Raw genomic sequence first — 72,089 nt, 5'->3', positions numbered from 1 at the left:
TAGTTAGAAGCTTAATCAATCAAAATTGAAACAACTTGTTCTCATAGTTTACCTTCCATATCAATGATGGATGCATGGTGATCTGCTTGGTGGTTTTACAATGCTACGTAAATCCTGAGCATACTCTGGGCTACTTCGCCCAATGTGCTTGCCTCTTGCACATTGTAAATTATGGGTCCAACCTCATATTGATGGGGACAATCCCTTCTCATGTGGCTCCCATCACAAGTCCAACACTTAAGTGGTTCCTAACCTTCAATCCTGGGCTGCGCTGATGCCAGTTGTGGTACATTGCCTCTAGCAACATGGTTGGCCTTCTGTTGAGAATGTCCTATATGAGCTGAGTGTTTCCTTTCCTTTCCTTCTCGGTTCTTCCTAGACCAGCTCACATTTCTCTTGGAGGTGCCCTTTTCCATTTAGTTACTCTTTTTCTCGAGTATACACCTTACTTGCTCATAGCAATGCTCTAGTTTCTTAATAGCGTTCTTAAGAGTCTAGGGTTCTAACAATTCAATCTTGTCTTTGAATATGATAGGAAACCTGTTGATGAACCTCTAAATTTTGACCTTTTCGTCCCAGAGATATGGAAAATACCTCAATAACCTCACAATCTAGTAACATACACCTCACTAGTAATTTGTCCCATCCTGAGCTCATAAAATTCCTTTACCTTGTTGTTGTAGTAGTGTTCAAATAGATATTGTTCCTAGAAGAGCTTCTCAAACTCATCCCATGTCAGCTCCTCCTTGGTAATGGCTCTATTATTTTTCAGGTCCTCCCACTAGATATTGACTTTTCTTTTCAAACTGTAAGACGCAACTCTGGCCTTCATATTCACAAATTAGTCATGTATTCTGAAGAACTTCTTCATTCCTAACAACCATGCTTTTGCGCTCTCTACCTTCTTCACATCTCCACCAAATGTGGGTGGCTTTTCCTTTTTACATTCTTCAAGCATAAGTTCCCATTCCTTGCTCCCTAAGCAATGGTGATGATGAGAGTGATGATGCCTTCAAACAACAGGACTATATGGGTGGCTTGAATGAGGTGTCTACGTTCCAGCCCTTCCCCTTGGCATACTAAAAAATTCTCCCCCTGGCACAGTGTCCTCACTGTCTTTCTTGGGCCTCTTTTGGAATTCACTCCCATCTGCTCGATTAGTGTTCTCTTTTGACTCTTGAGGGCTCTTCCTATATCTACGACTGGTCCTTATTTTAGATTTCCTTTGCCTTTGCCATTTTGAGAGACTTTGCAAGATGACCGCATTAATATCAACCTATCTCTCTTAGGCTCTTACCAACCTCTCTGGCCTTAGAGCTCCTCACCTCGTCTCGTAAGCTTCTGAGTATCCATCCAATCTGGGGATTGATTTCCTGCCCCTTGGCCAACTGATCTCTCCTCACCAATGGTTTTGACTCTATCACTTCCATGTTGGGACTAATCAAAACTATATTCAACCATCTTGGTTCTCATCATTGTATCTTTCTATGTTATGTTGCTTGTGACGTGTTTTCAATCACACACATTGTTATACATTCTAAAACAACATTTAATTATCAATCAAGGTCATGATCTTGCATTCACGGAGTATCAAGGGGTTTCGGTGATAACAAACAACCCTTGCTAACATACAAGCCATTTTATAATTATACGCAATCAATCATTCAATCATGCAGTAGGTACACAACGAGGACAAAAGGCATTAGGTACTCCCATGGAGTCATTAACCATCAACTAGAACATCTTATCATAAATTTAGTGATCAATCAACGAGCATAGTCAATCAATCAATCAATTAACTAGTCAATGACTCAATACTAAGTAACAAAATCCATTCACTTGCCCATGACGAGGCCCATCCATTCCAAGTATTGAACCTGGATGCTCTGATACCACTCTGTAACGTAACCCGACTCTCGAATTACCTTGAGGGAATGGAGTAAGATTCCTCGATGAACTTCCTTCCCACGGACATGAATCATGATGCACTGTATATATATTTTATCTTTTCATTTTTTTCGTATGTGCGTATATACATACACCCTTCCTCATTTTCATAACATTTATATAAATATACTTTTGCATAGGAACATAGGTTACGGTGACTCTGGGACTGCTCGACGTCCAACTCCCAATGTAAGGCCCCCCCACCCTCGTGGGGTTCCGACCTTCAGAATCTAACTTTTCCCAAGCAAAACCCACTATGCCTTGGGTCTCACCTGAAAACACACCACACATCGCCGACATATGGCCCACTGGAACCTAGGGTGCTTCCCCGCTAGCCACATGTCCCCTAGGATGTCATGCCAATATTTCTTCCACGCAAGGGGAACAACGATCCATTCATGATTGCTTTTGTATCAGGTCCCCACAAGTGGTTGGACCTATAAGCCTGAGATGTCTTCAAGAACTGATTCCGTAACATTCCAGGGTTCTAACCTTCTAGGTTTCCAGGGTGGTTCCTCCTCCCTACAACCATCCCTCACAACACATTCTGGTTAACCAAAGAACCTATGTCATTGTTGTTTGATAGAAGCCTGACGCTCCACTATCGTTAAGTCCCCGGTTCGTCACTTCAATTCCCACTTCCATCTCTCCACTCTACGATCTCCGCTCGGTCATCCTAACCATTCCCGTGAAGGAGACTATCATTTTGACCAATCTTGTGAAAGGAATCACCTTCCACAAAATGGGAGTCTTCCTTGACTGAGGTCTTGACTGCTCTCTGGATAAGATTGGACCAATATATCCTATAAGTTCATGGCCTCCTACTATGAAGTTGAAACAAGCTTTATAATTCCTTCCCACCATGACTCGATCGAAGGCTTCTGGCCTCGCACTGCGTAGTGCATTAGAAGTATAACTGGGAAACCCTCCCACCTGTAGGCCCTTCTACTACACAAGATCTCCTAAATGAACCTTACGGAATGTGAATCTCCTTCATGAGTCCAGTAGACCTCTAGACAAGATTTACAGATCCATGGTTACTTGATTGGTCACCTAGGGTGATTTTCGACGTTATCCCTCTATAGATTGAGCGATTGATCCTCTAATGAGTCCTTGACCCGCAAGTCTTACCATTCGACGAGGAAGGAAAGCCACCAATGGAGGCATACACACTCCTACATGGATTATCTACCACGGGCTCAACAGAGTCTCCAAAGAGGGCTCAAGCCTCTCCTTCTACACACTGATGGTGCCAAACCTTGTGCTAGCTTGTACACATCTCTACGATGAAGCTTCAAGCTTTCAGGCCCCTCGACCGTCACTTTACGGTGCCAACAACAGACATACAGTCTTACTTAAAATGCAAGGTTAAAGGCCATTTAGGTAAAGCAGGTGGCTCAATGGACACCAGGGAAAGCTCCCTTTAACATTAAAGTCATGCCCATCAAGCAACACAGTGATTTACAACTTGACCATGGGTAACTCACAAGTGAATGCAGACCATGGCATGCAAGAGGTCTCTCTCCTTGTAATATTATAATAATAAAAAGGGCTCACAGAGCCCATTATTCTTTACGCATTCATCTCAACTCTTATGGCTCAATGCCAAATTATGATTTAGTCTTATTAGTCTTAGATAACATGCATATTACATACATTTACGCATCACATGGTTCATGCCTGCCAGTTAGCAATTCATAACACATGCTCGTTTCCTACTTTATCAAAGCATGCATGAACATATTCCACATAGACACATTCACAAATGTAGTCATTTAACACTTCATTGATGGAATATAAATTATAAGCACGCTTCTAGCATTACCAAGTAGTCCCCACATTCAAATCGTTGTTTATAAAACAGTAGCAACATTCATCATATGTTATACAAAATGTGTAGTTACTTATCTTGAAGTGGATAGGGAAACTAAGCCCGGGACAAGGACTCTCCGCCCAACCATAGACAGTTGCAACCACAATCAATTGCAGTCGTCACCCTCAAGCTTGATATTCTAGAGTCGGGGAAGAGTGTGTTCTTCAAGGACTAACACACCAATTTATTATTGGATTTCGGGACTCCAAAGGACTTCCTTCCTCACTCCCACCAGCTGACAACTTCTTGCTTAGCCAACACCAGGAGTCCAGAGGTGACCAACCTCACCCCGAGTGTTCTCACAATGATTCACCCCCTTCTTGGGAGCCTAGAATCCACTTTGGTATCTGGCCATTAACCACTAGTCGTTGTTTTGGTCTTTAGTAGCTTCTACTTCAAGATGGCCTCTACGCAAGTTGTTATAGGGCTCCAGAGTTTTCTATCTGAACCCACAGCCTCCAGGGGACCGAAGTTGTTATAGGGCTCCAAATACTAGCAACTCAACCGACAACCTCCAGGGTTCAAGAGAGACAATCCCATTCTCTTTTCTTCTTTTCTCTTGGTGTCGCCCATGGTCAACTCCTTCTCCACTCACACATATCCTACTCTGACTCTCTCCATTTTCACATTCTCCTTTTTTTCAGTTTTGTTCCTCAGATGTTGTTATTGCTGCGTCTTTTTTTTGTTTGCAATGTGCTTTCTCTTCCATAAATTCTTGTCCCTTATTTCTTGGGGTAGCTTCCCAAGTAGCATGGGCATGCATACCTATTTCCATGCTCATTTAATTTCAATAGCTCTCTTCTTTAATTCTAGCACCTGCAAGTCTTTAATGGTTGTCCTGCGCTTCCAGGTTTCACCCTTACACAAGAAACACATAACGTCCCAAGAAACAACTCCCTTCTAGGTTATGGAATTTGTGTCCCTGACTCAGCCCCCATTCTTTATTTCAATTCATCATACAACATTTCTAGTGCATTTACAGTGCCCTTTTTATGGGGACCTTGGGTGGGGTTGCCACACTTATGCATTAAAAATGGCTATAAATTCTCTTTTCTTTGACCAATTTACTTGCAACCACTTGAGCTTTGCCACACCTTTTGACATTAATGCCAACATATTTTCAACATATTAGTGGGCAAAAGACGATGAACTTGTTCTTTGGACATGTCAGGGTGCACTTTGGGATACCAAGGAACATCATTTCAAATAGGGACACAAGATTTCTCAATGCATTTTGGATTACATTGTGGGAATAGATGGACAAAAAGTTGAAGAGATCTACAACATTCCATTTCATAAAAAAATGGGTAGACGGAAGTAGTTAACAATACTTCGGCGCAACTTTTGAGGGGATACTACCAAAGTCATTTGAAGACCTGGGTAGAAAACCTCGTATATATACAACATTCTTACAATAGAGTAGTCCACACTTATACTAGAAAGTCCCTATTTGAAACTTGTTTTGGATATTTGTCGCCTTCACCTTTGGACATTGCATATGGATAACAAGAAGTAGTGAGGGAATATCTTACAAGGGCTAAATTTTTTATAGAGAAGATCAGGCATATCCATATGCAAGGGACACCAGAGAAGTCACTAGAGGAATATAAGACTAGGCATGATCAATATAGAATAGAGAAATCATTCAAGCTGGGAGACAAAGTATGGCTATAGTTGAACAAGGAGAGGCTACAAGGGCCTCCTAAGAAAATAAAGTATCTGCAGTATGGTCCCTTCGAGATGCTAGAAAAGGTGGGTGATAATGCCTATCGACTCAATTTATCACCATATATGCATATTTACTCAATTATGAACGTAGAGAATCTTAAACTTTATGTGCCTTCCATGATAGATGATGAAGAGGAACATGTCCTAACCCCCTGTGGAGGATTTGGCACTAGATGCTCAGGCAAAGTTGACAAAAGATATAGTTTTTTAGAAGAGATCCAGAACTACAAGACAGGTGCAACATGACCTTTAGAAGATTGAGTGAAAGGACAACTTCCATGCAAAGCTAAATGGTACGACCGAGAAAAGGTGGTGGAAAAATTTCCACACCTCATTTAGTAGAAGCTTTTGGGGATCAAAATCCTCCCAAAATGGGGAGGTGTGATATGGATTGGATCATTATATTGTTTTTCATCCATATTGGTGCTTTTAGAGTGGAAAAAGTGGAGGAATCAACTCACATGAACCTTTTTACCAGTGGGACTCGGTTTGGAAAATTGGGGTTTGAAACCTTCTGGGAGAATTTTGAGGTATCAAATGATTTTTTTTGGGGGTAAAACTTTGTAAATTTAGCACACCACTTTTTTTTCTTATTCTACACACATATACCTTTCCAATGTCACATGAATCATGTCAATCAAAGTGTGTATGTGAAAGTTATGCCACTTATAAGTTGACCTTCATGTTTTCACCACCATAAGTCGAGAGGATGCCACATCAGGGCCGATTATTTATGAAAAAGGGGCTAGCCAAGTGATTATGATGAGGAAGACTCTAGAAGAGTCTATACTGTAACTTTGATTAAGAGTTGAGGTAGTCAAACCTAACCACTACTAGGCTATCGGGTTGTGTTATAATCAGACCACTAAGAGGAAAAATAGTTTCACTCTTCCGAGTGCATTTTGTTCCACAACCGAGCAAAAATAACCGAGAGGGATAGGAGAGATAGCACACAGAGAGGATTTGTGCATTGTAGTAGCCCACAATCCACAACCCATACTTCTTTGTACTCGTAGACATTTTCTATTCAGAGAAAAAGAGCAAAGTGACCTTGAGCCTTCTAGTTGGGATTTTCTCCCAAAAGAGTTTCCCAGGTCATATCTTGTGTCAAATGTGTGAAAGAGTTTTTACTTTGTTGTTATCTATTTTCTACGTAAATTCACATACATACGCATTAACAATAATCTATAGATATATAGATCTAAATAGAACTATAATAGTGTAGATTTTTAGATTTTTAAATATAATTTTATCATATTTATATGATGAACTGTCTAATAAAATATCCATTACAATTTACGGATCACCAATAATATAATATCTCTTGAATTTACAAAACTTTAATTGAAATTAAACATCTTTATTTCAAATATATTTAAATAATATTAAACAAATATAAAACATGGACATTTGTATTTCACAATAAAATTTCCTTTTATATTTTTGAAATATAACTTTTAGCCTTTTCCATTTTCATGTACGTCAATTAAAATGTCACAATAAAATTTCCTTTTATTTTTAAAATATAACTTTTAATATTTTATATTTTCATGTACTTCAATTAAAAAGTCCAGGAACATTACCACTATATAACTGGTTATACGAACCATTTACTCTTCATGATTATGTTTCGATGCTTTTGGTTCAATTTCTTAATATGTACTGTAATATTTTTATAAATAAATAAAAAAGAGTATGTTTAATTTTTGAACACTTATACATTTAAGCTGAATTTTTAGTGGTATGAATTTTAATGGGTTTATATTAGCTTGTAAATCGAAGTTGCATAGCTAGTGTTCTTTATCGCTTAATTTAATTTTTGAGTTTTGAGATATCAACTATAGAGTAGCTACTCTTATTTGGTTTAAAAAATAATAAAGATATACAATTTTATATTAATAAAAATTACAATTAAAATAGCAAAATAATTCATGATTGCATTATCTCTGGCTAGCAAAGATAATAAGAACTCTATTTGTGGATGGTTTCTTTTATAAACTTTAATATCATATTTGTTCATTTTAATCTATTATTTGTATAGAAAATTTATATTTTTTAGACAAAAGGTATAATTGCCTTTTAGAAACTCTCTCATGGGAAAAGATGGATTTGTGTTGTTAGATTAAAATATCGTTTAAGTAAAAGAAAATATTGCAATTGATAAATGGCTCATAGAACTCAAGGTTTTCATCACTAACTTCATCCATGCATGTGAATGGAAGATTATGTATGGATGAAGAGGAACTTTTAGAATAATCACACTAGGCTATTAATGTTGAGTGGTGATAACTAATTTGATTTTATGTTTTCACCATCATTTAATTTTAGTCACCTCTTTAATATATTATAAATTTTCAAAAAAAAAATTTCATTAATAAAATAATGAAAATTATCTTTACCCTCTTGTTATTTTTTCCATGCATTTAATAGAACTAATTCAATCAAAAACTTTAAAAATTTATTAATTGTATGTATGTGGAATTCTCCTTAAATTTATTTAAAACAAATAATACAATATTCCAAAGTTATAACAAGATTTTTATTCAAAAAAATCTTTTATATTGAAAAAAAAACTATAAATTATTTAAATTATTTAAAATCTATAATATTTAATAACACTGGAACTACAGCGTGATTAATTACATTAAATCTTAACTCGTCCAAATGCTAAAATATATATATTAAAATTAGAATAAAAATTAAATGACTATATTAAAATTTATTATTTAATTCAAACAACACATACTTATTATTTTTAATCATGACAATGACAAGTGTGATTATTACTATCACACTAAAAATATTCTAAATTTTTTTAAATTTTAGAGTTTTTGGGATCCTGTGGGGAGGTTTGACAAAAAGCTATAATTGTGGCCGTAGCATAGATACTTTGACCAGCACCGGCCATCATAACCATCCTGATCCAACCATTTCAAGCGATTCTAGGTGGTACCTTTAACACCCTTAAACCTTGAAAACCTTAGATGATAAAGTGTGTTCTGGATATACCATTCTTAAAAACCTCACATGATACAATACTATCATTCATAGGTTTGTTAAATGAAAATAAAAATATTATGATATTTCATAAATAGAATAAGAAGATCTTAAATGATTGGTTGATTGCATAGTATTTAATATTTATTTTTATGTTAAATTATATTTTTAGATTGAATAGAAAGATATTTTATATTTTTAATATAATATAGTATTATTGAATTGAGGTTTCTGTGATCTATATTAGGTTTGAAAGAATTTTCGGCGTAAATTATATGATATTTTTTATTTCTTTTGTCAACGCATTTCGTACCAACTAGTGTGGTTCATCATCAGGGCATTTCGTACCAACTAGTGTGGTTCATCATCAGGACAAGTTGAAGAATCAGATCCAACTTTTCATGTTAAATAGTGAAAGTGGAACCTCCAACGACTATAATTTTAGATCAGGTAACAGTTAAAAAGACTAACGACTAAAAAAGACTGGGAAACTGTTAGATGAACATGACCAAGGGCATAACCATACTTAGTAAAAAACTAAATATTAAAATATTAATTAATCAAATAAATATATTACCCATAAGTTTTACCCATTATAAAATTATATATATATATATATATATATAAATTAATAGTTAACTAAAAAGCTCATAATTATTTAATGAATATATAAAAAAGAGTATATATACATATATATTAGAAACTATTTATATGGGGATACATGAAATTACATAGAGGTTAAAAATAATAATTTTTTTTGAATAAATATATCAATATATAAATGAATTTATTTAATAGTTAATTAAGGAACGTCTTAACTATTTAATGAAAATAAATATATATTAAAATAAATATATATACATAAATATAATATATATATATAATAAATTAATTAAATTAATAGTTAGCTAAAAAGGTCATAATTATTTAATGAATATATATAAAAATGAATATATATATTAGAAACTATTTATATGGGGATATATGAAATTATATAGAGGTTGAATTTTTTTAATAATAAATTAATAGTTAATTAAAAAGCTCATAATTATTTAATGAATATATAAAAAAGAGTATATATAAATATATATTAGAAACTATTTATATGAGGATACATGAAATTATATAGAGGTTAAAAATAATAATTTTTTTTGAATAAATATATTAATATATAAATGAATTTATTTAATAGTTAATTAAGGAGGATCTTAACTATTAATGAAAATAAATAAATATTAATATATATATATATATATATATATATATATAATAAATTAATTAAATTAATGGTTAGCTAAAAAGGTCATAATTATTTAATGAATATATATAAAAATGAATATATATATTAGAAACTATTTATATGCGGATATATGAAATTATATAGAGGTTGAATTTTTTTAATAAATATATCAATATATAAATAAATTTATTTAATAGTTGGTTAAAGAAGGTCTTAACTATTTAATGAAACTATATAAATATTATAAATTATAATAATTTAAATATTTATATTTAATTAAATGTTTATTTCAATGGTTAAATCTTAAAATTAATTTTCAATATTCAAGTAATTATTATTTTTCTTATTAAAAAAAAGAAAAAAGAAAAAAAAGAAACCCTTAATCAGAGAGCAAAGGCCAAAGGTTACAAGAACAAGCTAACAAAGAGGGAGGGGAGGAAAGGAAGAAAACGACTAGGAAGAGAGTGTTGGGACCCAGCAACTACTGATCTTCCAGCCATCTTCTCTATTAAGATTGCTCGGCCTTTTCTCAATCTCCAGGGCTTCCCTAAATTTCCGGTGATGGAACTGAGAAACTCTAGCAAGAACACTAGCCTCCTCAATACAGACATGATGCTTGGTTCTCTCAGCATGCTCTGCTAAAGCGGAAGACTTGGTTCTCCTATGTTTAAGGTCAGCTGCGTGTTCACTAATCCTTTGATTAATGGAGCGACCCGTCTCACTAATATAGGGGGTCCCATAGGAACAAGGGATCATATAAACTCCTTTCATATCCTTAGGGTCGATGGGATCCTTCATAGATCTGAGGGATTTGCGAATGGTGTTAAGGGGTCTAAAGGTCCCGGGGACATTATGCTTCTTAAGAATCCTCGCAATCTTATCAGTGGTCCCCTGAACAAACAGAAGATGGACGCCAGGAACCCGCTCCTTCGGTTCTCTTTTTGTTAGAGAATTCTTGGCAGCTTTGAGGAAAGATTTCTGACCCAAGTATCTATTATAACCATTCTCAACAAAGACATCAAGGAGATGGGATTTCTCCTTCTCAAAGCTCTTTTTATCAGAGATCCTAAGGGCCCGAGTAGCGAGAGTGTTGAGAACACCCAATTTCTAAGCAGGGAAATGGTGGGACGGCTCGCTCCATTAATCAAAGGATTAGTGAACACGCAGCTGACCTTAAACATAGGAGAATCAAGTCTTCTGCTTTAGCAGAGCATGCTGAGAGAACCAAGCATCATGTCTGTATTGAGGAGGCTAGTGTTCTTGCTAGAGTTTCTCAGTTCCATCACCGGAAATTTAAGGAAGCCCTCGAGATTGAGAAAAGGCCGAGCAATATTAATAGAGAAGATGACTGGGTCCCAACATTCTCTTCCTAGTCGTTTTCTTCCTTTCCTCCCCTCCTCCTTGTTAGCTTGTTCTTGTAGCCTTTGGCCTTTGCTCTCTGATTAAGGGTTTTTTTTTTTTAAGAAAAATAATTACTTGAATATTGAAAATTAATTTTAGGATTTAACAATTGAAATAAACATTTAATTAAATATAAATATTTAAATTATTATAATTTATAATATTTACATAGTTTCATTAAATAGTTAAAACCTTCTTTAACCAACTATTAAATAAATTTATTTATATATTGATATATTTATTAAAAAAATTTAAGCTCTATGTAATTTCATATATCCCCATATAAATAGTTTCTAATATATATATATATCTATATTCATTAAATAATTATGACCTTTTTAGCTAACTATATATATATTATATTTATGTATATATATTTATTTTAATATTTATATATTTATTTATTTTCATTAAATAGTTAAGACCCTCTTTAACTAACTATTAAATAAGTTTATTTATATATTGATATATTTATTTAAATTTATTTATTATTTTTAACCTCTTATGCAATTTCATATATCCCCATATAAATAGTTTCTAATATATATTTATATATATTCATTAAATAATTATGAACTTTTTAGTTAACTATTAATTTAATTAATTTTATATATATTCATTATATATATATATATATTTATAATATAATTTTTATAATGGGTAAAACCTTTGGGTAATATATCTATTTGATTAATTAATATTTTAATATTTAGTTTTTTACTAAGTATGGTTATGCCCCTGGTCATGTCCATCTAACCGTTTCCTAGTCTTTTTAGCCATTAGTCTTTTTAATCGTTACTGATCTAGAATTATAGCCGTTGGAGGTTCCGCTCTCACTATTTAACATGCAAAGTTGGATCTGATTCTTCAACTTGTCCTGATGATGAACCACACTGGTTGGTTCGAAACGTGTCGACAAAAGAAATATCATGTGATTTACGCCGAAAAATTCTCTCAAACATAATATAGTATTGTAATATAATATTATGTAAGTAAAGTTGGTAGGTATATAGTTGTCTAAAAATAAATATAATGTTGATATGAAATCAATTAATTAATATAAAATAAGAATAAATATAGGTATTTTATATATAATTTGAAAAAATAGTGTTAATTAATTACAAATTTTCAATTATTATATCTTGTTATGTATATATATAAAAAATTCTAACATTTTCTTATCTAGTTTTTCTTTAAATGAATGCATAGTAAAATACGGTATTTTTTGATAAAATTTTCCTCTTATTACTTAAAGTAATTATAAGGATATAAAAGTTGATAAAAGCAAATTATAAGTAAATATATACCTATATTTTAAAGGTATACAAACACAACTTGATGAGAAACAAATTGGCCATAATGAGTTGTACAAATTTAGTATAAATCTAATACTCAATTTATCAATGTAAAAGAATAATTGGATTGACCTCAATGTTATTACGCTTCCATCCATCTATATTTAAGTGTAGCTATATTTCAATGCTATTACGCTTCCATCCACCTATATTTAGGTGTAGCTATATTTGGAATGGTATAATAATATAACCATAAATAATATAATATGCCTTCACTAATGTTTCTCTGCATAAAATTAGTGTTCTAATTTCCATAGGAATCATCATAGTGTTCTGCGAATATATATATATATATATATATATATATTTCGCAAAGAGGAAGTGACACCACTTGAAAAGTTTAAATTGACATTCCATATTGGATTCCATCAATGACAATCTTTTGATTGTATTGGGATATAAAACCCTAAACCCTAGTTGTGCATCAAGAAAATCTTATTCCGTAACTATAACTGTTACTAAGGAAAATAAAATCTTATTTCGTAACTATAATTGTTACTAAGGAAAATTTCATATCAATTACCTATATATCCTATTGTACACAAAATTCACGTTCAATGTATTACTTGTCTATGTATTTTGATACAACAAGAACAATAATGAATCATCAGGATAGCTTTCCCTAACTAGTTGTACTAAACATGTCTTATCATAATTGCAGACATATTACTTGTCTATGTATTTTGATACAACAAGAACAATAATGAATCATCAGGATAGCTTTCCTTTACTAGTTATACTAAACATGTCTTATCATAATTGCATAATAAGATCTGAACTTTTTTAACCAATCACAATTCAAAAAAAATTACAAGTAATATAATTAAAAAAAAATAAATTTGTTTTATACGATTAACATTACAAAATTTTATTTGATTTTTAGTCCCAAAAAAATAAAAAAATATTACAAATTTAACTCATTATTAAATTAATACCTGTCATGCAGTAGAAATAGTAGACCCCCAAGATTTACTAATAGTTGCGTACATCTAATTATGTACGTCTAATATATATATATAAGTGGGTGGTGTGGGATTAATAAAAATCCTTCACTAAATTTTATCTTCCACTTAGATTCATGATATATAAGTAATGTGGAGTTAATAAAAAATCCTTCAATAAGTTTTTTCTTCCATTTAAATTCATGATATGTAAGCGATGCGGGGTTAATAAGAAATCTTTCAATAAGTTTTATCTTCCACTTAGATTCATAACATGTATTATTGCATTAAAAAATATAATAATAATAAATATTGCGTTAAAAAATATAATTTGTTAAGGAAAAATATAGTTCTACACAATCTCCCTTGATGACATTGGGAAATTTATATTTCTTGACAATATACACCATCTCCCTTGGTGACATTGATAAATTTATATTTCTTGACAATATAGGAAAAATACAGTTCTACACAATCTCCCTTCATGACGCGAAATTTATATTTCTCGACAATATCGTATTGTTATTTTGATAGAATTATTTCTTATTTCTTATCCTTGTGATGATATGACAAGTCAGGACAAAGCATTTCATGTTTTATGTTATTATTTTTCAATGTCTATGGGCTAATAGTATTAATTTTGGGTGAGGATTACATATAAGATGAGTAAGGAACCCAGAGTATTTCATGTTATTATTGTTCAATGTTTTTGGGTTAAGGGTGTTAATTTTGAGTAAGGATTACATATAGTAACAAAGAGTATTTCATGTTATTATTTTTTAATGTTTTTGGGTTAAGAGTATTAATTTTGAGTAAGATTTACAGATTACATATAAGATGAGTAAATTGATTGATTTTTTTTAGTGTAATGTAGTAAGTTTGATGTAATTTATGTATAAATTAATTATGAAGCACAATGATAATAATAATAATTTATTTTAAGCATTTTAAAATACTTTAGTAAATTAAGAAATTTGTATTAATTAGATAGAAAAATAACATAGTTATTAGAAATTTGAATAAAGATCGTTCATATATATATGAAAAAGAGAAATTATAAATAAGTTACATTTAACTTTTAGAAAATTAAAAGAAAGAGGATAAATAATTTTGTTAAGAAGAATATTTAATAAGATATATCTTACGAAGTTTTTATTTTGCATTTATCAAAGATAATTTTATATGATGAAAAGTAGGAGTAGGGGATCATTATATATCTTAGAGAAAAATAGGAATTAATCTTTGCCTAAGAGATTAAAATTGCGACAAATAAGAAAGTAGAAGTATTGGCATTAAATCAATGATTATGCTTGCTAGAGAACACATGGATTACAAAAGTTATTATTATAGGTGATTCCTTTGTTATAATCAAATATATGCATTATCACATGACTCCAAAAAACAGTCGATGTGGTTTCCTTATTATCAAAACTCAAGAACTTGTGGCTAGCTTTGAAAGCATTGACTTATATCTAGTGTTCGGGTCCCATAACTCTTTGGTTGAGATGAAAGCAAATAAAGTTGCGGCCTTAGAAACTAAAATGATTAGAATCAATTGTGTGGGATTGGACTTATCCCTCCTACCTCAAATATCATCCTTTTTATCAAAATTTTCATGCATTTGAATATGTGTGATAAGTGGTGTAGTTCTAGGATGGAGAACCAAAGGATTTATGGATTCCACAAATAAGAGTACACCAACATTTAACCTTACTTGTGATGAGTTATGTAAATCTTAAAGCAAGGGGAATTTCAATTGAATGTGATTTTATTGGTCTCCTTTATTAGCCTCTAAGCACAATAGCAAGGTCCTTGTGGGACAAGTAGTGAGAGTTTGGGCAACATTCACTTTAGTTTAGGTGGACATCCCAAGCTCATCTTCTCCCATGAATTTGTAGAATTTGGTATAGCAATCTTTTTGGTCCAAGGGACCTAGATGTAGGGTTGAAAAAAGAGTGGGGTTCTCATGATAGGTACAAGTTCATTTTCAATAGAAATCATGACTAATTTCCAATGCCATAGGAATAGGTGTTTGTGTATAATGACATAGCTACAATAGGGTGTGAGGCATTATAAGTGTCACATATTTGAGTATAGGAAGTGTTTTTCATCTTTGATTACAAATCGGAAAGATGAAAAGATAAAGTCAAAGAAGAATTTGAAGCTCATTTCTAGGTCTAGAACTTCCTCAAAGCACCCACTCATAAGCAAGAACACAAGGGTAAGAATTTTTTTTTACAGGATTTATGGTAAGCTCCACCAAAAGGTATGCAATTTTGGAAGAAAAATATAATACTCTGCTAAACATGGTTTCGAAACTAACTGATGGATCTCACTTGCTTGTGGGGACCTTCTAATCTTTGGCCCCTCCTCCAAAATAGTTTATTGGTTCCTTAAATTTCATATTTTTTAGCGCAAAAGAAGAAGAAATAATGCAACAATGACAAAGATTGAACACTAGCAAGGAGATGGAGCAAGTTGAACATAAAACTAACCTCCAGGTCGTTGCCAAACAAGAAGCTCCTAGTGTACATGACTTCATGTAAACACATATTTTTTAACACTTTTACAAAGTAATTATATCATTAGGGAAGTTAAGAGGTCAGACTAGTCAAATACAATTATTTGTATAGGACAAGAGTATTAGAACAACTACTAGACTACAATTTTTAGTTTTAGGGGAGTTTTGAAGCCTTGAATAAATATTTGTTCAAACTCTCTTATATTCAGTTGTTGTTTGGTTTAGTGACAACCAATTTTTAATACAAAGTTTAAATTTTTCTATTAAAATAAGAAGAAAATATTTTTTTTGTCATAAAAGATAGGCAAAGTAAATTAGTATATATTCATATTCATGTTTTGTACCCTATATCATATTGGGTTTTAAAACATTAGATATCAAGAAGTTTGTGATTTTATTGTGTTAATGGCCCACTATTTACACACAAATCTTCTTATCTGAAAGTATATAACACAACAAAAATATCACATGAATAATATTAGCATGTGCACACACACAGATATATATATATATATATATATATATATAATTTTTTTATTAAATTAAATTTATTTAGTTTTAAATGTAATAATATGAATGATGATGAATTCTCATCTCCTATTAATTTTCTAAGCTTAATCCATTTTTTTAGAAGTGGTGATGATCCTAATTGAAACCCAAAAAGATAATCAAAATTAATTTAAAAAATTATTAGATCACAATGAAGACCCATTTAAGGATACAAAATGTAACTATATTTGGATGCAATCTAGGATGTGATTAAAGATGCAATTAAGGGACATGATTAGAAAACAACTTGGGACATAGTTTAAGAAGCAATTTGGGTTACAAGAATGACTTAGAGTTTTGGAAGGAAAAAGTCTCAAAGATGTAGTCCAATGGTTAGGTGGAGAGGTTTGGTCCCCACAGGTCTTACGATTCAATCTTCAGCAAGACTATGTATAGACTATGTATACCTGAGCGCTTCAGGCCCGATTTCTTAACTTGGAAAAAAAGGATCATTATTATGAATATTATTATACTATAATTGTAATCACTATTAATTGATATTATACCCTAACTCAAATTATCACTTTAATAACAATCTTTTTACAAAATATAAAAATTTAATTAAAAAAATTACATTGTCTCCTTAATAACTTAATAACATTGTTTTTAAAAAATATAAAAAATAACGTTATTTTAGTGGGTGGTAGTTTGTCCCCCACAAAAAAAAGTATTGTACCAGGACTATGATGAGGAATATAACGAAGAATACAAGGTGCTAAGTACAAATTGGAAAAAAGAGGGAAAAATTATATAATATTAAATATTTTCCATTTATTTCTATCTAAAGGAGAATTAAAGCAAACGATGAAGTGAAGGATGAAAATATGCTGTCTACCATTAGAAAAGAGGAATTGAGCCACGATCTAAAGAAGGAGACGCTCTGAGAATTGTAACCCGAGCAGGCCACCATCTAAGTGCTCTGGCAAACTGCCCATGTAAGAGAATAGCTCAAACGTGGCTGGTAAGGGCACACAAACCCAAAGGAGAATTGTGAAGGCTGAGATCACAAAACGTTGCGCACACCAGGTATGAATATGTGATCTGCAATAGATCTGCACAAGACTAAGCCACTGTGTTGGTAGTTCTCGTTCAGAGAGGTAGTTATGGGAGACCATGAATACTAGATATAAGATCCATGATCTGTATCAAAGGAGGAGAAGGAGTGGCAGGTTTGGTTTATTGATTTTCTTGATTTAAAAATATATTAGGGTCATCAATTTCAGAGAAAAATGATGGTGCCTAAAAACACTGTTACTGGAATCTCACTGATCAGCCACACTAATTTCAATTTACCATTGTCTGAACTTGGTAGCTGTGATTGGAGGATACACCATTACAGAGGCAATGCACCAAGAGAAAAATGAGTGACACAATTGCAGTCCAAGGAGCCCAGAAGAGAGCCGGACCATCAAGATCGGCCTCGGGGGCACGGTCGGTACAAATGATGCTGCGAGATGAAAATGACCCTCGGAGATGTTCTTTCACTGCCAGTCAGCACCTACTTGTGGACAAGGCCATTATAGCGGGGGACGCGAGGAGGATCAAAGCGTTGGAAGCCAGCCACACAGTTTTGTGTTATTGAGTTTATGCAATTGAGATAAGTATTTTTATTTGTGAGATAGTTATTTGAGCTTTTGCCATTAAGATAAAGATACTTATAAATCTAGACTAGAGAAAGCAATGTTTGTATAATTCATTTCCATTTTTATTTTTCATCTTGGAGGAAGTCTGTGTATGGCAGTTTAAGGTTTAACTAGAAAACAAGGAGACTAGCCCAGCAATTTATGTTACAGCTTTATTTGCCATCTTTGCAGTTAGCTTGAGAGACCTATGCTGAAACATCAACTCTCTGCCCTAGGAAACCATGATGATTTGGAGGCCCATTGTTTCCTGACAAACAAAGAGTGATGCAGTGTTTTTGGCTAGTTTACAAAGAGGGATGATTGTTTTATGCCCCATGGCATTGAGGGATGACCTTGCTAAAATTCTAGGCTTGCTCATTTTCGAAAATATCAATTCAAGAAGCCTTGGAATTTGTACTAGACTCTAAATTCATGAGGAGTTAGGGGTTTAGATTCATCCTCTCCTCTCTTTATGAAATCTATATAATGAAGCCATTATTAAGAGAGGGGGAGGAAAAGATATTTCAATAGATGTTGCTGAAATCCTCATAGAGAAGCTTCTTGATGTCATAACATTGTGTTGCTTGTGAGTGTAAGCCATTGAGCCACAAAGGATCATCATGTACTCAAGGTAATATGTATTGTGATTCTGCCATTTTAATATACATTTCATGATTTCCTTCCCAATTTATGTTATTTGATGCACATTCTAATTGGATCTAGTTATCTTGAGTGATAGACTAGTGTAGATATAGCAATGCTCTAACTAAATCTTTGTTGGGAAAGGTAGATATAGCAATTCTCTAACTAAATCTTTGTAGGGAAAGGTAGATATGGGTTTCTTGTTGTCTTGTTTGTGTACAACATAGGTGTTTGGTGTGGAGGCAAGATCTCTAGGAGCTAGAGCAAGATCTTCTACAACTCCAATCAAGCTCACATACATACTTCAAGGATAAGGTACATTCTTTACTTTCTCATTCTCCTTTCTTGTATCTTAAAGAAGTTAAGAGATTAGATCTAGAAAGAAATTTGTGAATGCTCTATCATTTGTTATATACAAATTAAGGGTGACATTATGGAAACATTAACCTGGCAACAGGGGGATTTTTCTCAAAACATTTTATGGGCACAAAATTTGACTAGAGAGGTGCTTTCTAATGTCAATATATTAGCGGTGTATTTTTTAAGGATCAAAATATTATGCCTGTGTGTAGTATTATCGGTGACTATTCATGTTTGAAAAATCATGTATATAGAATGTAGGTTAATATTCCATAAAAAAACATGTAATTTACTATTAAAACTAGTAAATTTTTGGCGAATATCATCAATTTAATCATATATATGCTAAAGAAAAGGCAAATTTTTAACCAAATGGGCAATTTTTTTTTCAAAAAGTGTCCAAAAAATAGCGAATTGGCGAAAATTTTCCCTTAAACCTATCGAAACCTATTTGGACTATGGTGTGGCACCACAAAAACTCAATAAATTCATGATTTCACATTGTGCTTGGCAGTGTTCTTATACCAAATCTACTAGGGCTTACAATCACAAGAGGTGAAATTCGACTAATTGGTCATTATGAAATGCATGAAGTATTATGTGTTATCTTGAGAACATACTAATTCTAGACAATTGTAAAGTATGGTGTTGTTGGACCATGGAATCACAATTGTAACAGTGAAAGTAATGGTATTGTTTCAGATATTGAGTTTTGATGCATGACAAAAGGCTTGGGTCTTAATAGGTATGGTGTCTATTTTTCTCCCATTTGTATAGGAGGATTGGTGAATGGAGCACAATGCATAGATCCATTGTTATATGTGTCACAATGAATGAAAATGTTGAAAGATTCATTGATTGTGGTACTAGTGGTAAGATATGTTGGTTGTGGACTGAGGATGACATCATGGGACCATAAACCTAAATAAAAGTAGTTATATGTGTTAGAATGAGGTAAGAATCAAGGACATGTGTCAAACAAAAATGGTTGCATTTGTTGCACTGGTTAGCGTTTGGAATGTTGATGAAATTAGTTGCACATTCAATGGGGAGTTTGTTAAGAAGTTGAATGAACCATGTACTTGAAGGACATTTTATTAGACTGGTGGTTGTAGTGTTTGTGTACCTATGTATTCTAGTGGATGTTGATCCTTTATATGGACTTTGACATTTTGATGGTGTCTACATGAATGAGGTACAATATGTAAGTGTCAGGTTGGACCAAACTTATCGACTTTATTGATCATGAGGCTCTTCAATTCATGGTTGAGCCTTTATTGCATAGGACTAGATGATAATGAAGACCTCACTTGACAAATATTGAGACAAGTACTCATTAAGGGGGGAATATTTGAATAACTAACTCCTACTTGTCTTCTTTGAGATTGTATTGAAGGATGTAATTGTTATTATTATTGGTCATTAAGAAGTAGATTTTGTCTCTATGTAAGAAGTCTCTTTCTTTGTTTTAGGCGGTTGCTAGATTTAGTTGGATATGAGAGATTCCCTCCAATTAGTTGACTCCTATTTTGGTGTGTGGTTGAGATGTTCTCTCAATGATTTATTGGTGTGCTAAGATAGTGTGTCTATCTTAAGGCGTAACCTTATGTATTTATATTCGTACAATTATTTGTTGAATAGATTACTCAACATAGTTTTGTGGTGTGTGTGTGTGTGTGAGAGAGACAATGTCTACTCTCCCATTTTTCTACAACAAAATTCAGTGGAGAGGCTAGATTGATAGTCAAATGCTTTAAGACAAGATATGTAATTTGAGCCAAAGACATGCACTTCTAAAAAATATTTAAGAATTCCAAAGAACATTATGGCATTTTTTCACTTCTAAAAAGACAAACTAGCATAAAAAATTCTAAAGGCATCATTAGTAGTGCAAACTGAGAGGGAAATCAATTAAAAGCAAATCATGTGTAGGTCAAAATGGTCGACTTTAAACATATAAATGACAAGCTTTGTAATATTCAATTGGTAAATGTGATATTTAAGGAATATGATTCTTTCTATACTTGATGTGGGTGACTCTTAAAAAATGTGATAGTATGAATGAAAAGATACAATCAATATTTTTGCTAGAAGAAGCATGGAAACATAGAAAAATAACACTTGTTCGCATAAAACAAACATGATAACCAAAAGTAATGGGAGGTATAGAAACAAGAAGATGGATTTTCCAAAGATAACATTGGGAGTAAACATATTTTTGAGTCTTTACCAAGAAAATATAACGTGGACTAAAATTCCAAGAATAAAAAAGAAAATTTATGACAAATTTTTTTCACTTCTAAAAAGGCAACCTAACATCAAAAAATCTAAGGGTGCCATTAATAGTAAAAATTTAGAAAGCAATCCATTAGAAACAAATCACATATAGGTCAAAAAGGTTAACTTCTAAACTTATAAATGACGAGCCTTGGAACAATTCAATTAGAAACAAATCACATATAGGTCAAAAGGGTTAACTTCTAAACATATAAATGATGAGCCTTGGAAGAATTCAATTGATAAAGGTGACACTTAAGTAATATCAGTCTCTCTATGTTTGATGTGGACGACCAATAAACATGTAGTAGTAGGAACAACTATATACAATAAAACTTTTCATTGTAAGGAGCATGAGATGACACTAGTTTGCATAGAATAAAATATGCTAACCAAATGGAATTAAAGGTGTAGGAGTAAGAAGATGGACCTTCCAAACTTAGTAAAGTGAGCAAACATGTGTTAAGTGTTTTTGTGGACGAAATATTAAAAAGTGGATTGGAATTCTAAGATTGTAGAAGAACATTTATAACATTCTTTCACTTCTTAGAAGACAACCTAACATAAAAACATATAGGGGTACTATTAGTACAACAAACCTAAAAAGCAATCAATTAGAAACTTTTTTCACTTCGAAAGACAACCTAACATAAAAAAATAAGAATGAAAATATAAAATAAAACTTTAGTGGGAAAAACCATGAAAAAAAAGAACAAAAAAACACTTGTTCACATAGAACAAAACCTACTAACCAAAAGGAATGAAAGACATAAGAGTAAGAAGATGGATTTTTAAAATTAGCATTGGAAGCAAACATATAAGCCTTTGGGAAGAAAAGAGGAAAATGTAACCTTTGCAAGAGAAAGGAGAAATGTGTAGTATAGAATGAGTATATGAAATATTATGATTCAAGTAAATGGATTAATTCAATAATATACTTCATATGAAGGTAGAGAGTTAGAGAGTTAGCAAGCCTAAATCTGCCACTACATTAAAAAATATTTGTAAAAAAAAGATAAAGAGCTAAAATTGGATTTGATTCAATAATATATTTAAATAAATAGTTAGCAAATTAGAATATACCACTCATCATTGGGAAGTTAAAAGGCATATGAACACATACATTTGTGTAAAAAAAAAGGTGAAGACACTAAAAATAGAATTTGTCAAGAGGTGTTTAGTTGCAATAATCTTCCATGCAGTTAAGAATAAATGGTAGACTCATTATCCAAAAAGCTTCCAGGCATACATGATTTGGTCCAACCAAATTGAAAATTCCCTAAAACATGAGAAAAGACATAACTAGCATAACCACAATAAAGATAGTTGATATATGCTAATCTAAGACATACAATACATTATCCATGACCTTTCATAAAAAGCATAGTCTTTAATTTAAATATCTCATTTACTCGTATGTAATATTATTGTTAAAAGTAAGTCTATTTTTAATAACACTATCCATTTCCAACCTTAACTTTTCTCCACAATATAAAAAAGTAAATAATTATTTATTCTACATATATAAATGAAAATAAGAGAAGAATTCAATAATTCAATAAAAATAACAACATATAAATACGAATAACAAAATAAAAACTAAATTAGACTATACTGTATTCCCCATGATAGAACTCATCATAGTATGCTATGAAATCAAGGCTAGAGGAAACATGTTGCAACAAATTGGAGTCACAAATCCAACATTATCCATGTTGCCTGCCGCAAGTGGTACTACCATACAACAAATTGCAAATTAATAGAAAAAGAAATATAATCTCATACCTAATATTTTTTTCATGGCGATGGCTAAGAGTGGCCACAAATTTTGTTAGTTTGAGTTAAGTAGCCATGCCAAATCCCGAGTGAACGAGCATGGGCATGGGTAAAGGATGGAGAAAAAGAAATCTGCTTGGAATAAATGGGAGAAATGGAAATCAAAACGGAAACTATTTGGACACTTGGCCACAATTAAAATATTTAAAATTAAAAACGAAAAAACAATACAACAAAGGAAAAAATAGTGAAGATTAGGTTTTGAATTTAGTCTCATTCTTGTATTTTTGTCAAAGAAGAAGAATATTTAACGCTTATTAAATCCTAACCATCTACCTAATATTTATTATTGAAGAAATTTGTATTTTGCTGAAATACAGACATCTATCAACATAATCACTTATTTTTATTACAATTTATCTAAGTTGATGTAGAAGGGCTTCTTTATGGGCTTACATCAAGAGAGAATTTGTGAAATTTTTTAAGGTGGTAATCAGGGAAATGAGATGGAAATTGGACCAACATTTATCTATTGGGATTCCTTAGCAAATAGAAATAAAGGGTTCTTTAGGTAGCATACCCGTATTTTGGGCAGCTATGGGAGAGAATGAAGAATGGCTTAAGAAAAATAAATTTAACAAAAATAATACGAGATGCTAAATATGAAGGTACATGAGAATATGAGAGAGGGGGAAGATTGTTCTTATAAGATGATGTATTTTTGTCAAAGAAGAAGAATATTCAATGCTTATTAAATCTTAACCATCTACCTAATATTTATTATTGAAGAAATATGTATTTTGGAACCCAATTCTAAAATAAGGACATCTATCAAACATAATCATTTATTTTTAATATACAATTTAACAAATTTGATGTAGAAGGGCTTCTTTATGGGCTTACATCAAGAGAGAATTTGTGAAATTTTTTAAGGTGGTAATCAGGGAATGATCAACGTCAAAATACAAACATAAATATTGGAAATGAGATGGAAATTGGACCAACATTTATCAATTGGGATTCCTTAGCAAATAGAAATAAAGGGTTCTTTAGGTAGCATACCCTGATTTTGGGCAATTATGGAAGAGAAAGAAGAATGGCTTAAGAAAAATAAAGTTAACAAAAATAACATGGGATGCTAAATATGAAGGTATAAGAGAATATGAGAGAGGGGGAAGATTGTTCTTAGAAGATGACAACTATAAACATCCACAAGAGTTAGTAAAAGTTGTATTGATGAGGGTTTGATGAAGAAAGACCATAAGCATGGAAGCCAATGAAAGTGACCAAAGGAAGGATGTTCAAAGTTAAATTTAACTTGATGGAGCCTCAAAATACAATCATTGGATGTGGGGGATGATATAAATCAAAACAGGTAATGTTTAATACTATTGATTAAAACCTTCAATCTATTCAAGATAAAGCACTCATTATTTGATTTAATATTAAGTAATTAGCGTCAACTTGGGAGGTTGAAGGGCATTGAAAAAAATTAAAAATTTAATTACAATAAAAAATGAAGTGCAAGCCTAAGCATTGGTTTCTGAGAGCTAAAAGAAGATGAACAAAAAAAAATGAAGTTCCAACATCTTTAAAAAACAAATCATAGATTTCCTAGCAAATTTAACATGAATACTTCCGAGTTTAAACAAATTTAGAATTGGGGAAAATAGTGAATGAAAAGCTCTCCTTCAATTTGTAAAAAGGGTAATTTTGCAAAAAAGATATTTTAATGAGGCATACAAAATCGAGATGGGTCATTTATAACATTAGCAGTCCTTATGAGTTAAGTCATACATGAGTAATGACGAGACATAAGGCATGGAGGTGGGGTAATGACACTAAAAGTAAGAATAGGTGACTTAATGTATGAAATATAGTTGCAATGGAGTTTATGGTCATAGTAAAATAAGTTTAAGGTTATGTATTGAAGAATAATAATCATCAATACACCTATCTTATGGTGTTTTGCAATAACTTTTATGACTATAAAATTTTGTTTTCCCCTATCCCACATTTGGTTGTTGGGATTGCTTTGTGACAATATGTAAGCTTTGATAGACCATTATCATTATACCTATATGAGTGACTATAGAAGTAGTGTCCTTGTACTAACACAAAGTTTGATTGGTTGTGGGTTGATTATGCTTACTTGATCCTTCCCATTCCTTCTGTATGGTCATTGTGTGCATGTGTGAATATAAAAATAATAGTAACATGAATAATAAAAATAGAATACAACTATCTTGTGACACCTTGGAATAACTTTTATCGCTATAAAACCTACTTTCTCCCCTTCTTGAAAGTTAAGGCATGAAAATGGTGAAAGGAAGAGTAGAAGAAAAATCTCCTCTTTGAGAAGTGCAGTTGAGAGGGTAGTGAATGAAAGAGAAGAGAGACTCAATTTTGCTTAATAAGCTAGGAAGAAATATAATGAGAGAGAGGGGCTCAATTTTGCTTAATAAGCTAGGAAGAAATATAATGAGAGACAACGAAAGATTTTCTGGAAGAGTTTAGAGAATATTTTGAAAGATGTAGTAAGATGTAGAAAAGAGATAATATTATATGAAGAAAAAATAGAAGAAAACAAAAAATAGTTATAAGATCTTAGAGGGATGAGGAGCTAAGGATTAAGAATGTTAGAAATATTTTTGACAAGTTGCTTCTAAATATCCTCGTGTGACAAGAAATCCCTTCCCCAATTAGGGAAACTTTACAATGCATTATAGCCAACATACAACACTCTTCAAAGATCCCTTTCGCTAAGATGTTGCAGCAAGGGATATATATTCCGTCAAATGCACTTAGGGCTTCTACCTAGCCCCAATTGCTTAAAACAACCCACTTGCATAGGCAAAACAACATGCAAGGGATGAAACATATATATGAAGATTTGAACTTTGTTGGGGGAATACTACCAACCCCACTTAACCATCAAACTATGATCCCCATTGACAAATAATATTTATATTTTGGTTAAAGCTCATTTACAAATAATAAAAGCATTGTTTCTTCATTGTGAAGTCTCACTATAGGAAGAAAAGACAATTAAAACACATATGAAGCCAACTATACCAAATGCCTAGAGTTGTGGATGACAACAATTTACTTGTCAGGAATAGTAAATGATATTGATGAGTAGCTATAAACTTTCACCAAAGCTAATGCTAGAGTAGATTAATGGTTAAAGTTAATGATCATGAAATTGGATGATAGCAAGGAAGTATGAAAATGGACGAAGTATGTGCATGGGGATGGAATTATGAGCTCATGAAAAAATAAGGAGGATTAAGCATGGCAACCCTTATCGATACTTGTTTACTTTGTTGATAATGATTTTTTAACTCATGCAAAATTTGTCCATGGCAAAGTCTTTATTTCTAACCCTTTCAAAGGGTCTTCTTTATTTTAACAACTTCATGCATGAATAAAAATTGAAATAAACACTTTTTAGGCATCCTAATTTGATGTTTTGGTTGAGAATTTGTGTCCATTAATAAAAGTTCTTGAATTCTAACCCCTAAAACAATCTTATGTGATATGGTGTTAAAAATCTATATCTATTATTAAAAAAATTCTAACCCTTAAAACAATCTTATGTGATACGGTGTTAAAAATCTATATCTATTATTAAAAAGATTCTAACCCCTAAAACAATCTTATGTGATATGGTGTTAAAAATCTATATCTATTATTAAAAAAGAAAAGAACTAGCCATTATTAAAAAGAAAAGAACTAGCAAGGTTAATAACCTTATAAACATAACGACCCATTAAGTGAAGGGGAATATGAAAAAAATTTCCAACATAAAAATATACCAATGTAGCAAAATAACTTACAAAATCATATAGAATCACAAACCAAAAACAACCCCAAAATATAACACACAAGAAGAGAACGCTATCCATGTGAGTGTTATCTGGGGCAAGAAGAGAACGCTATCACATTAACATGGAGGCTTGCAACACAAACACAGTGGATATTGGCTAATAAGCTACATATCAAGTCATAGTGGGGATTGGCCAAGCAATAAGCTACATCTGCCATGGCGGGTCGATTAAAAAGAGTTATGGTTTTCCGTTCACTGTAAACACGTTTTTCACATTTTGTGGAAGGCTATGGACTTCAAACCGAAATCATGTTCAAGAATAATTGCACAAGGGCCGGGCAGTGGGTCACGTTAATCGACCAACAAACTGTAAAGGAGATCTGGCCTGTTCTTGATTTATGATCTTGTAAGCTTTTCTGCTCTTCCTATTTTTCTGATGAATCTACGCGGATTAAACTCTGGTTTTGAAAAATACACGTTTGAAGCAAAGCAATTCCCCAAGCATCATTTCTACTATTTCATTTGAGATGGAGATAAATTGTGAAATACGTAGTATTTAATTGAGTGGCAGAGAGCACAAAAAGCTTTCTCACGAGCTTTCTCTTCTAATTGATCAGAAGGGCAAAAAAAATGTGAAATAAAGTCTTTAATTAAGTGTTAGAGAGCACGAAAAGCTTTCTGAAGAGCTTTCTCTTCTAATTGATCAGAAAGGCAAAACGAGCTCCAATAATAACACGGACTGCTATCAAACATAAACAAATAAGCTCAACTCAGGGATTTAACATTTGAAGGTGAAACCTTGCTGTTGCTGGAGTTGTTGGATCCTTCAGACTCCTTCTATTCAGAGTGATGTAATAGATGGAGCACCAGCAGCCCTCATCTCTCAAATACGAGATTGAACAATGAATAAGAAAAATAAAAGTAAAGTACTCTACCGCGCTCCATGGTTAGGAGGCTTCATTTGCAGTCTATACAAAGCCTTGAATAGAAGCAAGACATGAACAAGTGCATCAGTAGGTATCCATCTGTCACCCATTCCAGAAAATTCTCAAACAGTTGCCTTAGTTGACATTAAACATGACATTTATAAATGAAAACTCATCAATGATGACGGACCCTCTGCTTACTTTCTGTTAACAAGCTTGTTGGCAATCATCACACTCGGATTTCCCAGAAGTAATCAACTTCTATTGGAAAATTCAAGTTATCGTCATCGAACACTTACTACAGATTGAGTGGGAGAAGCTGTGATAGGTTCTCCATTAGAAGTATGGGTGGCTGTGACTTCTGTTTTCCTGTTTGCACCATTATATTCTTTGGATGACTGAGGTGCAGATGAACCATTTGGTTGCTGTTTGTATGCAGTTTTAGGTGGGTTCTTGAACTGGTGGTTTCTATAGTTTCTCCTCCTATTGGTTACAAGAGTGAACCCATCTCTATCGCTTGGCTTATTTTCATAGATTGCACTCCCTTCTCCACTACCACTGTCACTGCCTTCAGAGCACTCACTCTGTCCATTTTCTGCCAAAGGCTCCTCTTTTGGGCTTTTCTCATTGTCAGTTTGCTTTATTTGCTCTGTTGTTTGACCATTAGCACATTCCGGTTGAGAACTGCCAAAGTCGTTCTTTCCTGATGCTTCTTCAGTGCTGGTTTCACCTCCACTGAACTGGGAATTTGTGTTGTTGCTTCCTTTACTTGTGTATACAATGGCAACTACTGCACTGTCACCTTTAACAGGATCTAAAGCATCATCAACCTCATTTTCACTCTCACTGCTAGCAATGTCAGCCCAAAGCTTTGATGAAGCGCTCTTCAAAACTGTAGAAACAGGAGGCTTGATTTCTGAATCATGATGTTTTTCCTCATCTGCATCCGTCTTTTGCTGGATTGAATCTTGAGAAACATTTGGAAGACGTTTCTCATGGATTTCATCATGCTTTAAATCAATTTTACATGAATTATTATCTTTTTCTTCAACGTCTTCTCTATTTTTCAGAACCGCTTCATTTTTTTCAGTCAAGACTGTCACATCCAATGCGTCTTCAGACCCATTTTGTTCTGGAATAGTAGCCACTTCAACCTTGTTTGAAATAACTTCTGGGATATCGGTTGTTACATTATCACACACTGGAGACTTTTCACTGCCATCAAATTGAGCTTCTGTATCATCATCAATGGAGTTGGTTTGTATGGGTGAGATAACAGGAGGAGATGTAGACTGAGATGGTTGCCAAGCTTTTCCAGGTACAAATTCAGCTGCATTTGGGTTCATAAATGTGCCGGGAACATTGGGACTGTTTCCTTCAGTTGTTTGCTCCCCATTTGGGATGTATTGGGGTTTAGTGCGGGGAACACGAGGGGATGCTCTGTTGTGACCTGCCAAACGAGGACCATAAGGCACCCTTGTTGCAGGAGACTGATGGGGTGATTTACGGATAGGTGTAACAGCTGCCATGGTATTGTTCATGTGAGGAATGACTATTGGACAAGGTAAAATGCCACCAGGATCAGAAGCTCTTCCATCTTTGAAAGGGGTAACTGCAATTGTGCCAAATACAGGGAGTAGAGCTGCAGTCGTCCCAGGATTGAATGGTGGAGCAGCTGCAGAAAGTTTCTTGCTAGACTCTGGAGAATGTGGACTGTCTGCTTCTCTAGAATGACTTTCATCTGATGTGGGCTGCTCATCTTCTTCAACAACATTTAAATTTCCTGGGTCTGCAGAGTTATTCTCACTAATATTAGGACCAATTTCTATCTTCTCTTGAGAAACGAGGGAGTTTTTGGAGGCTTCCTGAGAGTCTCTACCTGCAGGTGAAGCAGGATTTTCAAAATGTGTGCAAGAGGCTATGTCTTGAGTAGAATCTCCAACTTCAGAAGAAGTAAGAGAGTCTACATTCTGGCTTTCCGTTCCTTGTTCCAAAAGTTGTATTGGATTGTTAGTTGCCTGAACTTCATTGCTTAAGTTGGTTGTTTTCACTTCTCTTGACTCAGCAGAAACTGAAGACCCTGGTTCTTTTTGACTGATGTTTTCCACATCCCTTTCTTTTTTTCTAATATCTACATCCTTCTTCCGATTACATGTGCAGACAAATTTCTGTTCTTCCTCTGCTACAAGCTCTGTCTTTAACTGTTCTTCGATAACCTTCTCTGTTTCAATTTCTGCTTCAGTTTCTTTTTGAGCTTGTTTTTCTGCCACAGATTCTTCACTCATCTGTTCATCTGGAGCATCTTGCTTGGATGTGTCAACTGCTGTTATTACTATACTCCCTGGGGGTGCTATAGCTACTTCTTTGTAAGAAGGACCTTTCCCAGGAATAGGAGCTATGAGAGAATTTGATGAGTTTGTTGCAGTTGTTGTTGAAGAAATTCTGGAATAAACAGGGGCTGTTGTTTTTGGAAGAGCTGTTTGTCGAGTTGGTTTAGATACTGGCTTTCCTTCTACGTCATTACTTAATTTTGATGGATTTGTAATAGCAGGAGTGGCCGGTGCAGATTTAGAACTATTGCTTACCAATTGTGTATCTGTGCCAGTACTGTACTTGACTGATGGCATGGGTCTACCATTGAAAGTTGAAGCCTTGACCAGTTTTCTCGAAATTGATGTATCTGCAGAAGCATTTCTTGGGGATGGATACGTATCTCCAGAAGCATTTCTTGGGGACGGAAAATTATTACCTGCTCCAGAAGACATGATTTTCCTTTTGGATGCTGATGAATTGGCATTTACATTGAGATTGTTCACTCTGTTGCGTGTAGGGTCAGAGTTATTAAAAGTGTTGTTTGCCTGGGTAATGTTCAATCGTGCAAGGCTTGTTTTTTTAAAGCTAGATTTACGACCCCCTGCATTGCTAGATCGACCCCTGGGAACAGCCTCTTGCCATCCTTCTTCCTCCATATTGTCAGGTATTGAAACTTCAGAGACACCTGTCTGGTCTTCTGCACTGGGTGAAATGACATCATCTTTTGATTTATTAGGGACAATATCTCTTGTATTAGATTCCCCTTTCTCTTCTGGTTCTGGAGACTGTTTTCCATCATTGTTACTTGGGGACAAGTTGATATCTATTGTTAATTCATCCATAGGTGCATCCCATTCACTTTGGACAAGTTTACCTCTTAACTGTAAGATATCAATCCAAAATTGGATTTTGTTAATGATTGCAAGAATGTTGAAAACACAAAATCACAATGAAAAGATTCACCTATCCTTGGATTATGATTAACAGTGATCAGTAGAGAAATTATAATGAAATCAATGAACCACCAAAAGCAAATGATCTACCTTGGTACGATTTTGTTTCTTTTTGTCTTTGACCTCTGCACTTGGGATTATGTAGTCTAATAGATCTGATACACTGGTTCATATTATTGAGGTCCAAGTCAGCATTTTATGGATTGACTATATCATAAGAAAGTAATGATGAAAAAATGAAGCTGGCTCAGCTGAAGTTCACAATACCTGAGATGACCTTTGCTTGCTATGGATGCATCTGGCTTTGGGGTACCATTACGTGCAGCCTCCTGTTGCTCCAAGGCCTTTGAGTCAAAATACTCGAGCCAGGCAGCAGCATCCTGTCACGAAGAAAGTAGATTGACATCTTGGGATTAGAAAAGGGCAGCCTGCATGAACTCTGAGTGCCCACCGTACCATTATTAAGCATCTGTTTGCTCAATAAAAAACTTTAGTTTAAAATGCTTCCAAAAGTACCTGTGTACGTAGATCCTCTGGACCAAGTTTGGCCTGTAAAATTTGTAAAGTAGTCTGCTCATGTTGAACACTTAAAGAGTATGCTTCCATCAATGAAAGAGCAATAGCTATTGCATGATAGCTAGCAGCAGTCTGCAGAAAATTAAAAGAATATAAACAATTCAGCTATGTACATGGACAGTGAATTACAACTGCTCAACCTTAATATACAACTGCTTTATAGGAAAGTATCATAGTATTTTCTTTTATCTTTTGTGATCTTATTCAGCGGAACATAGGATTGAATGTTGCACACAAATAGGACATCAATGAAGCAATATTATCTACATGCTAGTTTTTGTTTCCTTCTTCTAGCCAATTAATGAAAATGGTTTCATAGAGATAATAACTAGATTGGTTCAGTATGTTTCTGTGTGCCTGTCTTTAATAAATTTGCAGTGTGTTTGTGTAACAGAGAGAGAGAGAGAGAGACCTGTATATGATCTGCTCCAAGCAGCCTTTGATTGCATTTTAGGGCCTCATGCAGATACCTGAGAGCTACATGTATATTTCCCAGGCCTTCTTCCATCATAGCGACATTAATGTATGTTGCAGCAGTGTTTGGGTGTGATGGTCCGCAAGTCAGGTGCAAAAGATACAATGCACGGTTGACATATCTGCACTCATGGCGCCCAAAATTTGGTGGAAAGTGCATCAAAACATGGCCAATCAAATATGTATCAAAACACAGTTTATGCATATCCATAATCCCCATTTTAACACTTAAAGGTTTTAAAGGATAAAAAAGATAAACCACTTTTGTAACCTTTAAGAAGGAATGTTATAAAACATATCTGTATTATTTAGGTTTGAGGTTTAATTAGATGCACAAGTATGTTCATGTTGTTGAGTCTTTTCTACTAAGGCTAACTTTTGCACTCGTTCACTTGAACTCTCTTGGTGGCACAATCAGATCTGTTTCTCCCATTTTATGTGCACTTTGAAGTCTGGACTTTCCTCATTTCTAATTGCAATGCAAGTTTTCTCTATCTATAGGACAACCAAGTTTTCTAGTTCATTCCATCTTTCTTTTATGGCTTACTTTTCATCAGGTACATGGAATAAATGTTTTATATTGCACATGCATAGTCTTTAATTGGGTGTGCATTCATGAACACACGTGGATTCACTGGGGGAGGTGAAAAAAGAAAAATTAAAACTAGCACATATGATGAGTCTCAACATTGGAAACGTACTTGAACTTGTAAAAAGCAGCAGACTTGGACAAACTAGAAAACTTCTAAAAGGAGATAAAAGAGAGCAATCTTTTCAAGTCCATTGAGGAAATACTTGATTTCATTAGGTCAGTGTGTGATAAGTTGAAAGTCAACCAAATATACAGACAGACTTGGAATTCTAGTTGCCTTTTAAGAGCTTAAATACATCAAACATATTGGTAGGTGATGCAGTATCGACTTTTAACTAGAGCTCATTGAATAAAAAACAGGGAATTGGAAACAATAATCCAACCAAAGTTTGAATCAGGAAACTGAAACTGAAACTGAAACAAAACTCAATTTATTGAAGTTGCATACACTCAAATCAACAATTAGTTAGTATTGTGGATTTGCTTAACAAAAGAAATATCCTATACATTTATAACTTACATTTTGTTTGTCATGAATATAAAAAGAAGAGAGAAGTCAAAAGATGGACTAACACATTGAGTACATTATCCATTTTAGCAAAAGAATAAGTGATACAATAACCAAATAAAGTGAGATTTATCTGCTACCAAGCTTTTCCTTTGGTCTGTATGTCATTGAACAGGGATGCATGTAGGAAGGACTCCATGTAACTTACTTTAGAGCCAATTCGGTGTGCTGAAGCCGATAATAGAATACAGCAAGGTCGCCATAACTTTTCATAGTATCGGGGTGGTCGAGACCTAGTTCTCTCTCGTTGATATCCAAAGCCTTTTGTTGATATATTGTTGCCTGTTCAGATGGGAAAACGAAATTAGGAAAGGATACTTAACATACGATGTAGGTTGAATTTTGGCCTGTTGAAATCTTCCTCCTCCCCTTACAAATTTTTATATTTAACAAAACAAAGAAAACTCAATAATAAGGACTTCCAAGATGTGTAACTCTTAAGCAGGAAAGATCTGATATGACATTCAGCTATTGAGAATCTCCAATCAAGGATTTATTAGAGAACGGATATAGATAGAATTAAGTTTGATTTTTGACAAAAAATTTTGGGTACTGTTTTGCAAGGGGCTTTATAATAAATGGGTGAAACTTAAAATATCAGCATAGGAGTTTCCAAAGTAAAAGATTCTGTAAGGCACTTGGGATCTCATGAACTATATGATGTTAGAGGTATAATTAAAGGACATATGAAGAAAACATGCACATCTTTTTAATTGCATGATTTCGTTCTTGGGCTCATGGTAGTGCTTAAAGTTCAATGCAGCAGTCTAGAACATGGGGGAATTTACATCCCTTAAAATGATCAGAGTAATTGCTTTGAGACCGCAAGGAGTAGTTATGACAAACACACATTCAGGTATACACATTTATGAAAGAAAAACTCAGAATGAAAATGATGATTCGTCCCATCATATTTAAAAGTTCTGGAAACTTGAAAAATACAGGATAAGAGTTTGTTGAAAAAGCTATATCATTGTTCAACAAAGAATATCTTGAGCATGTTGATTTTTTGTTCAAAGAATCTCTATGAAAAAAATCGTTTACAAAAGCTCACCGGAAGGGATTAGAAGCTAGTGCCTCTGGGGACTGAATAAAAGTAATGCCTCTGGGGACTGAATAAAAGTAAAATAGTAGATAAATATTCATATTGGACTCATCGAGTAATTCTAAGTCTAGATCTTTATAAATGCAAAGAGGGATTTGTTTAACAGTGAGCATGCTGCTCAGATGTTTCAATCTTTAATCTGTTTACTGCTAGAAAGTTAGAAACATTAACCTGAGGGCTTATTGTCACAGTATCAGTTGGAAGTAGCCATGAGATTTTAGCAACCATTCCTACTTCATTCTGTAGAGGCTCCTGATCATGTAAAGTCATAAGTTGGATTGATTCTTTTCGAAAGATTTGTACCAGTAGCCCAGGGAGTTCTGCCCATGGTTTAGTATTTGTCTAACTTGCCCACAACTTTTAGTTGTGGATTGTTTGTATATATAAATTTAATTTAAATATAAAAGTCAACTGGTGACCACAATGGTACTATAAAAAGTATGAGTAAGAAATGGGAGTGCTAAGGCATGTCCATAAGAACTGAAAATAAATATAAGAGTGCAAGGTAAATGCCCAAATAGGTAATGTTGTACCCTAGCAGCCCAAAACAACAAAATGGCTAATGGCTTGATAACCAACAATGTACTTGTGTAACATCCAAGGCTGAGAGGAAGTGTCTAATCTGATTCTTGTTGTCCATTAGTTGTGTGACTTTAAGCCTAAACTGCGTAACAAGCCTAGTATTGGAGTACTTCTTGAGATGGCTTTGGTTATTGAAGTCATCAAGAGGGTAGAAGTAAGAGGTGGTGAGCCTCTAGTTAGCAATGAAATGAGTTCTTCCTCTAAGAGTTCTCTGTTAGAAGTGAAGCTTCTCTTGAAGGAGTAGGGCAATACATCCCTAGTCCTCGTACTGTATGAAAATTCCTAAGGAACCCTGAGGTTCATTGAAAAAACAATAAAATTAACCATGGCTTTCATAATAGACAGGGCATCTAAAGACAAGTGGTCTTTTGATTCAGTTCTTGCATACATAGTCTACAATTGCAATCGTCCCTTTGGAGGTGATGATTTGTCCTTATGCGCGACTGATGGGAAGAGATACAAAGCTAGGCTAGAGGAACTCTCTAGCTAAAAGGTAGTTGTAATCTTGTATGTCGAGGACTGTAGAGGAGGTTGTTTGTAAAATATATGTACTTGTGAAATTAGTGAAGAAGTTTTGGGGTTAGGGGCTCTTTTGGTTCAATCCATGTGGCTTTCAAGTAGGTTTTGTATATCTCCATTCTAATCCCTCTATGAATGCCCCTTTTAGTAAGATGGGGCACATTGATGGAGATCTTGATAGGGAAAGGATTTTCAATATCTCGGTGTTGGAGAGAAGAGGCTACAGCATACCAACAATTTGCAACCCTTTGTCCAACAAGCTGCCTCATAGATTGGAGAGCTAGGTAAGGGTCTCTTATAACTTGAGTGAGTCTTCCATGCATTGAATCCAATGTAACATGGTCAAAATGTGAAAACCATGGCCATGAGGTGGGGGCATACATCAAACTTATCTAAGATACACTATTTTCTTTGTATTGTATATGTTTTGAAAATATAGTAATGAGTACCCTCTCTAAGATAAAGGTGTTGGTTTATGTGGTAACATGGCCCATTCCTAAAGAAGACAGGTTAGAGATACATAGAGAGGGTACACATTACTATAGTTAGATATGGTCCCTGTCTAAGTCATATGGTTCAGGTTGCTGAAAAATCAATAGGGCAACATTTAGGGTGATTTTTCTTATACTTGATAACTGCTTCTGAAATTAGGTTGTCTTCTTTTTTACTTTATTATGTTCTTTTTATTAAACAATTACCAAAACCATAAACCATGAAGATCACAAAAGAACAATGAACATAAGATATAGGCTCCAAGCCAAGGCAAAACCCCTCAAGGGGAAAACCCATAAAATTCTTCTCTTCTTATAGAATCAGATCAAATGAGAAATCCAAGACCCAAAATTCAAGACCAAGACCTCCCACAAGATCCAAGTCAGCCCTCCTTCCAAGCTCTTCTAGCAAGTCAAAGTCAAACCAAGTCAAAGCCTTTCAAATTTCTGATTTCAGCCTCCAACAACAAATTTCAGCCCCCAACAACAAAATTTCAGACCTGTAGTTACTTCAGAAATTTTGGTCCCTGCAGTAACTCCAGAAACTTGCACATGTGAGAGAATTAGGGCAGAATTACCACTTCTTGACCTACGCTTTTCTCTCTCTAAACTTCCTTAGACCTTCGCTCTTCCTTGTAGGGTTTCTTTGCTGGTTTTTCTCTCTCTTCTTGGCACATAATTCAAACTTTCTTGAGATGCTCCAAATGAGGTCGAACTGTCCTCTATATATACACATCCAGGAGGTCGAATTGTCCCTTCCAGGGCCGACTTGTTCAGGCAGGCCAACTTGGTCTTGTGGGGTCGAAATTGACATTTTTGACTCAAATAATTTTCTTTCCATTTTCTTTTCAAAGTCCAAATGGGACTTGACTATTTGACTCATGACAAATATTCTTTTGACTTGGGAAAACCCTAGAAGCATGAAGAACATGCTTGACCTAATTAACAAATGGCTTGAGCATGAAACCCATGCTTGAAAATAATATTCCTTTTTCTTCTTTTTCTTTTTACATGAAATATACAATAACATAAGTACAATGTCAATTATGAAGACCAAACCTAATTACATTTTCAACATAGGTTCGACAACAATTAAGTTCAATTCAGGTTTGAATTTTTTAATAAGGTTTGGAAGAGTTTCGACTATATACATTTTTCAAATATATATATATGAAAATAACATTAAAGAATAAAGAATAACCATCAGTACAAAAGAAATAAGAAATCGATGTATGGTGAGGGCCGACTCGCCATGGCAGTGAAATTGGGGTCAAGCACTACAACGACACAATCTAGGCCCTACGATTACATACTGTGGGTGGGTCATGGTGGACGATGAATGGCTTAGTATGTTAGTGAGAATCGACTCATTAAGAGATGAGACTGGGGGTCGAGCGGGGCTGGATTACAATTCCCAAAGGGCAGATTGATTAAAAATGCAGCAACATAATGGCCTAGTCACCACTGGGTGGACAGATGTGCCTCTAAATACATGTTACAAAAGTCTGGAGTTTGGATAGTGGATGCATCATGCCTAGAGGGATTATTACGATGTTGAGCCCTGAGGGTACACAACAACTCACAAGTTGTAAATAGAGGTTACAATCTATGGAGGTAGGCAAGTGCATTTGCGTAGGGGTTACAAATGATGTTAGAGAAATTCCATGGAGTACTCACATTGGAGTTAGAGCGCGTGATAGATCCATATTTTCCAAACTTTTTTTGTGAAAAGTCAAACCTTAATGTGAACCTCATTTTCTCCCTATTAAATTCAACTTCAAGCTTGGGTTCGACAACAAGTTCGTGTATGTTTTGGTTCAACTTTGAGGTTCGTTGAACCTCAACGAACTTCAAAAAAAATTTCAGGTTCATCGAATTCCGAACCTGAAGGTTCAAGTTTGGCGAACCTTGTGACTTACATCCCGGTTACAACATAAACCAACACCTTTAACTTGAAGTCCCAAAGATAGGGTACTAGCCTTGTGGAACTTAGGAGCTTGGCCATTATCACCTCACCAACTCTCATTTGCAGTTTGGACCAAGGACAAGGTGCCTATCCAAGTAGGGTTTCCCTATTGGTTACTAGGTTTACTTCATGCAATAGGAGTGGGAGTCAAGAGAACCTCGCAGCAATGGAAATGAAAAGGAAACAAACAAAATGGGGTTTGGTGTAATAAATGAAAGGGACTCCAATGCCTTATTTATTTGGGCTATAAAGTCATTTAAGCAACCTCAAAGGGTGTTTTAAATGGGTTAAGGGTTAATAGGCAATCAAGTGATGTGCACAACTATCAGCTTTAACCTCAAGGGTGTTCTAAGGATGGTTAGGGACTATAAACAACCATTGTGACATATCCTATTATAGCTCTAACTTGGCGGTTAAATCTTACAAAGAAGTGAGGGAGAGGATCTATCTAGATCCACAAATCAAAGAAACAATGAAGGTGGCCCCTACCAAAGATATCTACAAATATGCCTAATCAAGTGATGTTGAGCATATAATATTTCTATCTTGAAGTTAAATAACACAAAAGGATGATGGGAGAAGGGACCTAAACCTCAGTAAATCCTTTCCAATAGGCAATCATACCACTTTATGGCCTTGTTATTGGCTCTATCACTCATAATCTTGTAAAATCCAATTTTCAATGGTGCACCCTATAACTTGTATCCACACATAAAGAGATTGTACATAAATGAAACCAAAGCTTACATAGATAAGATACCTTATCCTCCAAAGCTTGGAGCTAGCTTGTTCATAGGTTCCTCCATTAATCATTGAGTTCCAATCCAAGTTGCAAATGGGGAGAGCAAATCCTTAGATGGATTTTAGCTCTATTCTCCTATACAATAAATAATATTTGTTTTCCTAGATCCACTTTTCTCTCCAAGGAATACAATAAAATAAGTCTCTCAACAACTTGCTTACTAAAAGTAGCAAGAAGTTTGTTGAGATTTCAACTTCCTCCAATAAAATATTCTAGGAAAATATATAAAATATTATCTACATTTGATTAACTCCAAATTCTAAGTGAATAATGAATAAATAAGAGTTAGTTGCAACTTCTTCTTAAAAATAGGAATAATAGATGAGGGCATGTTTCTAACTTGAGGATAGACCAACTCATGCTCCCAAACATAGTAAGCTACATTCTTATCTATAAGTGTGCCCTTCTAGAAGAGTCCCACATGTTGGATGAGCTCCATAAAGAAAAATAAGATGTGTACATGTGATCTCCATGAATAAGCATGTAGGGTAACGCCTCATCTGCATGTGGCTAGAGATAAGGTAAATATATGTAATATGAGTCAATGAACATCCAAGTAGCAATGCATGCATGATCCCAAGGTAGATGGAGTGGTAGCGAGATATATTGACATGAGAACAGGTGGGCACCTTCATAGAAAAGTGAGCTAGACACATGCTAACATCATCCCAATGTGGAAATCTTCCAAAGTGCGTGAGTGTCCTTGAGAAATGGCATAAAAATACGTGCAAGGCTATCTCACCACATGGATATATGCCTTGAGAAATGGAGCACTCAAGTTGAATGTGATAAGTCACCAAGTCCAAATTCCAATTGTAGATTGTGCCAAGGTGTTGGAAACTCATCATAGAACAAGGAGCTCAACCCAAACAAGTGTCTATCCAATAGTAGATCACCCTAAGGCTTCAATTGACACAAAAGACCAAGAACACCCTCATGCCAAGATGCTACACCATTACTCTTCCTCCAATAAGTTGAAAATGACTTGAAATGTTGCCACATGTTGGAAATCCATGATAGATGAGGGATTTCACCAAATGGACTGTCTATTCTATAGAATGTAGTCATAGAAGCATGATAGACACAAGAAAATTATATCATCGTCAACCAAGAAGTACCAAACCTTGATAATCTTGAAAGCCTCCTTTGAGCTGTGCGAAATGCCCAAACTCCATAAAAAACACAAAGTGTTCATAAGGACAAATGTCTATTCATTGTGATACAACTATAGAAATAAAAAAGACTAAACCAGAATGCCCTTGTCCAAACAGTAAGATCCATTAACCATGCCTTGAAACCTCGAGATGTTGGAAATGCACCAAGGAGGTGGGCACTCAAATAGAAAAAGACTCCATTGTGTTAAATATCATTGTGATAGTATAATAGGCAAGAGATAGTTAGAACACCCCTTCACAGATACGTCATCATCAATGTTGGACTCAATCCCCCAAGGTCCTCCAAATTATAGCAAATAGGTGAGTGCTTCACATAAATGCTTGTCTATCCTGTTATATATCAACATGGGTGTACAATAGACACTAAAATAGTAGAATGCTCATCAAGAGTTCAATGCCAATACCTCATCATGATCCCCTAGCTTAGTCCAAACAAGGCAAGGAGCAATATCATGAAGTACTAGCACAAGAAGCAAGCTAACCAAGTGCAACACAACATAGAACCAAGGAGCATCATTAAGACCATTAACCATATCAACAACATGTATCATCACCATGCTCATCCATCCTTCAACAACATCATGGGAGAACACTCATTCAAGAAGGACTATTATTCTCGACCATCCTCAAGCAAAGAAAAATAAGGTTTGTACCCTTGCAAATACATCTTTACCGCTCATGTCAATATGGAGGGTTAATAGGGTTCAAACCTCACACTTGTAAAGGATAAAAGGTGTGTCACAAAAGTGTCAAAGATCTTAGCTTGAATTATCCTGAAAGTAGAGATGGAAATGAAGTGTCTCCAAAGTTGTAAATGTGGCATAACCTCTACTCTATTTTGATATAGTTGCAAGTATCACGCTAATGGATGAGCCAAAGAGTATCACTCCAAGGTAAGTCATCACTTGTATCTCCTATCCTTTAAACGTTATCCTTTAGATGTAAGGATGGTATTGGATGCCTCTTTCTTTGAGGCATAGGATAACATTTGTGCTTGCACCCTCTTTGTGACTTAGGTAAAAATTCTGTGCTTGTTTAGAGAGATGGAATAACTTGTGTATTGGTATTGACTTTTCCAACCACATCTGCAAAGGTCTAAGCATTTCATCATCAATATCCATTCTCTTGGGGTGTTACTAATTTGACTGAGTGCTTCATTTTACAAAGTACTATTTGAGACAAAACATGTAACACTTTTGTACCAATACAATCATTTAGATGCTTACAACATATCATTATTCCCTTAGGTAAAGTAAAACAATCCTCTTCTTACTTACAATATATTTTGCTCCTACTATGTGAACCTATTTTGGTCATCCATGGACATTCATTCCATTTTATTTATGGAAATACGGACTATTGGAAAAAAACATAAAATTGAGACAAGATATGTGATGTCTTAAAAAAGCATTGACTATCTTAGCAACATCCCCACTTGCAGGGAGGATGATCACCTTTTGTATGTTGATATCTATTCATGTTTTTAAGCCTTGATCCACCATTCTAAATGGTTTTACATGGCTCATATAAGAAGAAAGATATTAGTACCTTGATCTCCATGAAAAGCTAATATTTTTGTTGAAATTGGGATCCTAATCTATCAAATGGATTCTTGTCTTTTACTAGCGTGATATATGGTTGATGGAGCACCTGGGAAGAACATAAAGGTCAACTCAGGTCGCTATTTGGGGTAATAAGTCAATTCGGTTGTATGGCAGGTTTTTGGTTTATTGTTGTACTAAAGAGGTTAACTTTGTGGATTTGAATTACTAGTTTATTTCTTTCAAAGCACTAGATTCCATTAATTTCATATGCATTTGTGTAATGTTTCCTAGGGATATGAGTTTTGCAATAAATACTAGTTGTTACAAAATTTTCCTCCCCTGGTGTAACCTCCTTTCTTTCAATTTGTGGCTTTTGAAGTCTATTAGATACTTGGTGTGTCAACCTTGTAGTATCCAAATGAGTATGAAGCCTTTTGATAGATTGATTGACATTGTAAACAATCACGTTTGAGGTTCCAATTTATCATTCAACATCCATTTGTTGTAGAATACCTTGTTACCTTTCCTAGTGTATCACATGTCCCTTTTGTTGGAAAATGTAACTAGGTTCAGTCTTCATAATGTCTAAATGTAATCATGATTTTATGTATTTGATGTAAAGAGAAAAATAATTTTTATTATTATTTTGTAGCATGGGTTTTATGCTCAAGGTCATTTTATTTGCAGGTCAAGCACCCATTGAGTGCTTCAAGGTCTTGTCATTGATTCAAAGAAGTCATTTTCATGTGTAAAGACCCTATTGGGCATGTTGTACTATGTAAGAAGAATTTATTTAAGTATCAAAAGAGTCAAAAGACCCCCTCCAAGATCAAGTCGCCCTGCAAGAAGGGAAGTCAGCCTCCTAATGACAAGTCGACCTCATGAATAGCTACTCGACCTCCAAGGAAGACTATATATAAGGATCCATCGACCTCATTTGGAGAGTAATCAAGTTCGATCATCAACGACAAGAAAAGATAAGGAATAACCAACGAAAAAGAAAGAGACCAAGTAGAAAAGAGATCGAAGTTTAAAACTCTGTTTTTAGGGCTGACCACCCTAGTACTAAATGCATTACCAGATGAATGGGGGAACTTCGTATCTAGCATCTATGGGAAAAAGGAAGCCACTCCATTCAAAGATCTGTGGACATTATGCAAGCTTGAAGAATCTATATTAAAGGCAAAGAACGATGTTGGCTCAAATGGACAAACTCAAGCATTTGCAGTTATAGCAAGGAAGAAAGGAAAATTTGGAAGTTTGAGCCTAGGAAGAAGTTTCAAAAGAAAATTGACATGTCAAAGATCCAATGTTATGAATGTAATGAATAAGGGCATTTCAAAAGGAATTGTCCTAAACTCAAGAAGGACAACAAGAAGAGAAAGGAAAGAAATGAAGCCCATGTCACCAAAGAAGTGGAAGAACCAGAAAACAAGAAGTCAAAGAATGGAGAAGTGATAGACCTACACTATTAGAAGGTCTCTCACACATTTAATCTAATTTCAAGTTTATAGAAGGTTGCAATCATGATGGAAAGCTTCACAAGCATGATAGGATGCATTGTAGCAGAGATTGAGATGATATCATCATAGAAGCATGGATAGCCGAAGTAGAAGTCTATATCGTTGAAGTAGTCAATACATGATAGAAAGGTAGTAGCTCATGGCATCTTCATTGGAAGCATAGAAGAATAATTGAAGTAACATGTTGAATGGTTGGAGAAATTCATCTAGCAAGATAGAAGATATAGAGATCATCATACATCATCATCATTAGAAAGAAGCATTTGCAGAATAAGGATCATCAAGATCCTCCATTGGAATCTTCATTAGAAGATTCACCTCTACTTAGAAGAAGCAAGTGTCATGCAGATAGCCTACATTCCACCATGTGTGGGATCCACGATTTAGAAGGATGATGGTATGATAACAAAGAAGTGCAGCATGATAAATCAAAGTTGAAGCATATTCATCTTCAAGTAAAGAGGAGGAGTTGCTAAAGGAATTCTAGATGACTACATGAAGGAAGAGGTATGTATATATTTGGGACATAGGTAGATAAAGTCATGTCATCATATGGTTATAGATAGAATGGTTAAAATGCTCTATTTCATGAGCATGAAGAAGAAACTCTTCCATTGGAATGATGCATGAAGGCATGTAGATAATGTGCCTTGAAATCAACATAATATGACCTCATGAAGAATATGAGCTAAGTCACCTGATACGGGAATTCGGGATTCGTAGGATATGGGGATTCGGGATTCGTAGGATACGGGGATTCGAGTGTCAGATTCGAACACGTTGACCCCCCGGAACAGGACACATAGGATTCGTTATATATTATTTTATTATTTTATATATATATATATATATATATATACATATTAAAAATTAGATATTTCTTACACAAATTCTCATTAATGATACAAATTCATTGATTTCAAACATAGATCTTCATCTAGATGTTAGTTTTACTATTTACAAAGTGAGTTAGTAACATTATAGCATGCATAGTACATACAAAATTCAAATATTTTCATAAACCCTCACAAACCTCATAAACCTCATAAACCCTCACTTTTTTGGGATTCGAATCCCAAAATCAGGACACGACCGGGATTCGATGGTGCCTTGTTAGGACATGTGGTGTCCCATTTTAGGATTCGAATTCCCATGGAATCGTGTCGGATTTGTGGGATCCGAACACGTGGCCTATTTTGGACGAATCTGGTTTCATAGAATATGAGGTAGTTGACAACTGTGATTCCCATAATGAAGGAAATATGTATAAATGATCCTGAGGAAGCAATAGGAGAAGAAAGGTGAAAGAAGAGTTCGTGAGAAAATGTATCTATTGTCAAATAAGATTAATGATCAAAATCTAATAACTAGAAGGGTTAGCTATGACATCTCCATGGAGAAGGTATGAAGACCTTGATATGTACGTTGGAGAAGGAGAACCTTGGTAAGGCATGACTTGGAGATGGATTCATATAGTATGCGAAAGGATGTTGATGTTGCAGGAAGCAGATGCCATGATGGAAGGCCATCATAAAGAGGAAATTTTGATTTAATATTCATTTTGATTTTTGAAATCATCTGGTTGGGTTGGAATAAGGCTACTAAAAGAAAGTTGTAGTTGGGTTGGAATAGGGCTACTGAAAGAAAGTTGTAGAAGTCACCTACAACTAGCACTCATGAGATTGGATGGAAGATCTTGAAAGAAACATAACTTGAAAGAGGTAGTTGTATGAAGGATAGCCAGATGATGACAAGAAGTTTACTTCCCGATGTAAAGAAGGATGACATGACTAATGGTTCAACATGATGTTTCATTGAAGATGGAGAAGATGGCCAAGGCCCTACAAAGAAGGCTCCATGATAAAGATAAATAAATTGAAGTTCATGACATGATGCAAAAAGAAGGAGCCCTATAGGCAGCTGATAGTACCATGATCTCCACCGAAGAGTGTTACTATTGGTAACAAGACCCTTGTTAAGAGGGAACTTGGGTATATACCTTTTATAGGAGTGAGTTGATCCTCCCTAGTTGAGAGGGAGAGATAGACGCATCACTCTTGTCTTCATATTGTGAAGAAAGAATGGAGGATTGGGTAAGCATCTGAGATTGATTCTGATACTCTTTGAGGATGAGGTAGGGCATCCAATAGGTAAGAGTAGTCGAAGAGGAAATTCCATGAGGATGTGTTAATCCAAGATGGGAATGGTCCTAGAAGGACATACCTTGTGAACATCCGGATGGGGTATGTGCCTTGAGAGACAATGATGAAGGTGTCTATTAGTCATTGTCTCCCCAACATTGTGCTTTATTCTTGTGGAGAGATAGAGTTGTTAGTCAAGGCCTTGCTATATGACAATGTTGGTTGATATGATTAGATGCACTGATATAAGCTTAATAAATATCTTATAATATAGCTTACCAATTTGACTCTTCTTATGAGAATTCTTCAGTATGAGAATGAACAAGTACCTTGTATGTATTCTGAATATCTCCCTAGTTAAGAGGGAGCGTTGGAAAATGTAACTAGGTTCGAACTTCATAACGTCTAAATGTAATCATGATTCTATGTATTTGATGTAAAGAGAAAAAGAAATTTTATTATTATTTTGTAGCATGGGTTTTATGCTCAAGGTCATTTTATTTGTAGGTCAAGCACCCATTGAGTGCTTCTAGGTTTTTTCATTGAGTCAAAGAAGTCACTATCATATGTGAAGACCCTATTGGGCATGTTGTACTATGTAAGAAGAATTTATTTAAGTGTCAAAAGAGTCAAAAGCAATGTTGCACAAAGCGCGATCGGGATTTAATCGGCGCGGGAAAAAAGCGGAAAAAATCGTTAAAAGCGGGAAAAAAGCGTTTGGCACAAAAATATTCATTTTTTTTCAATTTTTTAATATCTAAACCATCTACAACATAAAATAAATACATTGACACATAAATACGATAAAAAAACTAATATATAAGATGTTTAATATCATTTCTAGCGCTAAAATCACACATAACATTGAATCATGTCCTGAATAGTAAGTCCTGAGTCCCAACTCAGCCTCAAAATATCAACAAAAAATATGATAATGTATTTCATCATGTCATAATGTCATATACAATAAAATGAAAGTCTAATCCTATTGATTTCCTCCAGCTCCTCTCCCTCACCTCTTCTCCTCCTCCTCCGCGCGCAAACAACAAAATGACATAAAAAAAATCGATTTTCGCCTATTAAAAGCCCGCTGCCCGTGCCTCTGCGATTTTTTCGGAAAAAATCGCTATAAAAAAAGTCCGCGATTTTTTGGTATAAAAATCGCGATTTGATCGGGCAGAGGAAAAAATCGCGATTTTCTGATAAAATCGCGATTTTAACAACACTGGTCAAAAGACCCCCTCCAAGATCAAGTCAGCCTGCAAGGAGGGAAGTCAGCCTGCAAGGAGGGAAGTCGGCCTCATGAACAACTACTCGACCTCCAAGGATAAGGATCCATCATCCTCATTTGGAGAGTAATCAAGTTTGATCATCAAGTTCAAGAAAAGTAAGGAATAACCAGTGAACAAGAAAGTGACCAAGTAGAAGAGAGATCAAAGTTTAAAAGTTTGTTTTTAGGGCTGCAATATCCCACACATGTGAAGGAATTGGAGCTGATTTCTATTGCAGGAAGAACCAAATTACAATCACCTATAGAAGTTGAGTTTTGGGTTAAAGGAGATCAAATTTGCAAGCCAAAATTATGAGGAAGAAGTGCATAGAGCGAAGGAGAAAGAAGACCTAATTCACCATTATTTTCTCACACGTACCAAACTAAGGTTTTTGCAGTAGAAGCCGAAATTGCAGTCCTGAAGCAGCAAGCCAAAAATTTGAATAAGGGTCGAAATCTAAGATATTGGAGCAAGTTTGACTGGCATTGACTTTGTGGAAGAGAAGCTCATCAAAGAAGAGGTTGACTTGGTCTTGGAGCGGTATTTTTCAAGTGTCATAGGTCTTGGAATTTGCCATCTGAACATTCTATAAGAAGAGAAGAATTCTTGTGGGTTTTCCTCTCAAGAGGAGAAGTTTTGGCCCTGGCTAGTGCCCTACATTTTGTGTCCTCTTGTCTATTTGATCTTCATAGTTTAGTAGTTGTGTGATGATAAGAACATAATAATTATCAAATGAAAAAAGAAGCTAATAACAAGTACATCAAGTTAAGTAAAAGAACATCACAAGCAGTTATCAAAGAGAAATCACCTAATCTAGTTGCCCCTAGATTTCTCAACATCTCTTCCCATTGCCTTCCCATATGTTTGTGTCATTTTTAGTATTATCCATGGGTGGCATCTAACTCTATACCCAAAAATAAATTGGCTTTCCATTGTATGGTCAAAGTAGAGAAATGAAATTTGGATGAGGAAGAAACAATGAATGTTATTCCTTACCTAGTTAAAAAAGTTGAAAGCATAAGATCATAGTTCTTGATACTAAAGAGAGTTATCCTAATGATTATTGTTTCTTTGTGATTTGGAACTACCTTGTGGAGAGTAGTAATTACCGCATTGTTCCATGCTACACACCACCAAACCATTGTTTTTAATCACTTTTATGTGAATTCAACTAGAGACAATCTTGTGTGTAGTCATTAGGGGAATTTTGAGGTCTAAAATGGGCCTCCTAAAAAAAAAAAAAATAATAGTTAAAATAATAAAAATAAAAGTTATGAATTTTTAAAAGAAAATAAATAAAGCTACTTTTTTAAATTGTATTTTCGGCTTATCTCCTTATTGATTTACTCAAATGTCAAGTGTAGGCACCAATTGGATGTGGAATTAAATTCTGCATTCGAGTACCCACTCTGCATATTTTCTTGTTTTTTCATGTATTTTGAAAAATTTCATTGTGGTCTATTCAAAAGTATGCATAGTGAGTACTCATTGGATGCATAATTTAATTCCGCATCCAACAGGTGCTTACATTTGACATTTGAGTAAACCTATAAGGATATAAGCCAACAATACAATTAAAAAAATAGTTTCCTTCTTTTCCCTCCAAAAATATTTACCTTTGGGAATGACATCATCTTCTTGAATTATATTGGTTCTTTTAAAGTTGCTTTTGTTAGTACATTTTTTGTTTTGAGACCCATGTTTTATCTCAAAATTCTCCTAATGCACCAACCAACCTTCACATTTCAAATGTAGTGATGAATGATAGTTGTCTTATGTAATGTGACAATAAAATTTAACAATAGAAATCTATATGATTGAAATATCTTGAAGGATCTAAGATTTTTGTATATGAATGCACCACAATTAGGGTTAGTGATGGAGTAAAATGCTTCAAACTTATTCCCTAATCATAAGATCCTTTTAAATAACTTCCTATATTTATTTTGTTTTTCTTTTGAATTAGTCTGTGCTAAAGAACATAAAAATATCAAATTCTATGGTGAAGAACATCATGTAGGACTTAAGAGTTCAGATCTTGTTGTCTTTATATATTGACTCATGGTACTATTTGATTAGCTTCCTCATAGGCATTAGGAAACACCACTACTTTATGTGCATAATTAGTTGCATAAACTTCTAGCCATACGCGTTTGGTTTCAATTCCCTCCTCACATGGTTCCCTACAAATGGATCCTAGCATTATACAATATGGTAACAGGTTAAAATTTGATGTCTTACTCCCCCCTTCACAAAGACATGAAAATCTATAATACACTGCCTTTCATGGTTTGACAAATACTTTCTATAATACTTGGGATTGGGGGCACAATGGCTTGGGAAGTAAAGGAATTTTCATAACCAGCAAAGACCACATGCATGTTCAAACCTCATGGTACTGTTATAGAATTTACTCAAATTGTTCCCTCCCTAATTATTGCTTGGAGATTGTTTCAATTCACTCCTCACATGGTTCCCTACAAATGGATCCTAGCATTATACAATATGGTAACAGGTTAAAATTTGATGTCCTACTCCCTCCTTCACAAAGACATGAAAATCTATAATACACTGCCTTTCATGGTTTGATGAGTACTTTCTATAATACTTGGGATTGGGGGCACAATGGCTTGGGAAGTAAAGGAATTTTCATAACCAGCAAAGACCACATGCATGTTCAAACTTCATGGTACTGTTATAGAATTTACTCAAACAGGAAGAGTACACTGGCCTTATGATGTGAATACCTGATTGAAATCTCCTGTATGATACAATACAACAGCTAACAAGCTATATGCTCCAGCTGTCATTCGATGGTAAGGACCACACACTGCCACCAGCTTTGCTAGAGCCTATGAAACAAATACAAGAGACTGACTTAACTCCAAGGCCATATGGTTGTCAAAATGATTTTGATGAACCATTAAGTAGTAGTTTCTGAGCTGAATTTAGTACCTTGGTCCCATAGTTAACAACATCATCAAGTTTCCCCTTGTCCAGAGCAGTTTTTGATGATTCTAACAAGGTTCGTCCATCTGCAGATGAGCATGCAACTTGCTGTAAAAGAAATGAAGGAGAGTCAGATTGCTAACATGTGCAAGTAATAAATTAATAATACACATTATATGCTGGACATGACTATAGACAACTAAAAATCAAATAGTAAATATCTTCCCTTACCTTATACACTGGAACCATGCTGATAATGTCTACTTTCTTGAATGGGTTTGGGTTGTCCATGTCATAATCTCTAGGAGCCAACTCAAGTCCCACCTAAATAAAGAAAGATTAGATATGCTTAATCTATTGGAAGACCATAATCCATGTTATGATAAAGGAGCCCTTAATCACTGAATTTGCTAATAAGATTCTAGCAAACATTTTAGCAACCTTATGGCAAAGCCCCCGTAAAATTGCAAACTTTCTCAAATCTTGGCGATTGAAATTATTGATTTTCCATCCAAATCTTTTTGACAGAAACACCTCTACCCATTTCCATTTAAGGGAATCTGAGATGCAATTCTGGTCACCATTTTTGTTTGATGGTGTTCCAAGCATAATATTCAAAGCTGCAGCAATTGATGAAGCCAAGTCTGATGTTCTTTTAACAGAAGCAATAACTGCTTGTAATATGTGCTTGAAGGCCCGGACCACCATTTCATGAATGCAAAGTGATTGCACATGAGGAAGTTTGTTTGCAAGTTCAACCTGTTCACATGTCACAAACAGACGCAATTTAAATTCGCAGAAAGTCTGAAGATTTTCAAATACCTGGATCAAGAGGAACTCAATCCAGAGAGCTACCCCAAATGTCAGAAAAAGTAAAGATACAATAAGCACATGATTCTTGCAAAACGATATAACTGGAATCTCAAATATGTATCTGTTGTAATGATCACATTCGATATATGCTTATTGCTCACCACGCGACCTAAGGAACGCATTTGTAAGCCTCGTGTATGCATAAAGTCAGTCAGTGTTCTCCCATCCACAGGTGATAATTCTAATGAACCAAAGTCTGATACCTGAGGAAATGAAGAAATATCAAATTATGCTCCAATTTTTTAAATTTTACATAAAAGATCTGTCCAGACTCCAGAACCATTTTTTATTTGAAAATGAAATCAACAAGTGTATCCGGCTCACCAGTTTTGGCAGTGCTACATCATCATAGTATTTCTGAGCCATCTCAATCAGCTCATTCATAGACTGTTCACAAAACAAATAAAGGTTTAAAATTTATATATGCTGTTAATAATTATAGGAAACTTGCATGAAGATGGCAAACTATAATTACTCAGTCCATTCCCTCAGACTGCTCCAAAAAAATGGTGTTTGTAGTCTATTTTGGAATATTTTCAACTCCATGATACCCAGAGGAATGGAGAAAATTGAAAAAGACATAATGAAACACTAATTGCATGCTATTAACTCTCCACGAGAATACAATGCGAGGGATTCTGAAATATTTAAAATTATGAAGGTCCGTTACTCTACTCAAGCTACTATAAGATGTAAATGAATACGGAATGCTAAAAAGGGGATCTCAATGATGCTAAGAAATATGGAAGTGGAATCCACAAAGGATATAAAAGATCAGTCATCAAAAACTAAATACAAATTCAGTCCCTGAATTTTTTTTAGTGGAATTGTTGTACAAACCTTGCGGTGAAGACCAGTTTCTGATTCTTTTAACCGGATAAATGCAGCTTCTGGAAGGAGTTTCCTCAATGCTAGTTCACTTTCAAATTCTTCTTTCTCAACTTCATGTTGAACAGCTTCCTCTGACCCCTCCTTGTTATTTTCAATTTCACTACCAGCTAAAGCATCTGGACAATTTGTTTTGGTTGGGTCAACTTTTTTGTTTTTGTCATCTGTTTTCTTTTTAATCTCTTTTAGCAACCCAAACTGTTTCCCAAGTCCTTTTATGGTGGGTTCATTCTTACTTTCTTCACTAGGCTTCGTCTCAACATTTTCAGCAGTTGATTGGTTTTGTAAATTCTGTACCCAGCATGCTCCAAGTTCCCATCTTATTAATGTTCTCTGACCAGTTTGTTCTTCTTGCAGTTTGAGCAAGCTATCTTCTAGCACTTTCTGAACTAATGTCCTTGCTGATTGCAAGTCTTCAGACTCAGTAACACGGGAGTGGTGAATTCCTGAATTTGATTGTATACGGGATCCCTTGTGTAACAGGGTTCTTAAACTGCAAAAATATGCGGAAACCCTTGTCAGCATAGGCATCATATGCAATGGTAGCAAATAGAACTACACTGCCTAAGGGCATCATCTGAGGTGAGAAAATGTAAATAAAGGTGTATCAAATGTAAATGAAGGGTTCTATATTGGTTTGGACAATACCTATTGACATTCAGAGCATTGGCACCACCTTCAGGCTGATCCTCAATGTCAATGTCCAGGGGTGAAGATTCCAGTTCAGTTTGTGTATGACCAGAAACTTTCACCACTGCTGTGTAGCCACAATGTTTAAGAATAACAACTCCTAATGTGGCAGTATCCTGCAAATGGAAAATCAGCTCCATCCTTCAAATTTTAGTTTACAGAATTGGTCTTGAAAGATATATGTATAAATAATCCAAGCAATACCTGATCCCAAAGAGGTCCACATTTAAACTGGAACAGGAGAAAAAACTTAAAGATATACTTACATGTACAGTTGTGCTCTCATCTGCAGTTATTCCTTTCAGCAGATTTCTCTCTGCAAGTTCCCTAGATGACACTCCTGGGGCTTGGCTGCCATCAATCTTTCTATCTAGTTTTTGGCTTGCATCTGGAACATCTCTTCTGACTGATATCTTTAAGTCCCCGATAGTCTCTTCATGCAATGTTATATTGGGATCATGAGCTTTTGTTTCATCTGAACTTCTCTTTCCGTCTATAACATGTTGAACGGCAGATACAGCTTTAAAGACAGCAACATCAACAAATAAACTATGAAGTAGGAACGCTTTCCGATCCCTTATTTGTCTCTCCTCTACAGTTTTGCAAGGCATAGCAGCTAGAATGGAAAATTCTCTCGCCCAGGGTCTCAGATCACTTTTTCCGTCTCTTCCTTGACCCCCACCATTGCCATCCCAGGTTTCATCCTCTACTGGTAGAGGTGGGAAGACAGATGGTGAATCAGCAGCTACTGGTGGGACAACCCATGTATTTGCACGAAAACCATATGGAAGGTTTCCAAACTGCAAAAAACGTAGAAGTGTTGGTTGTCATGAATTGATTATTCCAGAATCTGCTTATCAAAAGGAATAACAATGCTTCTGCAGTTACTATACAATAAAATGAAAACAATACACATAACAATACACATACCTTATTACGCTCTGAAAAGGCTTTCATGAGACAATCATAGGCCTGGAGAGCAACATACTATATCAGTTCTCTAATTTATAGTAGACAAAGAGAGAAAGAAGACAGAATTTACGTTAATGTCCATGGATGACCAATGCAATTAAACAGCCTACTGAAAATCAGCATCTCAGTGATTAGAGCATCCTTAATGCTAGAGTTGAATGTATAGTACTAATTCATACAACAAAATAAAATAAAGCAAACTAAAGTGAAAAGAGAGAAAAACCTACAGACCAAAAGAAATATGTAGGACTTTTTGAGAGAGAAAAATTTATCGAGACATAAAACATGTAGGAATTAAAAATAACATAACAGTACACACACAAGCAATTACTGCTACGTCAAGGACCAGTTTCCAGAGATATTGCAGGACCAAACTAGAACGTGAGGTCAGTGTATTATTGAAATCATGTCAACTGCTCATTGTCTACTTCTAGCAGCTTTTCATTGTTAAATCTCCAATACCAGATCTGATATATTTATGTCTTCAACGATTATTTTATACCCAGAAGTTATTTAACTCAATAAAATATGAAAACTGTTGGAAAATAAATTCACTTGGCTAGCCCCTTTTCCATGAGTTATGGGATGACGTGGCATCTTCTTGAATTATGGTGGCCAAAACAAGAAGGTCAACTTCCGAATGGAATAACTTTTGCATACAGACTTTGATTGAAGTGATTCTTGCCCTGTTGGAAAGGTCTCTATGTGTAGAATAGGAAAAAAGGCTGTTGCACTAAAGCGGCAAAACTTTACCCCCAAAAAACATCGTTTGATGCCTCAAAATGCTCCCAAAAGGTTTCAGACCCTAATTTACCAAAATGGGTTCCACCAGTAAAAATAGTCCTGTGAGTTGATTCCTCCACTTTTTCCACTCTAAAAGCATCAAAATGGATGACAAACAATATAATAATCCAATCTCGATCATGTTGAAAAATGTAACTAGGTTCAGTTTTCATAATGACGTGTAATTGTGATTTTATGTAATTGATGTAAAGAAGAAAATAAATTTATTTTTGTATTGCTTGAATCATGGGTTTCATGATCAGGGAATTTTATTTTATAGTTAAGGCTCCCATTGTGAGCATTTAGGTTTGGTCATCATGTCATAAAGTCTAATGAGTCAATGTCAAAGATTGAAGACCCATTTGGGCATATTGTACATTGTAAAAAGAGAAATTATTTGAATCATTAATCCTCCAAGACCATGTCACAAGCCCTCCTTGAAGTCGGCCTACAAAAAGAGAATAAGATGATTCCAGAAGGGCATGTTGGCCAAGGCACAAGGTAAAGTCAGCTTATTTTGATGGACAAACCACTATATATAGGGAAGCTCAACCACACCTTGAAGTGCATTCTGTCAAGCATTCAAGACAAGAAAGGAAGTGCAAAAATCACAAAAAGAATAGCCTCTTAACCAACGAAAAGAAAGAGAAGGAGAATGAAGGAATTTGAGACTGTCTTTGGGTCAATTCTTCACACGTGTGGCAGAAACTAGGGTTTCTGTAGTAGGGTTACAACAACCCTTGCAAAATTCAAGTAAAGGATCTTCACATCATCATTTTTGCTAGCCAAAATATCAAGAAGAAGCCCTCAAGCCAAGCGAAGGAGTAGCACATCACAAAAGTCCATAATTCAGCCCACACGTGTGATTTTGAAGAGATTTCAGGTAGCTGATAAATGTTGATCTGTGGAGGAAGGCCGAAACTTTAGAGAAGCCGAGATTCACTGTATAAGGCAGGTTGACTTGTATTGACTTGGGGTAGTAGAAGCAATGAAGAAGGATCTTGTGACTTGGTCTTGGAGAGGTTGTTGTGTCAAGGGTCTTGGTCTTGGTATTCGTCAATTGAAGTCTCTATAAGAAGAAGAATTTGTTTTGGGTTTTCCTCTCAAGTTGGAGAGGTTTTGGCCCTGGTTGATCGCCTATATTCTGTGTCTCTTGTCTCTATATTGTTTATGCTTTGGTAACTGTTTGATGAAGAAGAAAACTATAATAATCTAAGCAAAGAGAAGATCCTAATCTAAAGAAGTAAAAAGCACTCACAAGCAGTTATCATTACAAGAGAAATCTCGTAATCCTAATGCCCTAGATTTCTCAACATGGTATCAGAGCTAAGGTGACAAATCAAGGAAAGAGCATCTCATCAAGAGACACACAAGCACTCAAGGATCAAATATCAAAGGACATCAAAGCAAAGTGAAGATCTACTAAGAAGTGTCAAAACCCTAGATCGAAGAAGTCTACACCAGAAGAAGTCTTGGGATCCTCAAAAGACCACAAAGACCCTACTCAAGTTGAAGACCTACAAATATGTTGATTTGGGGTAGCATTGGTTGTGCTCTAGCCACGAAATTTGGTGGAGAGGTTGGGGCACATGAGATCTCCAATACCCAGAAAGCGTTTGGGTAGATTCTAAATAGATCAGGAGATATTAAAATAATTAATATTTTAATGGAGTCCCTAAGTCTAAACGTAGGGAAAATAAAATATTAATGTGTATTAATATGAATCTGTGTTAGAATGATCCAAAAGACATGGATCAAGCCAGATCTAATCTTATTCGTTGATTAGGGACTTAATTTCAGTCATTGAGATGTCAATAGGAAAAGTATAAGAGGAGGCTTGTGGGTCACTTGGAGAATACACAAGAGTGATCAGTCATTCTATTCTCTAGAGCGGGGTTTGCTAAGAGAGATAGAATCAGTGATTGGGAGAGCAGCTGAGGGGCATTGAGTACAGAGAGACAGAGAGGCAGAGATAGTGCCAGGAGAGCAGCAGAGCAGCCAGAGAGAGAGACGCAGGAGCAGCTAGTGCTCACATAGGGCCATGCAGAGGCAGCTAAGTGCTGCGCAGAGCACCAAAGAGGCTAACGTCGCTGACGTAGAGGCTCAGAGAGCTGACGCAGAGCCTCTTGGGGCTGACGCAAGCCAAGATAGGCTAACACAAGGCTAGCGCTGGGTTAGGAGAGGTTGACGCAGTCCAGATTGGGCAGACGCTGGGGTTTCTGGGGCATATTGGTGCTGAGTAGCTACCGGAAGAATTATCCGGGGTTTCAGCGAGTAGATTTGTCAGAAACTGAGAGTTATTACTACCAAGGAAATTCTCTTTTGGGTAGGCCAATTTCGGCACCTAGATTGTACTCTGATATTGCTTAATAAGAAAACCGACAGATAGTTGCATCGATTTTCCCGCATTGGGTTTTTCTGTGGACATTAGTCCAAAAATAATGGTTTCATATGGTGTGTTTGTTCTTGTTTCTTTTAGTTGCTAATTTGTAATATGTTGAGCATGCACTGGTGTTTATTTTCAGTATTTACATTGTAAATAACTTGTTAAGGAAAAATAACAAGTAGGTAGGAATAAATCAGATAAAGTGCATGAAGGGTTTCTAACTAAGTAAACTTAGAAACTTCAACATGGTATTAGAGTGTGATTGCAGATCACAGGAGGACTAAAAGACATCAACCGAGCGGAGCAATAGCAATAGAAAACAGCTGTCCCGAGGTGACAGAAGTTGTTTTTAGCAACGCAGAAGCCAAGGAGTGTCATGCAGAGCTAGCCAGGGCCACGCAGAGGAAGCCGGGAGCTACGCAAAGCCCCAAAGAGGCCAGCGTTGCTAACGCAAAGGGCTAGAGGGCTGACGTAGGGCATCCCAGGGCTGACGCAGACCAATCTGGGGTGACGCAGAGCCAGCGTGAAGAAGAAAGAGGCTGACGCAGTTCATAGATAGGCAGTTGCTGGGGTTAAGAAGGCTGCAGGAATATTGCAGAGTGGAGCTGGTGAGGTACTGTAGCCAGAACAAATCCTGACAAAGCAGGGCCAGAGGAGTTGTTACCGAGGGTTTCTAGCCGAGGAACCCGGATCAATAGTGCAGTTGCACAAGACGATCAGAGTAGGGGGCATCTTGACAAGCGACAGAAGGATTTCCAGGAGGGAAATCAGGACTCAGAGGGAGTCTAGAAGAGAACTTCTAGACGGGAAGTAGAGACTCAAAGGAGTCAAATAGAGAACTTCCAAGAGGGAAGTAGAGGAGCATCATGGCACTACACAAGGTAAGTGACCAGGATTGACTGGACAGAGCATTGAACTTCGCAGTCTAGAAGGCCAGAATCTTATCCGTGCTTGACAGGAATCGTGTCAAGAACTTCGCCTTGAAGGTAATAGCTGTCCCATTCGACCCCATTGATAATAACAAGTATGAGGAGGCGATGGCGAGGGCCAAGTGCATTATCCTTGACAGGGTCAAGGATCATGTGGTACCACATATAGCCGTAAAGAAAACGACATTTGAGATGTGGGAGGCTCTCAAGAAGCTGTACCAACATACTTATGTGTAGAGAAGAATGCTGTTTGAGAATCAAATGAGGTCGTATCAGATGAAGAAGGGACAATCGATTGACACCTTCCTCGGAGGACTGAATGAGATCCAAGACTAGTTGACTTTTGCTATAGGAGCGACACTGAAGCGGGAGCTAATGGTGAGGACAGCTTTGAATGTTGTCTCAGAAGACTGGGAAGTATTTGTCAAGAGTATACTGGGCAGAGGGACACTTCCACCATGGGACGAGATGTGGGCAGCTCTTCGCCAGGAAGAGATCAGATGGCAGTCAAAGACAGGTAGCAAAAACAAGGGGATCAAAGTCAAGTAGGAGGAGGAAGATGTGGCCCTAGCATCTGAGGGAAAGCAGGAAAAGCGGAAGAAAAAGGATCTCTCCAAGATCAAGTGCTTCCACTATGGGGAGCTGGGTCATTATGCGACCCAGTGTCCAAGGAAGAAGAGTAAGGGACAATCTTTCGAGACTAAGGCAACACTAGCACGGGCAAAGAAGAAAGTTTTGATAGACGATGACTGTGCCATGAGTGCACACACGCTACTTGAGCGGAAGTGGGGAGACATCACGCTGTAGTTAGGTGGACTACAGACGATGAGGGGCAGGATCCTTGAGGTACCCAGCCTCTTGGATTAGACCTTGCTACGGGAGCCCCGACGAGGAGTAGCAAGACTGGCTGCGTGGGTAGAGACAGATGTGGATGGAGCAACAGAGGGAGCTACAGTGCAAGAGTCCCGAGACAGCGCGAGGCTAGCAGGCTACAGCAGTGCGAGAGGCACAAGAGTGTTGCACTAGTGCAGGACGACATAGAGAGGTGTGCAACAGTGCGAGATGCAGGGAGTTGTTGCAGCAGCGCAGAGGTCAGAGAGGGAGCACTTGTTAGCGACAGAGGGAGATTCAACATCAATGGGTGTTTCTAGCTCAACAGGGAGGTCAGTTGGGAGATCAGTTACTTACTTCTCAATAACTGAGTTGCAGTGCAGCAGTGGGCAACACGATGCAGCATGATGAGAGTAGGTGCAGTGCGGATGCAGTGCTGGGAGAAAGGACCAGCAGCAGCACAGATGCAGAGGGAGCTGTCGTACAGATGTAGCAGTGGCAGTGGTAGAACCATGGGCAGCAGTATAGGATACAACAGTGCAGAGGATGTTGGGCAGGAAGGCCTAGCATTAGCACATGTACTGATGCTGGATGATCAGAGTAATATTCAGTGAGGCGTATTGCTAGAGCACAATCCTCGCTAAGAGGGAGTGTTGGTTTGGGGTAGCATCGTATGTGCTCTAGCCACGATATTTGGTGGAGAGGTTGGGGCACATGAAATCTCCAATACCCAGAAAGGGTTTGGGCAGATTCTAAACAGATCAGAAGATATTAAAATAATTAATATTTTAATGGAGTTCCTAAGTCTAAACTTAGGGAAAATAAAATATTAATGTGTATTAATATGAATCTGTGTTAGAATGGTCCAAAAGACATGGATCAAGCCAGATCTAATCTTAATCGTTGATCAGGGACTTAATATTGGCCGTTGAGATGCCAACAGGAAAAGTATAAGAGGAGGCTTGAGGATCACTTGGAGAATACACCAGAGTGATCAATCATTCTATTCTCTAGAGCGAGGTTTTGCTAAGAGAGATAGAATCAGTGATCAGGAGAGCAGCTGAGGGGCATTGAGTACAGAGAGATAGAGAGGCAGAGATAGTGCCGGGAGAGCAGCAAAGCAGCCAGAGAGAGAGATGCACGAGTAGCCAGTGCTCACGTAGGGCCACGCAGAGGCAGCTAGGTGCTGCGCACAGCACTAGAGAGGCTAGCGTAGCTGATGCAGAGGCTCAGAGAGCCGACGCAGGGCCTCCTGTGGTTGACGCAGGCCAAGATAGGCCAACGCAGGGCTAGCGCTGGGCTAGGAGAGGCAGACGCAGTCCAGATTGGGTAGACGCTGGGGTTTCTGGGGAAAATTGGTGTTGAGTAGTTGCCGAAAGGATTATCTGGGGTTTCAACCAGTAGATTTGTCAGAAACTGAGAGGTATCACTGCCAAGGAAATTCTCTGTTAGGTAGGCCAGTTTCGGCACCCAGATTGTACTATGATATTGCTTAATAAGAAAACCCTCAGATAGCTGCATCGGTTTTCCCACATTGGGTTTTTCCAGGGACATTAGTCCAAAAATAATGGTGTCATATGGTGTGTTTGTTCTTGTTTCTTTTAGTTGCTGATATGTAATATGTTGAGCATGCACTGGTGTTTGTTTTAAGTATTTACATTATAAATAGTTTGTTAAGGAAAAATAACAATAAATCAGATAAAGTGCATGAAGGGTTTCTAACTAAGTAAACTTAGAAACTTTAACAAAATAAAGTTATCTTGAAGACTATTCATCCAAGAGAAGAAAGATCAAGGACGTTGTCATCATCTTCAAAAAGTTCTAAAGCAATCTCCCTTTTCGTTGAAGCAAGGTCCTTAGCATTGAAGAAGATCATTTGAGAAGCATCAAGACATCATCAAGAAGTTATCATTGATCATCATCAACAAGGACATCACCATCAAAGGATCTAAAGTGATCTACCTCTTTGAGGAGTCAAGGATCACTCTTGAAGAGAACTATCTTCATCAAGAATAAGTTCTCCATTATCTATATCATCATCAAATTCAAGGAGGCAGCAAGTGGAAGAAGCATCTTCACAAGTACGTATACATTTATGTCTACATATGAATCTGTCAAAATGCCTTTTTGCAAGGAAAGCAACAAATTGGCAGAGGCTTCAAAATTTCTTGCATGGAAGAAGAGGACAAATCTGAATCTCATTGAAAATGAGGTCATTGAACATGTCAAAGGCTCAATCACCAAACCACCGAAAGAAGATGCTCAAACACTTGCAAAGTTTATGAAAGGGGAAGCAAGGGCTTAAAGGATTCTCATAAAATCCATCAAGGATCCCCTCATTCCATATGTATCTAAACTTGAAACTTCAAAAGAAATATATGACAAACTAGTAGAGTTTTTTTCCATAAGCACTACAAAAGAAGTTATCTCATTAAGACAAGAACTCTACAAGCTAAGGATATCAAAAGAAGAAGGAATAACCTCATACTTTATGAGGATATCTAAAATAAGGGATCAACTTCAAGATCTGGGAGAAATAATGTCTGATAAGGAGATGACCATTGTAGTACTAAATGCACTACCAGAGGAGTGGGGTAACTTTACTTCAAGTGTTTATGGGAAGAAAGAAGCTACGCTGCTACTCCATTCCAGGATCTATGGTCACTATGCAAGATTGAAGAAACCAAGTTGAAGGCAAAAACTGATGTAGAATCAAATGAGCAAAATCAAGCATATGCTGCTATGGCAAAGAAGAAAGGAAAGTTTGGGAAATTTGGACCTCAAAAAAAGAAGAACATGGCTAAGATTCAATGCTATGGATGTCAAGAATATGGGCATTACAAGAGAGATTGTCCTAAGCTCAAGAAGGACAATAACAAAAGAGGTAGAGAAGAAGCCCATATCACTGAAGAAGTGGAGGAAGTTGAAAGGAAGAAATCCAAGAAAGAGGAAGTAAAATATCTCTACTATGACTAAGATAGTCTTCCTCACCTAGTCCTTTTCAAGTTTTTGTTTCAAGTTTTTCCGTTGTAAGATATGGCTATCACGAGTCACTAAGAAAGCATGATAAATGCATCATGTTAAGAGATGGCATCATAGAAGCATTAAAAGCAAGAGCTCGTGCCATCTGTTGAAGAAAGTGTAACTAGGTTCGGTATTTACAAATGTAATTTTGATCTTTGTACTTGTCAAGAAAAAGAAATATTGTTTTTGTAAATTATAAGAATGAGTTTCTTGCTCATTTCATAGGTCTAGAAAGTCAAAGAGTCAAAGAGCTCTTCTTGAGCATATATGTAATGTATACAAGTCTACCTAGTGACTAGATTAACCCTCCAAGACCAACACAATCCTCATGAAGAAGACAACAAGCAAAACGATGAGTACAGTCATGTCGGCCTCAAAAATATATATATATATATATATATATATATATATATAACTATCATGTCGGTTCAATAAATAGACACAACGTTTCACACCGTATGTTGGCTCATTTATGGAGACGTAACAACTATAAATACCTCGCTAGGGTCACCACAGGAAACACATAACTTCGCATAAGCCTCTGCAACTTCGGATATCTCTGATAATTTCGGATAAGTTACAGGAAGTACAGTAGCTCAAGAATTTTGGATAAGTGTAGAAGTTCAGGTTTTCGGATGGAAGGATCTCTGTGGTTTTCGGTGATGCCTCAGCCTCCTTACAGTCTCAATAAAGCATTGTCCAGGCATGCTGAAACATTGTCCCAGTCATAGCATATGTGTGGTGAAATACACTCTCGGCATACCTCTGTCTCAAGCATACTGTCTCGGCATTTTTGTGAAGAAGAGGATCACCCTCAGTCTCAACATACACTTAAGATGCAATTATATCTTGATCATAGAAGTAATCCTAAAGACACAGTCACAAGCATGATGAAGATCTCGATATATATATCTTAGCATAAATATCTCTGTGTTATCTGAATGAAGGAGCAACAATGATCTCATTGAAGCAGCAACGATGATCTAGTTGTTATGAAGAAGACCTCGGTGAGGGTGCAACAATAATGTTGCAGCAGTAATGAAGATTTTGATGATGCAACAGTGATGGCCTCAATGGTGCAACAATGATGATGATCTCAGCAGTGTCAAAGAAGAGGATTGGTGTCTTGGTCTTGGAGTGGCCTAGTAGGTCAAGGGTTAAGGTCTTGGTATTCGTCAAATGGAATCTTTATAAGAAGAATTGTGTGCGGGTTTTCCTCTCCAAGAAGGAGAGGTTTTGGCCCTAGCAGAAAGCCAAACATCTTGTGTTCTTGTCTCTCTGTTTTTGGTAGCTATTTGATGAAATAAGAAGCACACACTCTAATAATGTCAAAGAGAAGATTGTGTTAATAAGAAAATTAAAATGCCTCACAAATAGTTATCAAGTTAAGAAGAATCACATTAATGTTACTTGCCCTAGATTCTTCAACACCATCATCATAGGGAAGCATGATAGATAGCTGAAGTAGAAGTCTATGGCAGTGACCTTTGGAAAAAACGTCATTTGATGCCTCAAAATGCTCCTAGAAGGTGTTAGACCCCAATTTTCCAATCTAGGTCCCACCAGTAAAAATGGTTCTAAGCGCTGGTTTCTCCAATTTTTCCAATCAATAAGCATCAAAATGAATGAAAAACAATATAAGGATCCAGTCTGGATTTATTTCTCTCTCAACAATAGCCGTCCTCATCATCTCCCATAGATTCTCTATATGATTTCTCCATGGGCCAAATCCCTAATCTCGAAAATGATAGACGGCTAAGATTAAATCCCAGCCTTCTTAGATCAACAATGGAGATTAGATCTAAGTCACTTAACTAATTTAAAAATTAATATTTATCCTTAGATAAACATTAGTCCAAAGTCAACAATAATTAAATAATTAATCAATGTACTTTTTCCTAAGTTAAAAACTTCGGAAGGAGACCATATTAGTTGCTCCTTTCAAACAACTAAAGAGGACTTCTCTTCTGCATGTCAAGACACCAAGCCTATGCAGAAGACCTCCCGAAGCTACAAAATCAACATTCATTGCCAGAGCATGTTATAGTACTCAAGGTTGAACCATTATTGAAAATTCTCTTTCAATTGCTGTCATAACTAAGGCCCACAGAAAACTGAAGAAGGATCTCTGTCCTATTAAATATTCAAAATAAATGCATCCCATAGCATTCACTAAGTGTAGAGAAAGAGAGAGAGAACTTTAGCCTTAATTAATAAAACCTTGCATTGCAGACACAAAAAAAGAAGTAACATGTAATTTTGAGAGCCTCCATGAATTAAATGTAGAAACAAATTGTAGTGATATTGTGGCTCAGTCACATTTCAATATTTGCAAAGACAGTACCTGGATTATCACTGTGTTTTACATTGAATAACTTTCAACAAAAGAAGTTATCCATCTATTAAGAGACGATACATAATTTGCATGCAAGTTGTGTTGTTCTTTATAAGAACTGAAAGATGAACCACAAACATTAAACACTGACGTCAATTTCTTATACACGAGAGAAGGCATCTTGTAAGCGATTAAATAATATAAGGTGCAATAGAAGTATAGTTTGGACCTTAAAGATACTCACATTTGCAAAAGCCCTGCTCAACTGCTGTAGCAAGTTGACAAGTGCATGACTTTGAACAAGCTGCTTTCCAACACTATAAAAACCTTTGGTGCATGCTGTTACAGTCACCAACTTTCCATTGCAAAGCTTCACCTGTATATCAGGGGAAATGGCATGAGAAATATAAGAAATCTACAGAAGAAACAATTCAGTTCCTAGCCATTATGGAGGTGAAGCTCAAAATTAGTGCAGGATTGGATAAGAAGTGCTCACGTCTATAGAAAAAAAATCTCCAGGACGTTTGTCTTCAACAGATTGCCTTGTGGACTTCCTTATGACTGTACATCCCAATGTCATTAGTCACTAAAATACTATTCATAATTCACGTTTTTCTCCCTTCAAAGTTCTAACTCATAAGCTCCAAAGAAAATCAACAAATTAAATTTGGCAATATGCACATTGTTTGCCATGCTTCACAGTTCAAAATTTTCTGGAATCTTTGCATTACAATCAAATAAAGAACCATAGTTTGATGGTTCGAAGAGTACATGGAAAATCTTTCTAACATCATATCCATATTTGTATGGGATATATGCATTCTCGTAATATTTCTATTATACACAAGATTGAAAACTACTACCTTCAAATTATAAAAAATTGCAGGGAACGGTATACTAACATTGGATAGGAGGCAAGAGATGTGAGAACGAGAAGAATTCATAGAACTGGCCAAGTTTAGAGGGAGGGCACATTCCTGTCATATCCCCTTTATCTGTGGCCTCTTTGGCAGCAGCCATAGCTGCAATGGCCTCAGATTTCCCCTCTTTCGAGGATTTCTTTCTTCCTTCACCCTTAGAAGAATGTTGGTTTGAGTTCTCCTCTCCATCATTTTCTTTTTCACTAGCCTCAACCTTACCTTCAACTTTTTGAAAGGTCTCTGGCTTATTGTCTTTTCCATCTTTGTTTGCTTCTTTTCTTTCTTTATTGCTAGAAGATTTCTTTAGAGCAACATCGTTGTTTTGTTCAGCCACATTCTCTGTCATTGAGTGAGCTGATTCTTTTCCACCTCCCTGCCCAGACCGAGGTTCCCCTTGCTTTCCTGAAGAACCAAAGCATGTTGTACAGGCAACAATGTCCAGTAATCTTCTAACGTGTGCAACCGCATGCTCTTCAGTGTAGTCCTCTGCAAAGGAAAAATAAATGAAAATCATATATAGAGTATTATGCAAACTTTGAGTATAAACAATGCATATTCTTCTTTGCATATATATTTGAAGCACGTATGCAAGTAGAAATTCAGTTTAGATCACTTCAAGAAATAAGAGAACAATTTTCTAATATTATGATTTAACATTATTTCTGACCCCTTTTCAAGATAAAAACATTTATATTTTAAAGAAAGGCAAGACAAAATTTCTAGCTATCTCCCCTGACTTGTTCAGATGAGGGAGCAGAGTTATTGGTTACCTTCTACAATAGTAAGGGCACAGGGCTTCAAGGTTGCAACATCTGATGAATCCCTCAACCTGTTGCCACGAACCTGGTATAATTCAAGTTTTTACCAAGTCATGGATACTTCAAGAAAACTAAGATGACCAATGTTGCCATGGTCACACTTAAGCTTTACAAACTAATAATAGAACCAGTTTCACTGTACATGGCTATTTCTATCTTGACACGAACACCTATGTTGTTCATGCAAGTAAGGTCATACCACATGATATCTTGAACAGAACCAGTCAATTGCAATCCACCAGCCTGTCAAACAATCCCATTATTTAATGAGCTTCTGAACTACTGATTTTCTTACCTCATGGGATAAAGAATAGTTGGTCAGATGGCATGTCTCCACATTCACAGCTAATAATCGGCGTAAATCAAGAATACGGTCTGTGGAAATTCCCTGTTTCCATAAAACAAACATATATTAAAATCTACTGTTGAACCAAACATAACTATCCATAGGTCTGGATGCTGCAAGATTGGATTATATTCATCATAATTCTTAAAGCTGGATCCAACATCTATGACAAGACTTATGTTACCACCTACTGTCATAAGCACTGGATAATATTTTTTATGAGATAGCGTACCTTTAAAATAACTTGAGAATCATCTGGAGTGTTCACTGTGACGTCTAGAACAGTAGGCAGGACTGCAAGCAACAAACAATACCATATAGTCATTGGTTGCTACCATAACAATTTCTTATTTTTAAAAGCAAACGGAGACCTCATATTTGTATTGATATAAAAGTACTAGGATCAGATGAACTTGTGAATAGCCAAGAAGCTGCCCACAGCTGGTCTTTGCCCTTTCAACCAATTATAAATTATCACTCACGTACATTTACAACCAATTGTTTTATGTTTTATTCTCAACTTTGAGTTTGCTTAGATTAGCCAAGAAGCTTCCCACAGCGGGTCTTTGCCCTTGCAGCCAATTATACGTTATCACTCATTTACATTTACAAACAATTGTTTTATGTATTATTCTCAACTTCGGGGTTGCTGAGATGGTTAGTAAGTCGCTATTTTAAAATCAGGATTGAACTAAATGTACCTTGCTTTATAGGGGATATACCTCCATTTCTCATTTAGAAGCAATTCAATTCCATTATACACCAATACAGTGAACTAGAGAGATACTTAAATGAACGCAATATTGTTACAAGGATATTTCATAAATATTCTCTATCGTTCAACCTTTTGGTTCATTGGAAAGTATTGACATATCACTTTGTACACAATGAAAAGAGTTCGTGTAGAGCAATGTCGAAAGAAAGGTGTTAAAGAAGACTCTATATGCACCGAAAGGGGCCCAAATACCTGCACTGCATCAGTTGAAACTAAATTTATATTACTATATTTGGAGCACACTTTTTTCCAATATTGTAAAGTTGAGAAAAAGGTCCCATGCCATAGTATCAGTCTAGAATCAATGCATTTAAATTTTCCATGATTGATATCATCAAATGGAATATATATTAATTAAGCTTAAGAATCATTCAGCAGGGAAAGCTATTCATGCTTCTTATAATATCCAATCTGCAATATCAATATTAAAACAAACAAACAAAAAAGAAAATATTGTCCTTCAAAGAAATGTTAAGTTGTACTGATTGTTTAAAAAGAAAAATAAATTGAATGTATTAGTTTCCACAAAAGCAACTTATCAGTTATTGTTGCAAGTTATCAGTTATTGCTGTATGACATTTATATCTATGATATATACTTCAGCACTCTTTCTGAGTACTGAGAAGTGATGTTCAAGTGTAAAAAAGAAAAGAACTCCGATATTATAATGCTCCTATAACTTACTCTTTTCTTCCTTCTTCTTCTTCTCTCCTTTGGATTTATGTTGTTTAGTACGGCCAGTCCGGGGAGCCATTCTGCATTCCAAACCAAATCTCACCCAGAGATGCAAATTTTAGAGGCAGCAATCCAAAATTCCACTGCCCTGCATGTGAAGTGCTCGTGGATAGTCTAACTTAGACTGCTTCGCTCTCTGATGAAGGCTAGCTCAATACACCTTCCTTCCACAAATCCCTCGTTGAATGCAAGGAATTTAAAAAGAATTTGGATTATTCAAAAACCTTGCATGCGAGGAATTCATAAAAGAAAAAGAACACAATCCCACTATTACTAGAGCACCATCATCTCTGCTACATGAAATGAATCAATATTGTTGGAGAGGGAAACTATAAAAAAAATTTAGCGCTGTGTATGCCCAGGCACCTATTAATTTCTATTTACCTCTATGACGAAAAGTTAAAGCGACCATCAACAAATGCTAAGCAACAAGAAGGGTAAGCGGTACGACCAAGTCCACTCAAAGGGGCAGGGGAGTATTACTATTAACCCAAAGCAGTATAAAGAAACAATAGTCTTATTCACCGCTTCTTCAAAAACTCAGGAAAAATGACAGAATTTAAGAGTAGTGTAGACAAATTAAAACTTCTTTGAAAACTTGCAGAATCAAACCCAAGACCTAACCTCAACACCCAAAGGCTTAAGCTCCAAGTTTTTGTTTAGAAGAAGAAGAAACTTAAAATAAAATGCAAGCAAGCAATTTCTCTTCCAGAGCTCTGCATATAATCAAGAAACCCAAAAGAGTAAACTAGACAACCAGAACTGCGGAAATCTAGAAAAGAAACTCAAGGAGGGATTCAATCTGATGGAAGGACGAGACGGGGCGAAGGTCTGTTTCAATGCTGTGATGGAGAGTTTAAGATAAAAGATAACGAGGAAACGAGAGGCGCAAAAACGGATGAGGTGGCATGGATAAGGTGCCTTCTTACAGGAGGGCTGTGAGGGTGGTGATGTAGCAGATCTTAGCGCTTTATCGCAAGCCTCTCATTTCACTCCCAAATTATCAACAAATAAATACAGCAAAAAAAAGGCATAATATCATTATTTGCTCTGCTGTTTAAGGTCAAATAGGAGGCATCGTTGTCCACCCCCTAATTTTCACCAAATCTTATATTTCCTGCTACACTCCTTTGACATTTCATTATGCGAGTGTCTTCATTTATGTTATTTTCACGCCAGTCATAGCGATTACAATAATTTTCTGACTAATTTGGTTAATGGGCTTCTCCCTATCAGTCTGTACAACGAGATGGAGGTGGCCAAACTAAGGCCACACGCTCGGTGTTTCGCAATCAGGGGCAGCCCTACGCCATCATTCCATGCACACATACATCCATGAATCAAGCACTGCCCGCATTTCCATCGCCCATTTCTTGCCAAGTGGCAGATCAGGATTTTGTTGTTTTTCACGTGTAGTCTTTGTTCTTGTTGCCCTTGATCATATGGAATTATAAAAAATACCAGCACCCTTAAAATGTTTTGACTATTTCATCCCATGACTGCATTCAGTCCAGCAAGTCACGGTTGGTTGCTAAACTATATTGCTCAACGTTCTTTTTGAGGTATTTCTCTGTTTGCTTGAGGTATGATGACTGTACGTCTCCAAGTAATAAATTGTCAATCGTTCATTAGGAGAATGAATATGAATATGTTCAGAAAGATTCCCTGAGATGTACCATTCATATATATTATCATGTGGCATTAACTACCAACTAAGTCATAACTCTCGTACCCACCTCTGATTTCGGAGGATATGGCATTTCAAATTATTTTGTTTTTTGTAGCAGGGATCGGACAAAACCTCTATAGATGCCCTTTTTAAGTCTAATCTCATTGATGCAACTACTTCAAATATACAGTTTATCAATTGGTAATTCTTCCATAAATATGTTACGGACTGTGAATGAGTTTAACCCAAAGATGGTAGTTGAAAGAAGGTAATTGAATATTAAAAAGAAGTGTTACTGACTAGACTCATGCTTTGAGCAGGAGGAGAATTGTTTTATGTGAAGATTTGTTTGATAGGTACTTGTAAGGCTGATTATATGTTTGGTTTGATGATGGGATATATTTTATACGATAAATTAATATTTTTTTTTTTAAATAATTGCATTATTAATATAAAAATAAAATGATATGATAAGGGCAGGTATGTGCACTAGTTTTTTTTTAAATATCTCTACGTAGGGTTTTAATTGGTTAAGAGTAATTTTGGTGAAATTTTTTTTTGAAGGTTTAAAATAAGTTTTTAAAAATAATAATATAACAGTAAGTTAATAGTAAAAATATATCTGTTGTGTCACAGTGAATATAGTTTTTTTAAGGTTTTTTTTTTTTAAATATATCTATTGTGTCGTAAAGTAATTTTAGTGAAAATTTTTGAAGGTTTAAAATGAGTTTTTAAAAATAATAATATAATAGTAAATTAATAGTTAAAATAATAAAATACAAATTATAAGTTTATGAACAGTTTTTTGGGGTAAATCACATGATAGAACATTTGTCCATGCATTTCGAACCAACGAGTGTGGTTCATCTTCAGGGCATCATGGCTGCATATTTAAATAGGGAGAGCAGATCGTCCAACGGCTAACAAATACTAATTTCCCTTGAATTAGTAATTCTGGCTCCCATTAGATTACTAGATATTGATGCCTTGACAATTGATGGTAAGAATAACACCTTTATCATTTCGAATACTACTTGTAATATAGGTTAAATATTAGTATTGACTTTCCCTTTTCATAACTAATTTGATGGGATCATGTATACATAATATAATGATATAATGATAATTAAGATTATTTTAATCCTTACATTTAATAATATCCAAAGATCTATTAAATTTATATAAAATTTAACATATTTTAATATTAATATAAATATTCCTCTTTTTCATGACTAATCTAAAGGGATCTAATATGCAACTAAGATTATTTTAATCCTTACCTTTGATAATATCCATAGATCTTTTAAATTAAGATTATTTTAATCCTTACCTTTGATAATATCCATAGATCTTTTAAATTTATTTTGATTGGTTACACAAATCATTAATATTAAAATTATACTATAACATTATTATAATAATAATATAATATTAATTATTATTTCTAGAAATTTGAATATAGATATTAACTCAAACTTGGTTAACTTTTCATTTAAATAACATATGATAAGTATTAAAATAATATTTTAATAATATTATATAATTAAAATTGAATAGTCAAATCTAGCCGTTCTTGGTCTAACTTAATATAGCCGTTTTTTAGTCTAGCATAGCCGTTGGACGATCTGCTCTCCCTATTTAAATATGCAGCCATGATCTGGTTCTTCAACTTGTCTTGACGATGAACCACACTCGTTGGTTCGAAACGTGTCGACAAATGTTCTATCATGTGATTTACACCGAAAAATTGTTCATAAACTTGATATGGATCACAGAAGCCTCAATTCAACAAATTATAAGTTTTCAAATTTTCAATTTATCTATTATATTTTTATCTAAATTTCAAGTCTAGGTTGGATGTATGGTTAAATTTTACGTCTAAAAACTATCGACTCTACATACTTCTGATATAACAATAGTGAAATAAATTGGAAACATAAGAAAAGACATTTTTTTTCTTTTCTTTTCTTCTTCCAATTTATTTCACTATTGTTATATCAGAAGTATGTAGAGCGGATACTCGTTGGACGTAAAATTTAATTATGCATCTGAAAAATGCCTACACTTGAAATTCGGGTAAAGATATGCATCTAAAAAATGCCTACACTTGAAATTTGGGTAAAGATATAATGAGATAAGTTGAAAATACAATAGAAACATGTTTTTTTCATGTATTTCCAGTTTAGAAAAATGTTGGTTCCATGTTTCTAGTTTATTTCACTATAGGTCTATCAAAAGCATGTAAAATGGGTACTTAATGGACGTGGAATTTAATTCCGCATTCAACGAACGAATGTCTATACTTGAAATTTGGGTAAACCTATAAGGAGATAGATCTAAAATACGATTAAATTAAATTTATTTCTCTTCAAAATTATTTACCCTTATGGTTGACATTATCATCTTGAATCTTATTGGTTCTTTGAAAGTTGATATTGATAACATATTTTTTGTGTTGAAGCCCATTATTTACCTCAATAAAGCATGAATTCTAACACCAGTTGTACTTGTGTAGAATCACTCCGTACCTATGACCAACACTTACCCAATATATAGACATTTCTTCACTACTAACATTTACACTAACTTGACTATTCAACCATCAAACCTCTAACTACATATGTAACATTTCACAACTAAGCTATGAATTTAATACATAAATCCCAATTAAGTTACATGTCTAGTAAGAGATTATTTAGGAACCCTAATGCCATATCTACTACTAATGTAGGTTCAGGCAATAAATTAGCTCATGGAGATCACAACTTGACATAGAGAAAATATTCACATTTAATCCAAAAGGCATCTAAAGTGGGTAACCCATAAGAGAAAAAAATTGATTCGTATTGGATCATTTATATTGCTTATCATCCATCTTAATGCTTTCAAAGTGGAAAAAGTGGAGGAATTAGTTTACATGGTCTTTTTTACCAATGGGTCCTAGTTTGACAAATTGGGGTCTAAAACCTTTAAGAAGCATTTTGAGGTATCAAACGACATTTTTTGGGGGGTAAAACTTTTCCACCTAAGTGTGACACTTCCTAGTGCTATTATGCACATAGATACCTTTCCAATAGTGCAAGAATCATCTCAATCAGAATATGTATGCAAAAGTTATGCCACCCGGAATTTGACCTTCCTCTTTTAACCACCATGATTCAAGAGTATCCCACATCAACTCTCGTTATTCATGGAAAAAGGGGCTTTTCATATGATCACAATGAAGAAGACTCTAGAAGAGTTAATATTGTAACTCTAGTTAAGAGTTGAATGAGTCAAACTTAACCACTAGTAAGCTATTGGGTTGTGTTATAAGTAGGCCACTTGGAGGAAAAGTGGTTCCAATCTATTTGAGTTCATTTTGTTTCATAGATGAGCAGAGTAGCCGATATTGGATAGCGAGAGAGAAAACAAAGAGGGTTTTTGCACTGTAGCATCCCTAGGGCCACAAATCTCACTTCTTTATGCTTGCATCCATTTTCCATTTATAGAAAGAGAACAGAGCAACCTCACCTTCTAGCAGGGTTTTCTCTCGAAAGTGTTTTCCAAGTTATTTCTTGTGTCAATTGTGGTTTATGAGTATTTTT

At 35.4% G+C, this 72,089-nt stretch overlaps 1 protein-coding gene across 1 annotated transcript; it reads right to left on the bottom strand.

The window, feature by feature from the left end:
- Positions 1–27,780: 27,780 nt before the first annotated feature.
- Positions 27,781–67,674, bottom strand: LOC149140803 (protein REDUCED CHLOROPLAST COVERAGE 2-like). The gene is made up of 23 exons (XM_089453394.1): positions 66,783–67,674; positions 65,556–65,617; positions 65,273–65,365; positions 64,930–65,002; positions 64,142–64,645; positions 63,736–63,800; positions 63,484–63,615; positions 52,910–52,951; positions 52,246–52,779; positions 51,938–52,095; positions 51,242–51,782; positions 50,726–50,788; positions 50,503–50,604; positions 49,970–50,287; positions 49,760–49,852; positions 49,535–49,636; positions 49,327–49,431; positions 33,609–33,742; positions 32,239–32,422; positions 31,767–31,898; positions 31,518–31,630; positions 31,341–31,413; positions 27,781–31,178 (listed from the first exon to the last, which is right to left on the bottom strand). The coding sequence occupies exons 1-23, from the start codon at positions 66,850–66,852 to the stop codon at positions 28,269–28,271; spliced, it is 6,603 nt and encodes a 2,200-aa protein (XP_089309520.1). The 5' UTR covers positions 66,853–67,674; the 3' UTR covers positions 27,781–28,268.
- Positions 67,675–72,089: the final 4,415 nt, after the last annotated feature.

This window comes from Pinus tabuliformis, chromosome X (genome assembly GCF_031772625.1).
Source record: "Pinus tabuliformis cultivar Carrire ecotype Pingquan chromosome X, CPIR1, whole genome shotgun sequence".
Taxonomy (NCBI): Eukaryota; Viridiplantae; Streptophyta; class Pinopsida; order Pinales; family Pinaceae; genus Pinus; species Pinus tabuliformis.
Note: the sequence above shows the minus strand (reverse complement) of the source record. Positions and strands in the feature narration are given on the sequence as shown.

What these genes read in the sequence shown, in the direction of transcription:
- LOC149140803 (XM_089453394.1), bottom strand. Translation starts at nt 66,852, where the DNA reads ATGGCTCCCCGGACTGGCCGTACTAAACAACATAAATCCAAAGGAGAG. An exon ending in GAGATTTTTTTTCTATAGAC is followed by an intron (nt 63,616 to 63,735) that starts GTGAGCACTTCT and finishes CCTGATATACAG; the next exon opens with GTGAAGCTTTGCAATGGAAA. An exon ending in TGAGCAGGGCTTTTGCAAAT is followed by an intron (nt 52,952 to 63,483) that starts GTGAGTATCTTT and finishes GTTGCTCTCCAG; the next exon opens with GCCTATGATTGTCTCATGAA.